The sequence below is a fragment of the Balaenoptera ricei genome, chromosome 1 (assembly GCF_028023285.1).
Source record: "Balaenoptera ricei isolate mBalRic1 chromosome 1, mBalRic1.hap2, whole genome shotgun sequence".
Lineage (NCBI taxonomy): Eukaryota > Metazoa > Chordata > Mammalia > Artiodactyla > Balaenopteridae > Balaenoptera > Balaenoptera ricei.
In genome coordinates, this window is record NC_082639.1 from 83,141,862 (window position 1) to 83,213,950 (window position 72,089).

Sequence of the window (72,089 nt, forward strand, 5' to 3'; positions counted from 1 at the left end):
AGCTATGATGAGAATGGAGAGCATCTCAAGAGTTTGGAAAGCCCCAAAGGAGTGACTCTGAGTTATTTCCCCAGGATGGAACAGAAAATCACCCTGCTGAAGCTTGGGTTCACAGAGAGGAAAAATGTAAAAATGTTGGTTTTTTATATCCATGGTGATATCCATCACATCCATGGTGAATCCATCATATCCATGGCCATATCCCTTATGACTACCTTCTTTAGTAGTACTTTAACTTTGCTTGTCTAAGTAAAGGAAAATATAATAAACCACTAAGCAATTTGAAATATTAGTAGATTTTTTTATTTCATCTGGATTTAGGTCTACAATTTTCTAACTCAGGATTTTCTTTTGAATGATATTTCTTCAAAGATAGAAGTAATTTCTCCTCTCAGTGAGGACCAAGACTAAGGTATCCTTACAGTTTTAAAACTAAATTATTCTTTGGACCTGCAAAGAAGTATGCAGATGTTGTAACCTGAAAATAACCTTGGAATTTTCCCACACTCTAACAAATCCCTAAACTGCCAAATGGCTATGTACCAACATTTCCAGATACCCCTGGGAACACATTTGAGAATGCTTAGTACCAAAGAAAATGTTAGGGAAATATATACACACTCAAAAAATAGGAGTTCACACCAAAAGTGCTCTCCTGTTACAAGGGAAGTATCTCAAGTATAACATGATTATATACGTATGATAAATTATTTATACAATATTAAGATCAGTTGTAATTTAGCTTTCTTGCTCACAAGTTAACATTTTTATTTTACTAACATGTTTAAAGCAACAACAAAACAAAAAAATTGTACCTCTCTTCATTTGTTCACACATATTCCCATTTGATGAATAGAAAACAAAATTATTTGTGTTCTATCTTTACCAAAAGGAAGACAAAGAGATAAAAATATCTTCATTTCTTTTGTTCTTCTCTCCCTCTATTATGCTGGTCTTAGCCACACCCAATCCCAACATGAACCCAACTAAAATCCTTCTTCATGCCTGCTCGTGAGCAGCTGAGCGTGGATGAAAAAATCACCCAAACTGCAGATAGACACTCTTATAAATTCTTGGCTGCTTCCTCCTCTGTAGGACACTCTGTTAAGCCAGCTCTTCTACTTTTTTAAAAAATTAATTAATTAATTAATTTATTTATTTATTTATGGCTGCACTGGGTCTTCGTTGCTGCATGTGGGCGAGGGCTTCTATTGTTGCAGAGCACGGGCTCTAGGCACGCGGGCTCAGTAGCTGCGGCTTGCAGGCTCTAGAGTGCAGGCTCAGTAGTTGTGGCACACAGGTTTAGTTGTTCCGTGGCATGTGGGATCTTCCCGCACCAGGGCTCGAACCTGTGTCCTCTGCATTTCCAGGTGGATTCTTAACCATTGCGCCAGCAGGGAAGCCCCTCTTTTACTTTCTATTACAATGATCTCAAACCCTCACTGTCCTCAAACATCTGATCCTCCATGCCTTACTGTAAATGGATGACTTTGGATAACATTTCATACAGAAAATATAGGCAAATCACAGCCAACACCCTAAAGGGATTTTATAATGGAACATAAAGTGACTGTAAAGGTTGTCCTTAAAAGTAAGTACATGAGAATAACCAAGAAAATGAGAAAAACAAAAGCAACAGGGGCAATATTGCCCTCCCAGTTATCAAATAAACCATAAAGCTACTATCATTAAATCATGTGGAATTGTTGCTGCAATAGATAATACATCAATGGCACAGACCAGAGGCCACATATTAGAATACAGATAGGATAAAGGTAGATTTTACAACATTGGAAGGGTTATAATGTTTAACAAAATAGTGTTGGAAAAATTGGCTGTCCATGTGGGAAAAAAATAGTTTTATCTCCCCTTCTCACCAATTTAAAAAATTGGATACATTTAAAAAGCTGTAGGTTAAATACAAAATAAAACTATAAAATTAATAAACAGAAATATGGGAGAGTGTTTATGATTTTCATAATGGGAAAGTCCTTACAAAGCAAGACAAAATCAAGAAATAGACCCCAAAAAATGGACAAATTGATTATAGACTATCACTGACAATAGACTATCATTGGTTATCATATGTCATTGTGTACACTGACCTTGGCCTTTAAAGAAGCCTATCTGGTAATATCTATCAAAATGTTCCTATTCATTTACTTATTTATTTATTTCCAAGATTCTCTTCCTTAAAATTATTCACATCTGTAGACAGATGTTCGTTGTAGCACTGTGTGAAACTAAAAAATTAGAATCAATTTCACTGTCCTGCAATAGAGGGATGCTTTAAATAAATCACAGTACATTCATATGGAAAGCTACAAGCCTTTCTAAAGAATGAGGTGGATAATAATGTATTGACATAAAAATCCCTTCAACAGAGAGAAAGAGAGAAAAAAAAAATCAAGTTTCAGAACACGAGTATATATGATCACATTCGTAAAAACCAAAACCAAAACAAAACAACTTTGTGTGTGTGTGTGTGCATACTTATTTAAATGCACAGAAAATGCTTTCAAAGGATACACTTCAAATTCAAATTGTTAATTCCCAATCCTCCTCTGAGCTGGGAAATGGGATTTGGAAGGATGGCAGGTATGAAGGAGAAATTTTAGTTTTACTGTACTACTTTTGTTTTGTTTGAATTTATTACATAGAGCATATAATCAATTATACTTTTAAAACTTAATTTAAAACGAATAGAATAGAAGTTATCAGAACCATTGCACATAATAAAGACAAACATTATTTCATTAAACTATTGTTTTCTGAAACATTTGTCTCAATTGTATGTGTGTAGAGCACATACTGAGTCCCAGTGTGTAAGATATATTTCTTACTGGAAGTTGCATCTTTTTTTTTTTTTTTAATTTATTTATTTATTTATGGCTGTGTTGGGTCTTCGTTTCTGTGCGAGGGCTTTCTCTAGTTGTGGCAAGCGGGGGCCACTCTTCATCGCGGTGCGCGGGCCTCTCACTATCGCGGCCTCTCTTGTTGCGGAGCACAGGCTCCAGATGCGCAGGCTCAGCAATTGTGGCTCATGGGCCCAGTCGCTCCACGGCATGTGGGATCTTCCCAGACCAGGGCTCGAACCCGTGTCCCCTGCATTGGCAGGCAGACTCTCAACCACGGCGCCACCAGGGAAGCCCGGAAGTTGCATCTTAAAAAACGATTTAGGTAACATTACTCTCATGAATTCTTTTCATCAGCTTCCAAACATAATCTACTATCTTCCATCTCTGAAAATTTCCCCTGATCTTCACACATCCATCCAGCTCTTGTCTTGTTGACAAAGGTTTGTGAATGAGTGGTCTGCATTTGAAGATGCACATCCCAGTCACTTCTCAACACACCTGCTCTGGTTCTGCCATCAATAACCTTCCTGTGGAGAGATCTTTCACAGCCCTTCACCTTCTTTGATGTCTCAGCAGTAGTCTACACTAAGGATAGGCTACTCGTTCCTTCTTCATACATTCTCTTTTAGCTTCTATGAGAATGCACTCTCTCCTGCTTTTCCTTCTGCCTCTTTGCCTACTCCTTCTCCTTGGGTGGCTTCTCATTTGTGGGCCACCTGACCCTGAAATGTTAGCATCCTTTGGGGCTGGTCCTGTGCCCTCTTCCCTCCTCACTCTCTACTCCCTCCCTAGGCAATCCCAACCATTCTCATGTGAACAGTAACCATCTGTGTTGTTCCCCACTCTACACCCACCCAGCACTTAACACAGTACCTGGCATACAGTTGGTGCTAATGAATAATCATTGACTGAATGAATAAATGACCAAGGGTCTCCTGACTCCTGATCATATTCAGTCGTTCTTGCTGCCATGAATCTTGTATGTTTGTATTTAATTGTTTTAAAATAATTTTGAAAGGAAAAGTGCTCCTGAATTTAGGAGTGTAATTTTAAATAATTTTCCTAGGCAAGAGCACATTGCCAGCCTTTACCCCCTATTAAACAAATGCTAGATTTGGTAAATTAGAGAATGACACAATAAGTTGTCTAATTATTTCTATTGTTTTGACTGCTGGACAACATATACACATTTTCAACATTTGTAAGACATTTGTTTCTGAACATTTCCATCTGGCAAAGCATTGATGCTTTTACTTTTTCTTGCTATGATAGTAGTACTCATGTGTAGTCCTCAAGAGTGAACGTAACTCTTTGTCATTCCTCTCTATGCATCTTTGAATCCATAGTGGATTGCACGAGGCCTGGCACAAAGTTTATGCTCTAGGTCTATGGATTTGACTGAATTCGAATTATTTTGATTATGATAAAATATCTTAGAAAAATAATTTTTAGTAATTAATGCTTAATAATGCCCAAATGATAATAATCCTTCTTAGTTTACAAAATATTTTTACATAGATTATTTGAGGAATTTCCCTTCCCTCCCCCGCAAAAAAAACCCCACTAGAATATAGGGGAAAAGATACCATAGTAGTAGTGGTAGAAGCAATTTACCCCACAACTTCTTCCCCTACTTCACCAGAGAAATTAAGCAGTTCATCTAAGGTCTTGGTCTGGGTCTCTTTCAATTAGGTCATGACATTTCTAATTATAATTTGCTACAAAAAGCCAGGTGGGGCATTTGGGGATTGCATTTCTTAATTCTACAGAAATACATAGTTCCTCAGAAAATAGGATGGAAAAATAATGTCTAAGATCTACCCTCTTTTTCTGCAGAGAGATGGTATATAATAACTGCTATCAATACTAAAGCCAAGGCATGTCATCATCTTCTTTGTTTTCATTTCTGTCAGTTGGGATTGTATCTTCTGCCCCATTTCAAACCCTCCTGATCCCTTCCCTTACTCCAGCTGCTGCTGCAGGAACCCGTTTTGAGTAATTGTCAAAGGTACAACCTGATATGGCCTTTCCTCATCCTGCACCTTTTGCTTTCACTTCCTCCCCTGGGGTCCACTTGGCACTCACATGTGTGCAGCCCTGAAGAGATGGGGAGTCAATGCCTAGCGGGCCACCCTTAACCAACAGAGGTACAAATCTCTGCATAAGTGCTCCCCCTTTTAGTTCCTCAGGGGACTGTTCAGAGATGCATTTCATAAGGCTCCTCAGAAGGTTGTGTGACACTGAGCACCTGTCACCCGCAGCCCTGACCAACACATACTTGTACTGGCCTTCCCTCCCTCCTTCTCTCTTTCATTCCTCCTCTTCCCAGTCCTGCTCCCCAGAATCACATTTCCAAATGTACAACAGGGGTGCCGTGCATGCAAGCCTTTGGCTCAGGCTCTGGTTTGGTGTGAACCCAGGCGCCAACTGGGGTGAACCTCCTTCTTTTAAATATTACTGTATGCTAATACATCCTAACATTTGCTTCACACTTTCAGGTATTCTATTTCATTGTCACAACAAACTTATGAGAACAATATCTCTACTTCTATTTGGTAGATGAGGAAACTGAGGCTCAAAGAAGTTAAGTAACTTGATTAGGGTCACATCAGCTACAGAATGGTAGAACAGGGATTCAGCATAGGTCTGCCGAGGGGAGGTCAGTTCCTGCTTCGCTATGACACAGCCACCTACCATCAAAATATTTGCAGAGGGCTTTGCTCTCAGTGCCTACCACTCTGGAAAGTGCTGTTTCTCGCTTATCAGCTCTCTGCCATGACACTCACAGCTGTTCCAAATACATCCACGTTGTTTCCAGCCTCAGATACATCATGCGTAGAGGATTTTTTTTTTTTCAAGAAGTTTTGTTATGAAGAACACAAAGGAATAGAGCAGTAGCTGGAGAGGGAAATGTGGGTCAAGGAAAGGGTTTTTGAAGGTGAGAAATATTTGAGCAGATGCCTGTGCTGAATGGAATCACCTGGTAGAGAGAAAGAGCTGGATGATGCAGGAGAGAGAGGAAATAGGTAAGAAGGGATGAATCCAATAGTAGAAGTAAAGAGACTGGTTTTTGGAGGGATAGGGTCAATTCTTCTGTTATAACTAGAGGAGAAAAGAAGAAATTCCAATAGATAAGTTCAGGTCTCTAGGTAAGTTGAGATCTGCCTTATTAAAAATACAAACCAAAAGGAAAGGCCCTTCTTCTGATCCTACACTGCATACTCCACGAAGGCAGGGGCTATGTCTGATTTGTCTACTGCTGTATCCCAATACTGACCTTTTAGAAGGTTCTTGATAAAGATTTGTGGCTGCTGAATAAATAGATGTAAATAAATTATATACTTCCCTTCACCACCAAAAATTTCTGAGACTAATACTAAATCATCAAGAAATGGATTAAAAGAAAAGTCATGAAGCAAGAAATTTTAGTGAGTTGAAATAACCCACAAATAAGTCACTCCTCCAACCTTTGCTATTTAATATGGGTAAATATACACACAAGGTCCAAAAAATCCAGCTGGCTAGGTATGGGGTGGTAAAGCCCTTACCTGGCAGCAGTACTTGAACCAAAAAACATGGGAGTTGCAGTAGCCAGACAGCTCAAGTTGAGTTAGCAGGGGGATGGAAACACTGAAAGAGGAATGAAATCCTGGCTTCCTGTACCTGTTGAGGGAGGGTGTCTATGGCCAGGGGAGATGGGCTCCTGCCTACTTTCGCTGGATGGAGTCTTGTAGTGGTCTCCAGGTGCCACTCTTTCAAAGGAACAAGCTGGTACATGTGCAGGGGAAAACAACCAGTCTGTTTATAAATATACTTGAAACATTCTTACATGAGGACCAGTGAAGGAACTGGGTGTGTTTAATTCCAGCAAAAAGACTCAAGAGGATCATAGTAGTGCTTTTTCAGTATGTGAAAGGCTGCGACCTTTCCAGCACATTCCCTCTGAAACCTCGAAGCCAAGCATTCTTTGACTCACTTGGGCCTCCAATTGATTGGCCCTACCACCTTTTCACTATCTCACTTCCCTTGTTGGCTAGCTCAGGTTACATAGGCCAACATGGTAATCACTTCCTTGTTTATACCCTCAAATTTCTCACTCCCTCTCACCTATCCAGTGCTCGCTTCAGGGCTGAAGGGAGGTTCAAGGCCCAGGCATGGCACTGGACAGCTTCTCATGGTCCAAGACCTTTCTTTCAATTCATGACTGTTAGGAGGGAAACCTCCTTCCCCATACCTGCTGTTTTCTTCTATGTGGGTGACATGAATTAGTGTCACACTCCTGGTCTCCTTCTTTCCAACTAGCCCTTTCCCACTCTATCCCCACCAGATAGCATGATGTACCTCACTGGTGACGTTGGAAAGAGAAATTGGACCTGTGCCAGGTGCAAACACACCTTCCTTGCCTCTCTCTTCTCAGCAGTTAGTTGCCTACAGGGGGTCACTTGTTTTCTGCCTTTCCTCTTCCATGCTGTAAATTTCACACAGAGCCCCTTGGGAAGGTCTGTGAAGGTCCATTGAAGCTTAAGCCTGGGTGGGTAGGCCTGTGTAATTCTGGGGTTCAGTATATCGAAGTTCATTTAGTTCTTAAATCAAAGCCACGTTTTCCAACTGCTTCTTTCCTCCCTCCTGAAGGGAGTTTGCCACCTTCAAAGAATATTGATTCCCTCTGTTCATAGGGCATGAGAGCTAATGACCCTACTGGAGTCAACCTCCCCCTCCCGCCTCTCTCCTCCCTACCCACCTCTGAGCCTGACCCTGGAGAGAACGAGCCCTGACTGCAGCTACGAATACCTGGGACTTGGTTAAGTGTGACACAAATGTTTGTAGATCAAATAAAATAATAGATGCTATATGTTTTAATGGAGAGCACATGTGAGGAGTGGGAGCAGAGGGAGGCCTGAAGTCTGATGGTTTAATCTCAGTGACCCAACAATACCATCATCTTAAGTGACCGCAAACCTTTGCTGCCTGACAATCCTCACCGATTTCCTCAGTCAACTGACTCTCCCATTCTCCAAAGACAGGTTTTTGCTGATTCTCTCTCTCCTCAAGCCTTCTCACTTTCAACTGTTGGGCTTGCTTCTTATTTTACTTAGAAAATAAAAGCATAATAAGAGAGCTTCCACAGACGTACCACTAAATCTATCAAATGTCTGCATCTGCGTCCTTGCATTCTGTGTGCCTCCTGTTGCAAGGCTCCTTCTGTAACTGTCTGTGTTCCTCTCCAAGGCCAACACTCACCTGGGCCCTGGCTCTCTTCCGCATTCTCCATGCAAGTACCTTGCTCTTGCCATTGTCTCCTCTCCTGCATCATCAATTTCCCTCTCTCTACTGGCTTATTTGGATAAATATGCAAATATTCTGCAATATCTCCCATCTTAAACAAGCAACCAAACACTTTCCCCTCACCCCATATCTCCTTCCAGCTACTGCCTCATTTCTCTGATTGTCATTATGATGAAATTCCTTGAAAAAGTTGTCATACTTGCTGTCTCCACCTCCTCTTCCCTCATTTTCTCTTGAACGTACTCCAGTCAGGTTTTTCTCCCCATTACTCCACTTCCCCCTCACACAGATCTCAAGATAACCAATGAGCTCCATGTTGCCATACCCAGTGGCCTGTTCTTGATCCCCATTTTGCTTGACCTATTAGCATTGTACAAATCTGATCCCGCCCTCCTTCTTCAAACACTTGCTTCATTAGTTTCTAAGGCATCATTCTCTCCAAGTGCTTCAGCCTCACTGGTTACTCCTTCTCAACCTTTGCTGGATGCCACAGCTTCCTGAACTGTAAATGGGAGACCTCATCCTTGCTCCATCTACACCCCATTTGGTCTGTGGCTTTATACACCGTCTGTTTGCTGATAGCCTTGGCCTCTGCCCTGAAGACTTCACCCTGTCAACATATCCTCCTAGATGTCTAATGAGCAGGTAAAACCTAATATTTCAAAATCTGAGCTCCTGATCTTTACCACTAAGCCTGCACCTCCCCCAGACTTTCCCATCTCAGTACTTGTCAACTTCATTTTTAGCTGCTCTGGGCAAAAACCTTGGTGACACAGAGCTGGCCGTGGCTCTCAAAGCCTTGCATGGTGCGCCATGTTCCCCCTCATCCCATCCCTCCCTGATCTCACCTCCTATCCTCCTCCTCCTGCTGTTCCTTACCCCAGGGCCTTTGTATTTTCTGCCTGAGATGCTCTTCTCCCTAGTTATCCATCCACATGGCTTGCTTCTTCATTTCATTGGGGCCTTTCCCCAAACAGAATTATATCAGAGAGAACTTCCCTGACTATCTAATGCATGATATAAGCCCCTCTTCCTCCCCACAATCACCTCATGCTTGATTTTTCTTCATAGCACTTCTTCCCACCTGACAGCACACTTCGTTTTGTTTAAGGCATTTCTCACCACTAGAAGGTAAGTTTATGAGTGCAGAGCGTTTGAACATTTTGTTTACAGCTCTCAACCCTAGCAGTTAAGAGTGCCCAGAGCGCAGCAGGCACTCTGCTTAAGAATGAACTCCTAAGGAGTGAAAGTTATTCAAAAGTGCAGTGGCTGCTTGGAGAGCTGCTCATCAGTGTCACTGGAGTGGAATGGGCACACAGCCAGCATCTGAGGGTTTGTCGGGCTGAGGGTGAATATTTGGGTTTACTGAACCCAAGACTCCGGCTACATGAAATTGTGCCCCCTGAGGTCATCAGTACGTCCCTGAACACCAAACCCCAGGTCACTGTCAATTATTACCCTTATAGACCAGGTTTCCTCTCCCCTCCCTCGGCTTTGGAGGCAGCACTAAACTGGCTGGGTCCCCTGCCCCTTCTCAGAGCACCCCACTGACCTCTTTGCTGTCTCCTCTTCCTCCTGTTGGTCCTTTAAATGGAGGTGTTACCCAACATTGCTTTTGACCCTCTTCTCTTTTAAAACTCTCTCTAAACTCCTGTTAATCATTCTCTTTAGATGGTATCAATGCATGAGAAAGATTAGTAAAATGGCTAGAAGGAATATTTTAAAAAAGCAAAACACATTTTGCTTTGCATTGTAATAAGTCCTGATTTTGGTTGAGAAGACCTAGGTTTGAGACCAGCTCTGTCACTTACCAGTTTTGTATCCGTGGGAAAAACTCCTAACTTCTCTGGGCTTCCATTTCTGCATTTACAAAATGGGGATAATAATGTCTTACCTTACACATATTACCTTAATGTATGAAATTTGAATGATGTATTTGTTTTATAAAACATAATGTTTTATAAAATATAACTTGATCTATAAATACAGATTCTATCATGACAGACTGGGAAAAAAGGGTCATTGAACTATTTTCTACAGGGAATAATAATTGATGTGGGGAATTGTCTTTTTATTTCTCTGTATACCTGTAGGGAGAAGGTTGTATGGGCCCAAGGTTGCCATTTAGGCCCCATGTCAAGACCCGATCTAATCAGTAACACACTATAACTGCCCATGGACCTAGTATTGAAACCACAAATAATCTAAAAATATGCAACCAACAGATCGAGCTGAAATGCTTCTTTTGCCCAAATCAACCAGGAATTCATTTCACTCCTAGAAGTTAACAGTCCTCAAAATCTTCATTGACTTCATTCACACCAGCCTTGCCTGTTTGCTTATGGTAGCTGGAATCTGGCTGAATTATCCTCCCAGTAAAGGGGGCTCATGTGGGATTTGAGGCAGGCACATCAGCACATTCCTATATAAGGGAGGGGGAATTACAACATATTCCAGGCTCAGCTTTCCTTTTAGTTGCAGATCAGACAAGGAGCACATCTTAGTTTAATTTTGTTCATTTGCTATTATTGTTTGTTTTATTTTTCCTCCATGACATAGAAGTGTGCACCTGGAGGGAAAAAAAAATCTTACCTGCTTTACAGTTGGTTCTATGAGAAGCCAAGCTATTTATTAATAGTAGAAAATATTTTAAGCTGCTCAGCTGAGATTTTAACAGCTCTTGTCTAATCGTTAACATACAAACCTCCCTAACCAGAACATTTGTGAGGGATGACTACTTCACAGGATCTGAAATCAACCCTTTCCCAAAAAGCCTGTTAAAAATTACACATTTGGAATTTTGTCCTAACCTGACTCAGCTGCTGCATTCCCTTTTGATATTTCCTGGGGGAGGGTGGTAAACAGCCTTACTCTGTTTAATCCAGCACGTTTTTAAAAAATCTGGTGTCATATTTGAGTACTTGACGAAGGGAGGGTGACCAACCATCCTAGTTTGCCTGGGAATGAGGAATTTCCCAAGACGCAGGCTGAGCTGATCACCCTGGAAAGGTATTCCTAGTCCAAATGACTCACAAGACAGATGAGGAAACTGAGGTCCAGCAAAATGAAAGAATTTTCCCTAATATCACATAAGTAACTAACACTCACTGCATTGCTGACACCAGGACCCAGATCTCTTAAGTCCTAGATCAGGGCCCCACTGACCCACTGTCCTTGTCCTGGCAGTAATATAGGGGTCGACTATGAGGAAGAACTTAAGTTTGATTACTGGCTCTCGGGCATTTGACTGCTTTATATAATTCACATGTGACAAAGGAAAGCAATAATCCAAGTACATTCTAACCAGTGATCGTGGAGATGCAAAATTTCTAAAGCAAAGTAAAAATGATCACCACTTGTACACCCATGTTTACAGCAGCATTATCCACAATAGCTAAAACATGGAATCAACCCAAGTGTCCATCGATGGATGAATGAATGAGCAAAATGTGGTATATACATACAATGGAATATTACTCAGCCTCAAAAAAAGAAGGAAATTCTAACACATGCTACTGCATTGATGAACCTTGAGGACATTATGTTAAGTGAAATAAGCCAGTCACAAAAAGATAAATACTGTCTGATTCCACTTACATGAAGTACTCTATAAGTGGATTTTCACAGATATAAGATACAAATACTCTTAGAGTATTTGACTACTCTAAGTAGTCAAAATCATACAGACAGAAAATAGAATGGTGGTTGCCAGGGGCTCTGGGGAAGGGGAAATGGAGAGTTAGGGCTTAATGGGTCAGTTTTGCAAGATAAAAATTGTTCTGGAGATGGATGGTGGTGATAGTTGCACAACAATATGGATGTACTTAATACCATTGAACTGTATACTTAAAAATGGTTAAGATAGCAAATTTTATGTTATATGTATTTTACCACAATTTTTTTTAATGAAAAAAAATTTAAATACTGATTACAAAAAGCTCATCTATTCCGCTGGTGCTGTATTTCTGTTAAGGAGTTCTGCAAAGGGCTTTGCAGTCATTTATTAGCTAGGGATGTTTTGTCAAATCAAACCACATTCTTTAGATAAGGAGTTTGGTTTGCTTTGATATTTAATGACCTTCCTTTTACCTAGGGCATAGAATTTCCAGATGTGTAACACCCTTAACACCTAGCAGGACCTCACAGCCTGGCACATAGCAAGTGCTCTATAAACATTTTTAAAATAAATACAGAACAGCGGAAGCTAACATCGATTTTGAACATTTATTCAGAGGTGGATTTACCTTGAATCTGATGAAGCTGAAGCTTCAGGTCCTCCCACTTTAACAAGTCTTTCCCAGACCCTGGGAGGGGCCTTAGCAATGTATTCATATAAAACTTGCAAAAGTAAGATTTAGCTTCTTTTTATTTAAGAGGGCCCCCAAAGTTATGTAATCTTCAGGCCCCATAAAATCTGGACCTGCCTTTGTACTTCCTGCCTGTCTAAGGACTCTGCTAATTACTTTCCATGGTCACCTCTTGTTATCTCCACTTCTCAGATAAGGAAACAAGATAACCTGACCACAGTTACCCCACTAGGGAGTGGTATGCAAGGATTTGTACCCTGATATTTGAGAACAACTTGACAACTCCACTGATCACTAGGAGAGGCCAAACCTGACTGCAGTCCTAGTTGAATTAGTTGTGTACTTGGTAAATACTGTGACCTTACCTGATGTAACTGTACTGACAGCAAGGATGGCTCATCTTCTAAAATAACCTATGATTTGGGGAAACCACTTATATATAGGCTTTTCCTGCCCCTACCTCCATTTAATATTCTTGTTTAGTCAATGGAAGGGAATTTAGGAAATGAGGGAGGAGGGTGAAAAGAGCGAGACGGAAGAGGGGAGCGACAGGAACGGAGATGTAATCTTGTATCAAGGAAGATTCTCTCCACCCTCTCCCCAGCTGTTTTCCTTTCTTTTTGAGGGACGTGCAAGGGTGCTTTGTGACTTGGAAAATTCCTCTTCTGTTTTATCTATTATTTGTATTTGCTCTGTCCCCCTAGGATTTCTACTCTGGAGGCCCTATTTCTAGTCTAAAAGATCTACAAGTCAAAGGTCAGAAAGGAATCTTTCCTGTAAACATCCTCTGGGCCACTCCCGGAAAAGGTAACCAGCAACCACTGCTTCCTGTCTTTATTCTGATTCTTGGAGCAAGTAATACAATTTTCTATTCCTCTAAGATTTCTTGGGGCCAACGGGAAAACAGAATCGAAATGTCACAGGATTGAAAATTTCCTCCCACCGAGGGTGCTGCCTCTCTTCAGAGCCAGATTCTCTGGCTTAGAAATCTCTCCCATGCGCAGCTTCCATCAAGATACTGGGCCTAGCGCTGTGTCCGGCACTTAGGAAAGCTTGCCCATGGACCCGCACCTCTCCAGAGAGGTGCTGCCATCAACCTAAAGGCAACACCACCCACCCCCAGTTTCCTGCCCTGATTTCCCTTTTTCTGACTGCAGTACAAACCTTAGAGTCACTTCTGCTGATTCCTCCCTCCCCTCATATCCCACTAATCACTATGGGTTTTCCTCCCCTGTTAATGCCCAAACTCATTCTCCATTTTCCATTTTCTCTGCTGATACTTTGTTCTCTGTCCTTCTGTTCTTGGGTCTGGGATATTACAATTGCTTTCTGACTGGATCCCCTGCTTTTAGAGTCACTCCCTTCTAGAAGTGGATTTATCATTTAGCTAATAAATCCTCAACTCCAGGATGCCTTCCTTGCATAGACAAACCCCTTTCAAGTGCTTGTACCTAGTTTTGTATTTGTGAATTTATGCTCCTTTTCTTAAAGAAGACTCCCCAAACCACATAAGCTTTCGGTCTCTCAAAACAGGATCTTCCTCATCCCCATTAACTTTGCACTCAGATGTCAGATGAACCTTTTTTTTTTTAATAGACTTTATTTTTTAGAGCAATTTAGGTTCACAGAAAAATTGAACAGAGATTTCCCCTGTCCCTACACAAGCATTACTTCCCCCACTGTAGATATCCCACACCAGAGTGGTACATTTGTTACCACTGATGAACCTACGGTAACACATCATTTTCATCCAAAGTCTGTAGTTTACATTAAGATTAATCTTTTAAAGGTAATACTCCTTCATGTCACTTTTCTGCTTTAAAACTGCCTATTAAAATGCTACTCATTTCTCTAAAGTCTATCTCCTTACTTAGACATTCAAGGTTCTCCATAATCTACCCCAATTTCACTCTTCAAACTTACTTCCCAAGAATCACCTATACACACTCCTCATGGAGGGAGACTCCAAGCTGGCGGTCCCCATTGTCACCTCTCGACTTTGTTCGCATCCCCTCCACCCGGAGTATGGTTGAATTCAACTCAACAAAGATGTGGCGAGGCAGGATAGTATCTGGTCTGACCATCAGAATCCCACCCAGTTATCCCATGTGGTCAATGAACCCCTCCTATCCATCCTGCTTCCCCCCAATGCAGCACTTTCTAGTTTGGGGGATTTAACAGGCCAGTGAGGCTTTTCAAAATAATAATAAAGTCCAATTCAAGATTGTCAATTTTTTATTTTGCCAAAATAAAGACTTAAAACAAACACCACCACCACAATTATCTTACTAAAGAAAAGACATTTTATCCCTCAAAAAGCACAAAAGACATATTCTCAGAGTAAAAGTCAGTTCTTTCAATGTAGTACACTCAGCTTTAGGAAAATTGACTGCATTTCTCTTTATTGTGTGACCATCTGAGGTAGTGAAAATAATTAGACTGGCTTCTCCACCACGGGTTTAGCTCTTACTCACAAGCTGCCTTGGGGCACATGTTGCACTGTTGACTCTATTTAACTTCTTGTGCACATATGTCATTTCCTCAACTGGAAGGTAAGCTTTATAAGAAGCCTGTATAAGAACTGCACCTTTAACTCCCCAGCAAGGCCATGCACATAGAAAAGATTCTATAAATATTTGCTGAATGAATGAATCAGCCTAGAGTAGGCTTTCTAAGCCTGTGTAACCAATAAATCTCCTGTTAATGGAGCGTGAGCGCCCCATCCCGAGGCAATTTCTTTCAACAGACTTCTTTAAAAAGAGTTAACCAGTACAAATTGCTTTGCTTTTGAGTGAAACCTGAAAATTAAAAAAAAAAAATCTGATATGAAAAGTAAACATTTTCTTCCTCAAAGCAGTAGCAAGCCCCAACAAAGAGAATCAAGGTACAAACACACATTTTGTAACCTGTCCTTTAACGACTCCAGCTATTTTGGGCTTTGTTGGTAGGCACGCATGTAGGGTGTGCTTCTAACTTGACCTGACTTCATAGGGCTTCCTCCTGTGGCTTTCGCCCATGTGCCTGAAGCCTCCATAATACCCATGCTGTCTCTTTCTCTACCTGGGTGATTTAAAAAGGAAAGAAGTTCAACAACCTCCTAGCTGAGTCTTGGTTTTAGATTATGGTGTTGATGTAAAGCAATGCAGAAAAGTGTCTTTCAGATTTAAAATATTCTTTTCACGCAGAATCTGGAGTTATCTTTGAAAAATATAAATGAGGTAAGGTCACATCTATGCTTAAAACATTCATTGCCTTTCAGTTTAGTTCCATCCAACAGCTATTGGTTGAGTATCTGCGAGGCCCTGTTCTGAATGTTAATGTGGGAATATATCAGTAAACAAAACAGATAAAAATTCCTGCCTTCCTGAAGCTTACAGAAGAGGGTAAGGGGGAAACAAACAAAGAACAGAATAAATAAATAATGTATTATACTATATTAGAAGATGATAAGTGCAAAGGAAACTAATTGGAATAAGGGGTCTGTTACAATTTAGGTGAGATGGTCAGGGCAGGCCTAACTGAGAAGATGGCTGGGGGAAAGACTTGAAGGAGGTGAAGGACGTGGGCCATGAGGCTATCTGGGAGAAGAAGAGATGCCTTCCTACAGCATGACCTCACTGGGTACCTTATCACCTCCTCTCATGCACACTGGCCCTCCCTCTCTGCTCTCCAGCCACCCCAGCCATCCCTTTCCCACCCCAGGGCTTTGCACACGCTGTTCCGCCAGCTCAGCATTCTCCCTTCCCATCCCTGGCTCCTGGACCAGTTCCTTGTCCTTCAGGTCTCATCCAAATGCCACCTCCTCAGGTAGGCTTCCTTGGTCCCCCAATGTTAGGTGCCCTCTCATAATTTTTCTTACAGCCTTCTTTTCAGTTTCTCAATTAATACTGTTTGAATAAATGAACAAACAAAAAGGGCTAAAAAGGCTGAGCTCGTTGAGGACAAGGACTCTGACGTGTTCATTTATCCTCAGTGCCAGGCACATTGTTGAATGTATCTGATAGACTTTATCTGCATAAATAAGCTTCATTACTAAGGGCTGACACAAGGATCAAGTTATGGTTTGCTCAGCTTTAGGCATCATCATCATAATGTATAAACAGTATGAAAAAAGGGGGTATGAAGCATTAAATTGTGTTATGGAGAATGAATTTTCTCCCTCCTTCGCTCTTTCAACAGAGTAACCCTTCCCTCCAGATGAAGTAGGCCTCCAGATGGGCCCTTTCAGGACCATTTTCTATCCAGTGAGGGCCAGATGGTATCCTCCTCGCTTCTTGTGAGTCCTAGTTTTCTCAGCAGGAGAGTCCTAGCTGACGGAGCATTTTTGCTTCCTCTTCTTCGAGTCTGAGATCAACATGTCCTTCAATTTCCTCTGTGCCTCAGTCAAATTGATTAAAAATAGCTGTCATATCTCCAATTCTCATGCTTTGGGGAGTATCTCCAGTGGTATTTTCTTATTGATGTTTGCTCAGGAAATGCCATAAGAATGATAAAGGTATCCATTTAACCCCTGCCTCATTTTGAAATGTATCTTAGGTGACATAAAAATCATGCAGTATAATTGAAATAAAAGAGATAAGTCAGAGCAAAGAGAAAAAGACAGTAAAATGAAGCAAGAAATAAAGCCACTGCACAGAAATTCCAACCATAGGGATTCAAGCAGTTACTACAGAGGGACCACAAATTTGGCTCTGGGCAACGAAGGAACCAAACCAGTCATAGGATTCAAGATGTTTTGTAAGACGGATACCAGGGGCTCAGAGACTGGAGACGTGAAGTTTCTCCCAGGCATCTTGCAAAGGGACACTTGATGTCATAAATAACATTTAAAGTGAGTTTCCAATAGCTGTTTCTTATAGTGTCACCCAAGGAGCCTTAACTTAAGGTCCCTAACAGCAAAGTGAAGTCCCCAAAAACTCAGTTCTCTAAGAGAACAAAGTGATGTAGTTCAAATATAAAGTTCTTTAATTATCTGATTTGATCCAGAGATAAAGTTTAAAATATCTAAAAGAAACAAAGGACTGCATCCTGCCATACGTGTTATTTTCTCCAATCAAGCTTCAAAAAGAATCAAGCAATAGGGGAGTCAAGGATAAATTGTCTGGCAAGGACCTAATGTGTCAAAACTCTGTATTGCTCACTAGATGCAGGTCTATAACTAAGAGCATGTCATCTACTTAATGAAAACAAAGGCTCCTACCCAGGCCAGGTGCCTGCATAGACCTACCTCTGTAAAGAGGCCAACTAAGGCGTACCCATGGGCCAGGGCCAGATTTCCTGCAGGACACAGTGCACGTTTGTTCTGCCACAACAACAAACGGACAGCCAAATCCCCGTGGAGCATGGCCACCATGTGACATAAATAGCAACCCTCCCACAAATATATCATATGTTCCACAGTTTAGTTTTCTATTACCCTGTTTTGGTTTATTTATCCTATGCCTCCCCACCCATTAGAGTAGATAGGTGAGAAGCAACAGTTAGAAACAAAATCAACCTACAGAGAAAGTCATTTTGGATTAATGACTGTGGCCCTAGGCTGTTGGCTTAGTGTTTAATTTGGCTCCTTCCCAAACCAGTCCTGTGCAGGAGATAGGTCACCCCATATAGCTTCCTCCACCAGCAGGATGATTTTGTTTTTTAGAAAATATGTACACTTGGGAAGCTGTCAAAGTGAGTTGTGCTTAAGGTATGCGTTATTCAGCGGGAGAAAATACGTTCAGCACTACTTGAAATCTTTATTCCTGACAACGCACTAAGAATTCAACACAGTAATCTTATTGTTTTAGCTGTTGCTTTTACCATTACTCATACAACATGCCTGGAAAAAAAACTAGTGGTGACTTTTCCCTCCCCCCCCATGTTTTGTGTGTGTGAATTTTTTTTAACTTTTGGTTTGGGATGAATGCGCCTAACAACCTACCATCTGGTGTCCAAATATTTTTACAGACATGAATCCAAATACCACAAAATCACGGCCACAGCTCAGGTTATATGGGTCTTTTTCTCAGGCAGACTTTTTATTAAATGTGATTATTCTCGAACTCGGAGAATCTCAGCCAGGAGATTTAGCCTTTAGATGAGAACTCACTATGTTGACCAATTTTTAAAAAAAGATGGAAGGGAGAACTCCCCCTGGAGCAAATTTCAAGAAAATAAATGAACTTTTATTTTCGTTATCATAATCAGCAGTATACAAACTGAATCAAAGTGACAACTCCTGCTGCATTCCTGCCGTAATAGTCACTGGTGGAGGAAGATAAGGTGTGAGCAAGCTCTGTGGGAATCAAGTTTCAGTCCTGTCAGGTGTAATCAGAACCGTGGTCTTAAAACAAAAGCCTCCGCTCCATCTCCTCCCTCAGTCAGAGGACTGCTCACTTCCCCCTCCCTCCCCGACCCCAACCCCGGGCACCAAGAGGAAAAAGAAGAATCAGATCTGCAAGAACAAAAAAACTCCAAGCCAAACAACAATAGCAAGCCTGAGTGCTATCTCCCTGTCTGCACACCCTGGGATCAATGATCTCCATGTAACATTGGATTCCCCACTCCTACGGAATAATGGCAATAGATTTTAAGAAAACATGGGTTGTAGTTTTCAAAAATGAACATTTCCTACGCGGAGAAACTTGGTTACTGAGTCTGTGCATTGATGGAGTTCCTAGGACAACACCATGTCATGACGGGTAGAAAGAATAATTTTTCCCCTGAAAGAAGAAAGATAGTACATTCGCTCAAATGTCACCCAGATTTTTTGAGCCCAGAGAAAATTGCTCTGGTCAGTGACTGTGCCAGACAATTAAAATCTGTATTGCTGGATTCCCTGGCAAAGTTAAAAATAAGGACAAACAGCACCAAAAAAAAAAAAAAAAAAAAAAAAAAAATGACATATCCTTGCAGCATCCAGCTTTGCTAGTGACAGTAATTGGAAGGTTCATTAAAATAATCCCAGAACTCAACCTGTCCCTAGTGTCTTATTGGTAAGACAGGTTGGTCTACCTACAGGTTGGTAGGACAACCTGTCCTACCAATGACTGGATTTTGATGCAGCTGCCTTGGAAGGAAAGGGAGAGATAACAATCCCATTTCAGCGATGGGCAAACTAAGGTGCAGTTAAGCAGTCGTGCCAGGGTCACTGAAAGTCAGTGGTGAGCTGGAGACGGGTCAGAAAGAGTGGAGGAAGTGTAGACACTGGTGATAAGGCGATAACTAGAGGAAATTAAAACCCTGTAGTGTGGGAAAAGAACAATTAGCCAAGACAGAGGATGAGGAAGGAATACAGAATGAATTACAATCAGAGGAAACGAGCCAGCAACAAAAGAGGCCTGGCTGGGTGGGGGCCTGAGAGGAGCCGGGAGAAACGACTTAGGAATGCTGGCTCCCTTTTGGGTTCTGTCAGGGCCTTATTGTTTGGTTCCTTTGGCTCATAACTTAACCCCTTTGTACCTCGACGTGTCAAACTCAAAGGCAGCTCTCTTTATTCATGCAGCGATTTGAGATTGCTTCATGAATATTATGAATTCCAGATAAGAATGACTTCATGATTAATTTAGAGAAATCTGTCCCCCACCCAGAAAAGGGCAAAAGTTTAAGCTTGGATTGGTAAGCAAAATACTTCCATCAGAAAGCATAAGAAATATCTATAGCACAAGTATTAGCAAGTGTAGATGGTTTAAGACCAAGAAAAAAGTATTCATTAATGAGATCCTTTTTTTTCCCATATACCATTACTGCTTTTTTTTTTTTTAATATTTATTGGAGTATAGATGATTTACAATGTTGTGTTATTTTCAGGTGTACAGCAAAGTGAATCAGTTACACGAAATCCTTTTTTTAAAAGAAAACATGTAAAAGTGTTTAAAAGTAATATCTATCAATACCAAAATAACCCAGTGGGATGAAATGTTCTATAACTAGTAGGAAGTGATAGGAAAAAGATACAGTTGCTTTCTAAAAACAAGAATTTGCTTATGCTTTAAATCAGGGTGTTTACCACACATGATTATTGGCACAAGAAGAAAAGACTTACTGTGAGGCCAAAATAAAATTGTTTTTGAATCATTCCTAAAAGTTGACTGGCAGAAAGCTAAGAGAAAGCTCGACTTTAATCAGCCAAGATGTTAAAATCATGGGAGAAAGGCAAGTAGAAAGATGAACCACAGCAGCTAGAGTCATTGAAAAGAAGGGGGAGAGTTTATTATAAAGTAGACGAGGATGCTAAATAGGATTAGAAGAACCAGATACTATTACAAAGGGCTGATTGAGGGGGCAAAGTGGATAATAAGGCAAATTAAGGATTCTTAAAAATCCTCTGTGTTCAGGAAATGAATTAACTGCTCAGACAAACTAATAAATAAAAAAGGATCACATGAGAATGACCAAAAGTTACCATGGAAAAAACAGAAGGCTCTTGCTTTATAAAACGAGCACACTTAAAAAAGATTTTAAAAAACCAAAAAACAAAAACAGGGAGAGGCGCTTCGAAACAATACTAAGAAGATGTAAATGTGAACTGAGAAAATCTAAAGTGGAGGGTAATGGAAGGATGGCCTTAGAAAAAGCCAAAACAATCAAAGAGTCTTTAAATACCTTAAAGTGGTTGTAGGTGAGGGGGAACAGTCAGGACCTTGGAAAAATTGAACTAAGTTATATTTTAGTCTAGCTTTCGGTCTTGCCTTCCTGAGGCCAGTAAAATGTATCAGAAATGGAAAAGGTGTCAGAAGAGTGATAAATTAAGGGCAATTAGGAATTCCCTGCAATAAATTAAGATGATTCAAGCAGAGGCAACCCCTGAGTGGGAAGGAAAAGCTGCAGAGATTAATGCTGCCTTAATGCAGTGCTTGGATGGCTCCTTGGAAAGACAGAGTACTCGGGGAAATCAGAGCCAAGTAAATCTAGCACATTTCTAGAAATGGACCAGGGGAGGGAGCAGAAAACTGCTAGCGTTTCCCTCACAACTCAAGAGCAACTGAAAAATGTAAAGTGTAGATGAAGCATCAGGGTGAAATTACAAAATGCCTAGATTTATATGAGTTCAGAAAATAAAACAATCTTGTTTCAAGAAAAATTACCTAAATTAAAATTCTTATAGGGGTTTTTGGAGACATGTTTAGAGAGAAGGCTGGTAAAATGAACATTTATTGCCATCACCATCATATTCTGCAAATGTTATTTGTTAACTAACATCATAGAACAGAGACTGGTAAGAAGGTATTAAGAGCAAATTAAGTAAGCCCTCCCCACTTGGAGATTCTAACCCTCTTAAGGAGCTGACATCGATGGAGACACAAAGCCTCCCACAAGCTTGGGCATCCAACGATAGGAAAGCACGTGCGTTGTACAGCACATGCGTGGGCAAGGGAATCTCAATGTCAGATTCATCTAAAAAGAGAAGACATCACGGAAAAGGTGTACATGAGGAAACCCTTGATGAGAGGTGATGGAACAAATGGTTTGCTTGGCAGACAGGGTATTTCTGATACAGAAAGAACCTCTGAGAAGGCCCAGAGTCAAGAGTAGGAAATCAGCCTGAGGAATCCTGAGCAGGGCTTGGTAAGAGCATAGTGTGGTAAGGAGTGATGGGAAAGATTAGGTATTCTAGAAGAGAAGGCAGCTTTGAGCATGGGCTCTAGACAAGTTGGATTTGAAGTCCAGCTCCATAGTTGTAAACCCATATGTGCTTTGGTTTGCTCATCTCAAAAATGGGATTTTAATAGAACCTACCTTAAGGATTGTTCTAAGAGCTAAGTGAGGTCATATGTGAAAAATAAGAACTCCAGCAACAGCTATTGCTGTGAGTGAATTGTAGTCAGTCTGAGGATGAGAATGCATAACTTCCTTCGTATCATCTCTGGCTAACTTTCTATTGCCTTTTCAAATCTTTCACACTCTCCAAGGACCACAGTCCCACTTGGCTCCCTTGCTCTAAGACATGGTGGTTCCACTCAAAACATAGTCCATTTCTTCTGCACCTGATCTCCTCTCCTGTTTTCGAGGACACAGACCCCACTCCTTTCCAAAGCTAACCTCTCTCTTACACTAGGGATTCAATAATTTCCTCAGGACTCTTGCAGGATGACATTTCATCAATAAGCCCATTTCTCTGTCCCAGCTGCAGTAACTCCTCCATCAGCTCCTTCCCCTCAGCCTCTAGCCACACTCAAGTTTTTTCTGGCTTTGTACATCTTTTCCGCCAATGTACAGAGTGGCACCGCCCACTGCCCTCCTTCCCTGCAGAAGCTAAATTCCCCTCTGTGTTTTGTCCCCTTACTCTGCTAAACAGCTGGTTTCATGGCCACCAGAGAAGAATCTAACAGGTTTTTCTCCATCCTGTTCTATTCTAGCTTCTTGTGGTTCTGAGTTTACCTTCTCAGAAGTAGACTCACTCAGTCTACACCAGGAAGGTGATATGTGTTCATATTATTGTCTACACTGACATAGGCATTTTCCCTCTTTTCTCATTGTTCCTTCTCAGTCTTCTTTTCTTTACTCAAACTGTTCGTGCACATTATCTCCAAGGATTCTAGACTTAGCTTGTTCAGTTTCTCATACTGTACTTCCTCTGGGCAGCCTCACTCAAGCCCATGACCTTTTTTTGCAGGTCATTCCTTCACTACTCTCCTGAAGTTGGAAATTCCAATTGCCTTTTGAAAATCTCATGTCATTACCTTTTCATTCATTTATTTGTCCACTCAACAAATATTTATTGAGTGCCTCTGAAATATGTCTAAAACCATCTAATTACCTGTCTTCATCCCCACCTCCATCTGCATTTTGTCCTGTCATTTCTCTGGATAAATGATATCTTGATCACTACACCTGAATGAGGATCTTAGAAGTCATCTTCAGCCTGCTCGGCTAGACATCTAATCAGCCACTGAGTCATTATGGCAGTATACATATGCCCACTTTTCTCTCAAGAAATTAGAAGCTAGCTTATTTCTTAGGGGCAGAAGCTAATTCCAATTCTCTTTGCAATCTCCCAAAGCAGTTTAGTGTAGTTTCTAGGACTGAGTGGAACGGCATAAATATTGTTGAATTATACTGAGTTGAAATCATTCATGAAGTGATTGACAGTTATGGCAAGGATCTTAGAAGACATATCTAATTCTTTGCCAAAAATGCAAATGCACTCAGTTATCAATTAAAATTAAATTCAGTTAAATTTTACAATTAAAATTCTAAAATTCTACAGAAATGTGGAGAAAAATTATGTAATGGGCCTAAGAACATTAATTTTGAAGATGGAAGTAGAATTGTTCAGAGAGAAGACTATCCCTTGTTTAGCAAATGACCTTGGATATGAAAGAAGAAATCCCCAAGGATGAATTGCCTTGTATATGAAAAGTATCAAGAATTGAAGACTGGCAGCCAAAAAGGAAGAGAGAGGAAGAGAAAGAAGAGCTAAGGGAAGGGAAGTGAGGGGGTGATATTGTCAGGGCCCTCCACAAAGAGAGCCGGCAAGTAGTTAAGAATGACTGAGTGAGTTTTAAACCCAAAGGTGTCCAATATTTGGTTTTACATCATTGGCTGTGCTGTGCTGTGATTTTATGTAAGTCCTATCGTCATTCTCTCCTTTATTTTAGAAGCTCAATAAAAGTCTGCTATGTGGTGCCCTAAGTCAATGGGTGTGGCAGCGGCGGAGTATGCCGCTAAGGTCTCTCTTCCGGAGAATCAGCCTCCAGCTGCTGCACCTTTGGGACACACAACAGTGTTCACTCCAAGGCCACCGCCTCCCTGGGCTGCCCCAGCCAGTGACTGAACAGAGCAGAGGCTATGACTGGGCTATTCCTGCCCACTGCGGGACTCCTCCGATGGTGATCTTTGCTCTAAGTCTCCCCATCTGCCTGCTCAGGACTTTCTCAGAGCTGTGCTGTGTCCTCAGGCTCTTCCTACCAATCGTCTTCCTTCCTTCCCTTTCTCTCTTCACAGGTGTCAGACCTGGATCGTGTCTGAGGTTTCCCCTACCTATTCCTGCCCTCTCTCTCTCTCTTTCTCTCCTCTTTATCCTTCAGAAGCATTTTCCTCAAGAAATCTCTTGCATTTCTAATTCTGTCTTGGTGACTGAATCTCAGAGGACCTGAACTGGCACAGTGGGATGGTTTCCTTGGGAATGGGGCCCGGGGAGTGGAAAAATTGGAGCTGTTTCCATGGTGGGGTAACATGGTGTAGAAAAGGAACAGTGCAGACGGGAGGTGAGGGGCTGAGTGGGGATGGAGAATTTAGCAGAAGCAGGAAGCTGGAGCCTGGAAGTGACTAGAAGAAGAATAACCTTCTGGGACTATCTAGAGATTTGGAGAGAGATGCTGGGTTTCCCATTTCATTTTTACCTTAGAGGATAAGGTAGCCCCAGCAGTTGGAAGACTTTCCAGGATAACCAGGTGTCTTGCTGTGAGTGAGCAGGTGCAAAGCCAGAAGCTCACAATGCACTTTGTAAAGGGAGACCTGCAGCCCGAAGGGAGTGGAGGGTGGTCCGAGAGTTCGTCATTGTTCCTGCAGCACCTACCTCAAGGCTCTGCAAGGAAGAAGCTGGTGAGACTTGCTGAATGAACGAAACCTTCTGCTCTAAAGGAGCACATATGTCCTGATCCGGATGAATTACATCAGCTGCCCAATGAACTTGTGAATGATGTCACCAAATCCCAGTTAGTGACCATTAAGAAATTTAGAAGAAGGAAGGGGCTATGAACTGGGAATTGAACACTGTCAGTGGGGTATTCCACATGAAACCAGGATGACCTGCTTTGTTAACTCAAAGTATATTTTTTTCCCAAAGGGAGTTCATTTCAAAGGAGTTTATTTCACACTCACACTTCTGCACACTTTCTATTAAATAATGTGGAGCTGAAATATTTACAATCACCTCTTGCTGACTCCCAGGCTCTCTCTCCCTTCTGGCACCCAGTGACGAGATGCTGCCTGCAGACACAGATGTGGGTACTGAACTTGGCCCTTCCCTATCCCCCCAGGTTCCTGGACAAGGCATCCAGTGGTCCCTGGGAATCTCCTAGCCCCAACCACTCTGTTCTTTCCTGCCACAGTATTATCACTCTTCCTTTTTTTTTTTTTGGAATTTTATTCTATTTTATTTTTTATACAGCAAGTTCTTATTAGTTATCTATTTTATACATGTTAGTGTATATACATCAATCCCAATCTCCCAGTTCATCCCACCCCCACCCCCCCGCTTTCCCCCCTTGGCATCCATATGTTTGTTCTCTACATCTGTGTCTCTATTTCTGATTTGCACACCAGTTCATCTGTACCATTTTTCTAGGTTCCACATACATGTGTTAATATATGATATTTGTTTTTCTCTTTCTGACTTACTTCACTCTGTATGACAGTCTCTAGGTCCAGCCACGACTCTACAAATGACTCAATTTCGTTCCTTTTTATGACGGAGTAATATTCCATTGTATATGTGTACCACATCTTCTTTATCCATTCCTCTGTTGATGGGCATTTAGGTTGCTTCCATGACCTGACTATTGTAAATAGTGCTGCAATGAACATTGGGGTGCATGTAATCACTTTTACATTTTAATGAAATTGCTTGACTCTGCAATATGGTCTGTATCTCTCTCCTGAAGGCCACCTCTGCCTCACTTACCTCCAATGTCCAAGAACCCTGAGACTCACTTAGTCTAAAGGGGGGAGGTGATGTGTGCTGATATTATTGGTTATGCGAAGTGCTTTCCATGTACTTAATCAAGCTATGTTTACATAACTAAGAGGGTCCACTATAGTGACTTTTCCTGAGCAAAGAAACTCTGCTCCATGCTCTGGTATACATTTTAAATGCCTCTGAGACACACTATTACCCAAAAGTGTCAGGTGGATTCTACCAACTAATGATCAGTTATTTAATGAGCTGTTCAACAAGATTCTAGCATGGATTATAAAGGCATTTCAATAGCAGTCGTATGATGAATAATTGAAGAACTACCAGTGTTAAACTGAGGGCATCTGGCCCTGCATGACCATAGGCTATGTATGAATCACTATGTAATGAAAGGGGAGCTGCTGTAAAAATTTACTATTCCATGGTCTTAGTTCTGAATTGTTTTCTGTACCTGTACTTCTTACTGCTTCTCCTCTACTCCTGACCCTCTGGGGGAACAAATTTGCTGTTTGATATCTTTCTTCTGTCCCCTGTTCTACCTTCTGACTTGGTGTTCCATTTCCCCTCAGATACGACTATTACTCTTCCCAGCAAAGACTATGGTCCTCACCTCTGTAGGACTGTATTTGGCCGTTTCAGGTAAATACCCCTCCTAGGTAAACTGTGGGACCTTTCAACCAGGTTCTATCTCATGGAGGTAGAACACCTGGCAGGTTTGGTGCTGGAACTAAATACTGGGAAGGCATGAGCTGACATAGTCCTGCCTTCAAATACCTGGGAGTGGCATTTTTCTTATTCTCTATGGCCCTGAGGGATAGAACAAGGAGTAGTGGGACATTAAAGGGACAGAGGATAGCTTAAAACAGAAACAAAAGGGTATTTGACAGCAGTCCGATCAGCCACAGCTGCATTTCCTTGCCTCTGCAAGGTACTCGAGCAAAGAAAGAGTGGCTAGCCATCACATGGAAACGTTGGCAAAGGGAGTCATGCATCCATGGATCATTTACTAGGAGTCTATATGTTCCTTCAGTTCATAGGGTCTCAGATTCTAAACTTTCATGATTCTCTGACTTTAAAAGAAAAAAGTCAGACATTTGACCCTAAGGAACAATTTCCTTAATCAGGAGTTAGAACCATTGGAAGGTCACTTGCATATGGCTGCTGCCAAGAAGAAAATCAAACATTGAAATGAGAAGCAATAGAGTTTAAATCTAGGTTGGGAGGGAGGAACCATATCCTCAGAAGGGACCTGGTTAACTGTCTGTGTTTTTCTGTGCCAAATGAAGCAGCTTAGACCAAAAGACTGTCAGCAATTTTCACCTTCCCACACTGCTACTCTATAATAATTAGTTTTACTACTTTTTTCACAAGCTATTACTTTAATTATTTTAATTAGATTGTTCATGCACTCAAGTTGTTTACAAGCACTTTTCTTTTTATAGCATATTGATAAACAGTAGAGGGAAACTACCACCTTGGAGAAAGCAGGGAAGTTTTTACTAGGTAGGCCATGGTCCATCGAGGTGGCTCATTCTACTCTGAACTGGAGACCTCCCAGCATCCTGGGACCTCCTTAGAGAGGACTGAATCCCTTCCCCTGGGCAGTGCCTAAGTCACAACCATATCTTCTGTGGTCGTTGCTCCTTCAGTCAAAGAAAGAGAGCAAAGAACCCACTTTCCATATGCCCCTCTGAGAACAACCACCACAGAGTAAATACTAAAGGTTATGGAGAGTTAGTTGTCCACCTATATTAAAATTTCACATACTTGGCATTTCTTAACTTTCTGGTTTGTTTCCTGGTTCCACCTCTTACCAGTTGTGTGGCCTTGAAAAAGTAACTTCTCAAAGTCTCAGTTTGCCTATCTGTCAAATGGGTAGAGTTCTTTTGAGGATTCAGTGAGTCAGCCTTGGGTGGGCGCTAAGACTGTGCCAGCAGAGAGTGGCCATCAGTCATTAGCTGCTGCTCCTCCCTCTTCTACTCTACCCTCTCAGCCTTTTTGATTGGACAAAATTGAGATTCTTTGGTTCCAGGTTTCAGGGCTCTCTCTTACTTCATTATTGTTCTTAAGCCTAGTCTTTACATAAGTATGAAAGGGAGAAAGTGAAGTAAGTTGAAAAAGCAATCTCTAAGGAACTATCACTATTCGAATAGTCCTATTGGGACATCTGAAAGACCTCGAGTTCCTTTTCTCTGTGGCTGTTATGCACACGTGCTATTTTGAATGTGTCCCTCTTCCCCACTTCCTGGGGCCCAACCAGCCTGTGGGACTTCCTGCTGCAGGTGCAGCTCCTCAGACCCTGCCCAGGCTCAGAGGATTGGCCCCAGTGCAGGAGACAGGGACGGGGATGTGAGGTTTTGTTAACCCAAGGCCCTGCATGTCTGTCTAAAACCATATTTTGAGGTTTACTTTGAATAAAGCCCAGGACTCCAAAAAGCCCTGCTACTGTGCTCCTAGAGTGCTTCTTTGCTCAGGTATAAACTTACAATGGAAAAGAAACCGGAGTCACCAACGCAGCTCTTTCTTCACAGTAATCCAGCAAAGCTGGGAAATGGGGCTTCGTATAGCAGATCCTAAGAACCCCATCCTTTCTAGGCGATGGGGCTGCTAAATCACCACCAGTGGAGTGTGATTTAAAATTTTTTTTTCACTAAAACTTTAATAGATTAATAGAAAAAGAAAATTTTTCTCCAGGACTTTTCCTATGACCAGGATCTAGAATTGAGAAAACAGATTTGGTCTATGTTGAATTGAGATGTTTGCCCTTGACCTCATGTACTGTATTGGTCCAATTAAATATGATAACCATATATTATTTTTACCATGATTTAAACACCAAACGAATAACTGGCCATGTAGGTTTTCAAAAGAAGTCTTTGGGCACCATCCAGTGACTATTTTGGCTACAATATAAACAAAACCCAAACAACCCACTTAAGTTTTCAGAAGAAGTCTCTGGCACCCTCTTGTGGCGCATCACACAACTGGGAAAACAACAGCTTTGGGATAATGCCTCTTGTCCCAGGAATTGTGCAGATATTTGCTCTCCTGTCATAACTGTCAGTGATTCCCTGAAGAAACACAGTGTAGCCACACTTTTTAATTTGTGTCAATTTGAAATGCAATACGAGATATACCAACAAAGTCCTGCTTTAACTTCAAAAATGGAAATAATGGGAATCACGCCAACATTTTGACATTTGTTAAGAAGCACAAAATTTTAAAGCTGGCCTGCCAAAGAAAATGTAAACTATCTTCATGCCATTGTCATGCACTGGCTCCACTCTGACCAGTAAATAGAAGTGCCCACCGTTCTGGTAACCTTACTGAGTGCTTTCTAATTGTTTTTGCCAAAGGCCAATGACTGGTAAGTGCCAGGCCTGGGACGTGAGACACAGGCATGTGCCGGCCCCCACTCACTCCTACTTCCTACTACCCCTAACTCTACTAAGACTCTGGGCATGATTTCAGTGACTACTGTCATCCTGTTTTAATCTTCACTGTTTTTATAGCCCTTTAGCAATGTCACCTAAGTACTTGTTAAACTAAACACATGTTAGTGTTAGCCCAAAAAGTACCTGAGGAATTCCCCTTTTGAAATGGACTTTAGATTGATAAAATTTGAAGTGCTGTATAAGCTATATTGATAAAGTGTCGTTTTAACCTCAGAAATGGAAATAAAGGAACTTGCTCCACATTTTCTGCATTTATTAAGAACCACAAAATTTTAAAGCTGGCCCGCCAAGGAATGGGCATAGTATCTGTGCTGTTCATATAGGACAGACGCTACAGGACTTCCCAACTTCAGCACTGTTGACATTTGGGGCCTGATCATTCTTTGTGGTTGAGGGCTTTCCTGTGCATTAAGATATTTAACAGCATCCCTGGTCTCTACCCAATAGATGCCAGTTGCAACAGTCAAAATGTCTCCATTTTGGGAGGAGGGCAGCGGAAAGGCTCAAATCTTCCTGAGTTGAGAGCCACTGAGATAGAGTACACTCTGAAAATGTTGATACAAAATGGAGAAAATAAAAGCATCATTAGAGCTGGTATAACTTTAATTTTCCCAAATGGTCCTGAGGCAGGGGAAGAAGAATGGAAACAATGAAAAAAATGCCACTGGCCCAGCTGCAAGATCGGCCCCCAGAAAAATGCCACAAATCTATCATGTTTATACCATCTGCAGACTGAGAATGCACCAACCCCCTTACATTGCATGCTGTGGAAATATCAATCTTGAGTATGTAAGACTTTCATGATTGCATTGTGTGACTGGCTCATAAAATGTCACTGTTATGTTTCCAGAAATTCTGAAGAAGACACTCTCATGATTTCCTGACCTTCAGATTCTCTTTGGGCTCTACCTTTCAACTTAATCTAATATGTCGTCTGTTTTTCTCTGCACATTTCTTCTTGAGCTATTCTCAGGTAATGATCGTAATTCTTCTCCGTTTTGGTATTAGCTCAAAGATTTAGATCTCCTCCTTCCACATATAGAATCTTCTAAGAGCTTCCAAGGATAACCTCATCTGTTCCACCATTCTCTATGAATGTCTCAATATCCTAACTTTAATATTTCAACATTTCACCCCTTTCTGCTACCACTTTTAGCCTCTACCTTTTTTCCCATCATCGATATTTTATTCAACCATTCATCACTCATTTGATGATTATATTTCAGGCACAGTGTTAAATGCCAGGGATACAAAATTATTAAGCTGCCCCTTAAGGAGCCCACCTGCCATCTAGTACTAAAGAGGAAACAGAAAAATGACAATGCATTGTATGTAGCAAGTGATAGGATACAGGTGTCAGTGAAGGGCTCCAGAAACCTAGAAAAAGAAATAATTCTGCCTTAAGGTAGTCCAAGAAGATTTCTTGGAGAAGGTAGCAATTAATCTGGGTATAGAGGGATGAATAGGAGTTTGCTAGGCAAAGAGCCCCCCAGGCAGAATGAATAACATACGCAGAGACCGGATCTGTGAATGAGTCTGAATAGTTTCTATTTTCGCTTTCTAGATACTCCTCCCCAAAGATGGGAGGCTTTTCCCTTCCCCTACGTGTGGATGCACTCCATGTCAGAAGGACTGCCACCACATCACTGAAGTCAGTTTCTCTAGCCACACTACTGTTCTTGCTCCCGGCTCTGCCACTTTCCCCCCACTGCTTTCTCACCCCACTTCTCTCTCCCTTTCTGTTCACATCCCATTGCCAGAACATGTCATTTCCATCTCTGTCTTGTCCACCCCTCATCTCTTGTCCTATGACCGTTATTGATATTCAGACACAACTTACCTCTGTCCTAGAATTGGGCAAAAGCCTCCTGACTGGCCCTTGGCTTGTAGTCTCTCCCTTTTCCAATCTACCTAATCCTAAACTACAACTTAGGGAAGCAGTTTAGATTTTGGATCACTTGCTCACGCCCCAGCTTCAGGGCAGGCGGGGAAAACAAGTGTCTAGTATTTGCAGACATTAATGGCAGATGAACTCTGCAGCGAGGAACAAGTGGAGATGGCAGTGACATAGCAACCAATGGTCTGGCAACCATAGCTTAAAAATCAGGCCCTGGGACTTCCCTGGTGGTCCAGTGGTAAAGAAATCCACCTTCCAACACAGGGGACACAGGTTCGATCCCTGGTCGGGGAACCAAGATCCCACATGCCGTGGGGCAACTAAGCCCGCGCGCCTCAAAGAGAGCCTGCGTGCCTCAAACTACAGAGTCCAGGCGCCCTGGAGCCCACGTGCCACAACTAGAGAGAGAAAAACAAACCCCGCATGCTACAACTAGAGAGAAGCCCACGTGCCGCAACTAGAGAGAAACCTGAGCAGACTGTGCCGTAACGAAAAGATCCCACATGCCTCAACAAAGATCCCGTGTGCTGCGACTAAGACTTGACGTAGGCAAAAAAAATAAGGAAAATAAATAAATATTAAAAAAAAAAAACCAGGCCCCTGGCCTTGAAGACATGGTTCATTTCCTCCCTACTTCCCACTCTCAGTCTTTGCCGTGGTCCACCAGGCCCCGCATGTTTGGCCCTCACTCCTTGTGCTTCCTTGGATGTGACAAGCACTCTCCCACCTCAGGCTTTCTGTGCTTACTTAGTGCTCCCTCCCTTATTTCTTCTAAATCACTTCTCAAATGGGCAACTGGTGGCTGGAAAGCTCGGGTGCAGGGAACACGGGAGCCTTGCTGGGGGGAAGGCAAGAGGGCCTGATGGGGTGGCAGGCAGGATGGGAGGGTTATTGTTATTGGGGCTAACAGGCTGTAGAATGTTCCAGAAATTTGGATGAGTCTCAAAGAAAGGAAGCACGCCTATAGTGAATCGGGTGGGTGGGCTGGGAGCTCCCCCTTTGGACGGTCCCTTCATTGGGGGTGGGCTTCGGGAGTGCGGCTGGGCCTTGGGGTCACTCCTCAGCTGCCAGGAGAGGAGAGTCCACATGCTGCTTTGTGGCTCCCAGCATAGGGTCTGGGCCCCCCTCCAGAAACTCGGAATCACTGTGTCTCCAGAGGAAGCAAACTGGAGGCCATATCACCCACTGACGACGTGATCACCAAAAGAAACAAAACGCTAATCGAATCGGCCTCCTCTGATGATTAGAAATTAGATTTCACACGTGATTCCAAATTTCTAGATGGGAAACGAGTGGCTCTACCCTCCGGAGCCCTGGGGCCTCTCAGCAGTGGCCAGCTGAAGCCCGGGTGAGGCTGCCTGTCAGGCCGATGACTTTGCCACAGTCCCCACTTCTCCCCAGCGCCCGCCACCCAGTTGGCTGTCTTCAGCAGGTGCATTCTTGCCTGGCCCTTGGCTCCTGAATGGATAGATGGACGGAGGAGGGCAGAAAGGGACAGAAATGAGGCCAGAGATATTTTATTTATTTTATTTATTTTTTTTAAAAAAGGCTGCAATCTTTTTAAAGTAAGTTATTTATTTATTTACTTATTTATTTATTTTTGACTGTGTTGGGTCTTCGTTGCTGCGCAGGGGCTTTCTCTAGTTGCGGCGAGCAGGGGCTACTCTACATTGTGGTGCGCAGGCTTCTCATTGCAGTGGCTTCTCGCTGTGGAGCACGGGCTCTAGGCTCGTGGGCTTCAGTAGTTATGACACATGGGCTCAGTAGTTGTGGCACACAGGCTCAATAGTTGTGGCTCGCGGGCTCTAGAGCGCAGGCTCAGTAGTTGTGGCGCACGGGCTTAGTTGCCCTGAGGTATGTGGGATCTTCCCGGACCAGGGCTCGAACCCATGTCCCCTGCATTGGCAGGAGGACTCTTAACCACTGCGCCACCAGGAAAGTCCCAAGGCCAGAGATATTTTAGAGTTTAGAATAAGAAAAGGTGTCATTTCAAACAGTGGGACAGGAGGGATATCTCAAGAATGGTTGAGGTGGACCAGCCCCTCAGAGAGCTGACAGCAGCAGGAGCTGGCCCACGGGAGGGGCCTGGCGTGTGCACAGGGCAGCAGGGGCTCCTCTTCGGCTCAGCCACCTCAGTGCACGGCCCCCACCCACAATGTCACTTTTCCTGAGAGGTCTCCCCAACTACCCTCTATAGAATAGCAGTCCCCCATCATTTTCCAGAGTTCTTACCCTACCTACTTATTTATGTGTTTGTTTATTTTCTGTCTCCCCTCCCTGACAGCAGGGACTTTATCCATTTTGTCCTTGGCAGTATTGCCAGGGCCTAAAAGAAGATCTGGCACACAGTCTTGAATGAATAAACACAAGCTGAATACCTGATAGAAGAGTCAAGTTCCCTTTCCTCTCTCTCTAGCACGCTCTATATGTCCCAGCTATGGGATATGAGTGAGATTTTCCTACCTCTAGGTACTGAGGAAAGGGAGGATTTGACTGGCTTGGAAGCCCCCTCCTCTTGGCAGCAGTCATTGGCTCAGAAGTGGGCACCTCCACAAGTCATTGGCTCAGAAGTGGGCACCTCCACAAAGCAAACAGGGCAGACAGTGGTTGGGTCAGGGCTGGGAAGGTGGCCCAAGTTGGTCTGATCCAGCCAAAGCCCCTTCAGCTTTGTGCTTAAGGAACGGGAAGCTCTCCGTTCTCTGCGTGGGCATGACTTGCCTTGATAAGAGTGGAATGGCTGCGGGTACTTTGTTAACAGGAGAACCCCCTGCCTGAGGACCAGGTCCGAAGCTGAGCCGAGAGCATGATAGACAAGCAGAGCCAGAGCCCCTACCACAATGTAAACCTCTCCTTCCAATCCTGTCAGATCTTTACAATTTCTGGACTCTTTGTTTTGTGAACTAATGAATTCCATTATTGTTTAACTCAGCTCGAGGTCAATTTTTCTTTTTTGTGTAATCTAAAGCATCTTAACTAATGCACTGTCCTTAAAACACTACCATGCCATGATGATGTTTTGAGAAGGACATTGATAAATTAGAATATTTATTACCAAATGAATGAATTCACCCATCAAGTATTATGGAGTACAACTACTTTAGAGAGTGACCTAATGATAAAGGATATAAAACCTATCTGATCTGAGGGAAAATGGTAAGAAATGGGGAGTGGTTAGTCTCAAGATGAGAAGACTTAGAAGGACATGATGGATGTCTTCATAACATGTGTAGTCGAATGTATTTGAAGGGGGTGACACATTGAGACGTGGATTTAGCTCAGACCTGCTGGAATACAAGATATCTTAATTCTCTTTCAGATGCCAATCCCTTCTTCTAAGACACCAAGAGAAAATATAGTCACTGAGAACAAAGCAAGGAAAAACAAAATCTTGCAGTTAGCTTGGACTTCAACTCTAGACCACCGGTGTTTTCTCTCAAAAGAGAAGAGCTCTTACCTAAAGTAGCCTGGCCTGGAGAGGCTAAGATCAAGACAGGACAGAAGGCCTCCTCTGGTTCCTTCCACTCTAAAGCCCAAACCCTTGTTGTGAGTTTTATTACTCCAACAGGAAGAGAGGATACTCATGCCCGTCCAAGCCAGATGGGGAGCCCAATGCAGGAATAAAAAAGGCTTATCTTGATCTATGTCTTATCCTCCCCCTTTCCCTTTTTGAGCCTTCAGATGGATCACAGCCTTGATCAATAGTACAACTGCAACCTCATGAGGGGCCTTGAGCCAGGGGTACCCAGCTAAGCCATGCAGGGATTCCTGCCCCGCACAAACTGTGAGAAGATAAATTTTTGCTGCTTTTAAGTTGCTAAGTTTCTGATGTTTCAGAAGATAATTGGTTACACAGCAATAGATAACCAGCACAAATGGGTACATAAAATTCCCTTATATAAATTCAGGTTATTTCCAACTTTTCCCACTTGCAATATGGCATTGAATATCTTTGTATATATAGTCTTATGAATTCCTGAAAGTAACTGTGTAGGATAAATCATTAGACATGGAATTGTTTACTCCTATTTTGAAGTACAATACTGTCAAATTATCCCCCCAAAATGTTGTACACCAATTCATACTCCCAATAAAATGCGTCTGAGTGTGTCCTTTGCCCCATAACCTTGCCAATACCAAGTCTTATAGATCTTTACCATTTACCAATTTGAAAGGGAAAACAATATCATGTATTGATTGCTTCCCCCATGCTGACCCCCTGCCCAGGGCTTTACATACCTTTTTCCATTTCATCCCTACAGTAACTCCATGATATAGGTGCTATTATTACTCCATTTATTACCCCAATGATGAAAACAAGACCTGATCAAGATTCCATAATAAAGTAGTAGACCAGGTAGTCTCAGGAAGTCTGACTTCAGGATCTGAGCTTTTAATGACTGGTGAGATTGAGCCTACATCATGTGGCCAATAGGCCCTTAATATTTTTCTCTGTGTATTTCATTTTCATATTCTTTCCTTCAGTGATGAATATCTTCTGTTTGCCACTCTTCCCCTTCTCCATTCTGCTCTCACCCTAGAAATTTGACCTCCATGGGTTTCATCAACATGGCCCTGGTGCCCTTTGGCTCCCTGCTGGGTTCAGCCAGTGGAGAGGCTGGCAGGAGATTGGAGGTGGGAAGGGAATAAAGTCAAAGTGTTTACTCCCTTGGCCCTCTACTGGGAGGTTGCCTCTGACAGGTTGTGTCTTCAAAACAGAGTTCATTGCTCTTCTAACCTGACCCTCTCTCAGTCTGGGTTCCTGTAACATTTCCCTCTGACTTTTCACACAGAAAGGGTTATCTGATAACTGCACTGGTTGTTCCTAACTTTACAAGTAGTCCCTTACAAATGAACACTCCTCACTTTATCCTGTTTTGTGCATGCTATCATTTTCAGTTCTTTGTTATGTTGTCTTTTCTCACTGAATTGGAGGTACTTTCTCTATATTGAGATCATAACACTTTGCTTATCACTTGGTGTGGAACATCTATCCCAGCTTGTTGCTTCTAAGTTTTCCTTAATATAGTTTTTGTGTAAGTTTTATATCCTTACCCAAAGCTCCACTCTAGAAAATGTGGCCTTGACCTTGACAAATCCATTGCAACTTCCTTCCCCACATTGGGGCAAAGTAAAATGTCTACAACCTGATCCACCTGTGGCCCAAATATCATCTTCCCCTCCTTAAAAAGTTACTTCCTTTCGCAAGTATTTGGAAAGGTTTTATCTTGTGCTCTGCCTGAATTGTCTATCAGGAGCTGTTTGTTCTTCAAGGTCACGTGCTTCCCTCTGCTCCCAGCTCTGTTGGGGACCTCAGGGAATCTCACGGCTGCTCCCTGCCTGGAATTCCTAGGCATAGTCCCTCCCCTCAGTGGGTCCCTCCACTTGCACCGGTGGAGGTGTGAGTGTGAGGCGGGCCACACTTTATTATACACTCCCTTTATTTTCTAAAATACCATCACACAAGCCAGTACAGATGATCAGACTGTGTGTGCTTTGTGGGCAAGAGAGGAGAAGTGGGGGGTGGATTTCCATTAAGGTGAAGGGAGTTATAATACAACGTGGTAGAGAAAGGGGATTAAAACTGGGGGCTAAAAGTGATTTTTTCCAAGAGAGAATAATTTTTCCAAGTTATTCATAAAGAGTGCCTCATGGGCATGCCTGTTCTCTAACATCACTCCCTATCTTTGCATCTTTCTTCTAATCTTCTTCTAACCTCTTTTCCATGTATTCTTCTCCTTGTTTCTCAAAGAAACCCTGCTACCTGTCCACAGGGTCAGTCTTGCCCCAGAATTCTTTCCCTACCTCCACCGGCAAATCTTGTTCAGCACATTGAAGGGAGAGCGTGGCCCTAGCAGCATACACCACGGGAGTGATCTGTTGCCTTTGCAAGTTCCCCAGAGCTGTAGGGGGCGGGGTTCAATACTCCAACCCCACCCAGGAGTCTGGGTGGGCAGCCAAGCCCAGCCTCCTTTGAGGTGGTCCAACCTGGAATATGCGGCACACCCATCTTCATTTTCCCATGATTGAATGTGTTCATTTCTTTCCTTAGTCTCGCGTTACCAGATTGTGTCCCCTCGGGCTTCACGAATAGGAAATGGGCTCTAAATGGCTACTCCCTTAGGCAGACACTCCACAGCTGCTTTGATAGCGCCTCTTGTGAAAAGATGGGATTTCTTTTTTAACCAAGCCCACCCTGGCCCTTAGCTTGGGGAAAAGGAGAGAGGAAGGCTTAGGGAGAAGAGGGGGAAGGCGAGTGGATAGGGAGAGGAACGTTCTACTCTGTCCCTTTAAAGGATAGAAAGACCAACAGTCAGAGTCTAATAGTTTTTGCTACAACAGTAGAACAGGACACTTCGGGCAGTAAGCTCCCTCTCCTCGGGAGGGTGAGCTTAGACAGAGGTCATTATAGAAGGATGACATAGAAAAGATTCCTGTCTTTTTAGGAGAAAACACGAAGTCTTTCTCTTCCCGTGGCCTTTAAATCAGCTCTATACTATTTAAGATATAAGTGTGAAGTCCAAGTTGGAGTTAGCTGACTATCAAGGAGGAAAAAATTGCTAAGGGAAAGGGGTCAGGGACCTGCGGGTGGGGGAGACATACTAACAGGTTGTGTCACGCTATTGAAGGGAGAAGCTGTTGGGGTGTGTGTGTGTGTGTGTGTGTGTGTGTGTGTTGCTCAAAGCTAGACCCTGGTAGGCTGGGCTGAGCAAAAAGATTCGTGGAGAGGTGGAGAGAGGGAAGAGATGTCTTGCTGTCGAGATGAGGGCCAAAGAGTAAAGTCCTCAGATAACCTGGGGAAGCCATGCACTTGTGTGCTTTGTGGATACTCTGGAGAGGAAGATGATCTCCATGGCCTGGGCACGCAGGGCCGGAGCACAGAGAGAAATCACAGGGGTGTGTACAATATGAAGCTACAAAAATTACCTCAGCGAGGGAGTAGGCAGGGGGACTAGATGGAGGCAGTTAATTTTTTAAGTCAGCTTTATTGAAGTATAATTTATGTACAATAAAAGTCACCCTGGGGGAAGAGGGAATGGGCAGTTATTGCTTAATGGGGACAGTGTCTTTTCGGAGTAAAGAAAAACTTTTTGTGATGGTTGTGCAACACTGTGAAGATAAATAATGTCACTGAACTGTACATTTAATGGTTAAAATGGTAAGTTTTATGCTATATATTTTACCGTAGTAAAAAAAAAAGTCACCAATTTTAAGTATACAATTTGATGAGTTTTGACAAAGGTATACGGTCATTTAACCACCATCTTAATCAAAAAATAGAAAATATTCATCACCCCCAAAAGTTTCCTTGTGCCCCTTAGGAGTAAATCCCCCTCCCTCATGGCAAACACTGTCTACTCTTTGTCACTCTAAGTTTGCCTTTTCTAAAATTTCCTGTAAATGTAATCATAAAGTATGTAGTTCTTTTATGTCTTGCTTCTTTCATTTAACATAATGCTTTTGAAATCCATCCATATTGCTGTGTGAATCATGAGTTTGTTTCTTTTTATCGCCAAGTGGTATTTCATTGTATGGATGTTCCACACTTTGTTTATCCGTTTCCCAGTGGACAAATATTTGGATTGTTTGTCGAGTTGTTTTAAATGCCAGCATGGTTTAAATGCTAAGCTCCTGAGGAAAGAGGTTTCACAATCACACAAGGCTGAGATGCAAATGCTGACTACATGTGGTTATGAATCAAGGTCCATAGACAAATCCTTTGCATTTCTTATGACAACTTAACATCTTGAACCATGGCCTGCAAATGATTGTAAAAATCTCAGATTTTCCAGTTCCCTAGTTCCCAGATTTTATTCTATGAGCCATGCTCCACGTGGGTAGCTCTGCAGCTGGGGGTCTATGTTGACAGACTCTAAGAACACTGTGTAGCAGCAAAGACATTCTCCTGTTGGGACTTTCTACATTACTTCCCTAGTAATTGCGTGGAGATCCAAGGAGAAGTGTGCCAATAAAAGTTTTACACCATATTATATGTGACATAATAAATTTTGTTTTATATAATGTGATATAGAATTATATCACTTACCTACATACCTGATGCTCTTGTCCTTACATAAGAAAAAATTTCATTATATGTTCACAAAGTTATCATTTGTTCAAAATTACTTTTTTTTTCTATTCCTTCCCACTCACAGACTCCATAAATGACTCCCTTCCCTGGCTTTGGTGTCTCAAGAAATGTCTTCAGACTCTACCTGCAGGTACCTGGCCTTTAGGGGTCCTTGGCTGGGATCTGGTTTTAGAGTTTTGCTGTGACACCTCACCCTACTTCCCACCTCCAGCCTGTCCTATGAACTAGACATTTTAGACTGAACTTTTTTTTGCAGAGTGGCCTGGGATGAGAGGAAGTCCAGTAAGCTCCTTGCCTGTTCTGGCCTTCGGCCCCAGGCGCCAAATGGCAAACCTGGCTCCCTGACCCTGTCCACCTCGTAGATTTTCTTCAGCTCTCTGTTGAGAAGCTTGTGGCATTTAATGGAAGACTCCTCAGGCATGAACTCCATCTTCTAGTGGCCCCAGAAAGGCCTTAAGCACCCAGTGATGAAATGTCCAAGATCCCACAGCCTCCTGCTATGGTCCTATGCTGGCCAAAGGGAGAACCCATCCACCCTGGCCTGGGCTGCTCCTCCTGTGAAAAGTCACCAGCAACATCTTTAGTTTTCTGTCTCCTACAGATATGCTCAAATCAGGACTCACAAAATTCGAGGCTGGAAGGAAGGATAGTGCAGGGTTGGTGACCATGACGGAAATCTGTTGTTTTCCTCAGCCTAGTATCACTCTTTCTCCTGTCTTTTGGTAGTGACACTCCCATTCTTTAGGGAACTGTTCCCTCCTTATTTCTCTGTATGGTTCTGGTATAGGGACCAGTCCTAATGCCCTACCCCACACCCAAGCCCCACATGCAGAGCAGTGACCCAGCCTGGCCATTCAGAGCTGTTCCCTGTGATTCTTTCTCTTCCCTCACTCATAATGGAGATGTTAGATGTGATCCCAGAATTCCTAGCAACCGTGTCCTCCACAGTATGGAGAACATTGAGAAAATGAATCTTATAAGTAGGGAAATGTCTTGATTTTGCTTTGGGCACTCCCCCTTCATGATGAATGCAGTCTTGGTTAAATTATCTGTTAAGATCCCTACTCTCACCTGCCCAGGGCATGGGTATATGATCCAATAGAGGCCAATCAGACTCTCTCACAGGAAAATTTGAATCTTGAGCTGTGTGACACAAGAATTTAAATGTTGGAGCTGGGTCATCCTCACAGAAACACCCTGCAGAGACTGTCCATTAGTTCCTAGATCTAAATCCCTATATTTGCCCTGTTTTCTGACCTCCCAAAGACCCAATTGTTCAACTTTTTTCTTTATTTCTCTGAGCTATTACATAATTTTGTAATAAATTTCCTTTTTACTTACGTTAACCAAAGTAGATTTCTGCCATTTGCAACCCCAAAACCTTTAAACTAATAAATCTTGTGTTGCCTGTTGCCTCCATCTATTAATGTCTCCCCCAGTCATCACCATTGTGGGCTCCATGCCATCTACTATTATCCCATCACCAATCTGCGATAAACAGGGTTGGAAAATAGACTATGTCTCACAAGAGATTTAGGGGGAATGCTGTGACTCAGAGAAGTAGTTGCTAAAGCTCATTTTTGGGAAGCAATTCTCCATGGATCTTTCATGTTTCTGTACATCTTGCAAGCACAAGGACTGATTATTGTTGTTATGGATTATCTTTTTAAGGATGTTTGTATAACAAACAATTTTGGAAGATAGAGACAGTGCATGTTTGCTTTTGTCCATTATAAGTGGTCTGAGTGCTGTAAACTCAGGGTTTCTCTCTTGTAACACAATCTGCCACATGTATAGGTGTCACCTGGCCTTCTTTGAATTGCCCATGGGAGCTGGGGCTTGCAAAACTGGCACAAGTGCTGAGATCTGGTTACTGCTAGTGCTGTGAGTAGCAAAATGCTTTCTCTATGATCCAGTCTTGTGTGTTCTCCCAGCATCCATGAAATTGTGGCAGGCTGGCTTAGATTATAAGGATGGTAAAATCTCAGACTCTTCACAGTTCTTGACAGTCTTGGTGACCAAAGGGGATGTAGAGAGAGATGTGAATGAGGAAGGATGAGAAGCTCATAGGCCACCTGATTTTGAGGAAGTCCCTGGGAATTAGGAGTGAACATGTTGACCAAATTTTATGATCAATCAGGCATTAAATAGTTCTCCAATGTTTTTGTTTTTGTTTTTGTTTTGCCAATTATAAGGAGGAATTGAAGTGTTGCAGGCTGAGTACTAGGAAGTAAGTTGAAGGTCAACTGTGTGAAACAGTGCCTGGGGTGTTGCTAACTCTCCTCTGTGCAGGAGATTTTCTCATCAATCTGGTGGTCAGTTTCAGGTCTGCCCCCACTGTGATAATTAGTACTAATATTCACCCTGGATGGCAACAGCTGGACTGTTTTATGGCTCAGTCACTCCTACAGTCTCTCATGCCAACCTTAGACCCATTCAGATAAGAGCAAAATGTCTCAGGGTGTTTTGCAGTTGGTCCTGGCTGCTATAATGGAGCTGTGGCTCTTTGGGGGGAAACTCCCTTGGGAATCCACAGATGAGGCATTAACTAACATTTGAGTTCTTCCTGCCTGGGATTGGGTTTCTAATGCTGATGCAGGTAACCTATTGGAGAATGAGAAACTGACACAAAGAATTCTACATATATTCTTACCGTCAATTCTCAGCCCTGGAAAATTTACATTGGAACTAGATGAAGCCAAAGGGATATTTTTTTTAAATGGGGCAGCAAATACCTCAGGTTGAAGTAGTCTCTTTAAAAAAAAAAAAAAAATTGCCACTGTATGAGCCAAGCCCAAGTCAGCAGAAGAAAGTAAATCCAGTGACACCAGCCAGAAAAGAATGTGGCCATGGCTGCTGAGCCAAAGAGCTCCCAAAGCCAAAGTAGGCAGAATCAACCATGAGGGTCTTTACCCACTTTAAATTGTTGAACCAGCCCAAAGCATTGCAAGTTCATTTGATGGAGCCATGAACAGTCCCCACCCTGTTTGAAACTAAAAATAAAGGCCTTACTGGCCTAGAAGGCTCCTTCCCTCTGTACCCCTCCTCCTCTCTTCCCTCTCTGCCCTCACCTCGGCTGCTGATAGTACAGATTTTTTGTGTGTGTGGTATTAAATTATTTTTTAATATCTGTATTGGAGTATAATTGCTTTACACCAAAGAAGACATACAGAATACAGATATTTGATGGACCTTCCATGCTCCCTACCATCCACAGACAACTAGCTCTGGAATGACCTCCTCAAAAATTGACTCAAAAAATTTCTAATTCTACTTCCTTCACATTCTCCTGGTCCATGCACTTTAGTAAGGCAGTTTGGTCACCGAATGCTGCTATCCTCAGAAAGGGGTCACTTCCTCTTGGCTGCTTTCTGGGTAATGATCAGGACAAAAGGGGTGGGAGCTGATATAGACTCACTTTGAAAAACTGAGATTTTCTTCTGACCACTACTGGGCATGATATGTCTTTCTCTCCCCTAATAGCAATCCCAGGCCAGCCTGGTTGGTACACCCTCCAGATGGCAGCTCAGCCAAAATGGAGCCCAGGAGATTCAAACTTAATTCTGATTCAGCCACCTGGATTCTGTAGTTGGATGGACTTGGTCCTAGATCATAAGGATAATTGCCACTTGGCTGATCACACTATCACCAAATCCCCCTGCAGTGGTCCACACAGGTCAATGCGAGGGCCATAATGGGTTTGTAACTTTTATTAAAATGTCCAAGTCTTGCACCTTTTTTTTCTGAATGGAAGGTCTGGGTGTGATTAGGGGATAACTGCAAAAAAGGTGAAATTATCAGTACTGCAATTGGACACACTAATTTTGAAGCAATGGAGGGCTGACAACAGCAGCACTTGGGATTGGGAGCACTTTAGACCCCAAGAGACACAGAGCAGAGATGGATTTGAATGATCTTTGTTTTTCAGAATCACCCCTGGAGATTCCTTCATGAAGGAAAACCTCCTGGTAAGTTTCTCCCAAACCACTGCATGTGCGTTAGATTTTACTGACTGCTGGATCTGTCATCCTCTGCCAGATGCCTCTGACCATGATTTGACCACCATTTCCTCTAACCTTACTGAGAAGTCAATCAGAAACAACAGAGGATATCCCCAGCTCCTGTATCTTTCGCAAAAAAATCTGTTAACGTCTCCAGATATTTTCCCTACCCCCGGTTTCTTAACTAAGCCATTTCCTCTGATAGGTAAATGCCACCCAGCTGACAGTGTGGACAAATGGGGCAGCTTGTACTGACTGCCCTCAGGCAAAAATAAACAAATGAAACTACATCAAACTAAAAAGCTTTTGCACAAAGGAAACTGTCAACAAAATGAAAAGGCAGCCTACTGAAGATATTTACAAATGATATATCCAATAAGAGGTTAATTTCCAACATAAACCAAAAACTCAGTCAACTCAACATCAAAAACAAACAGCCTGATTAAAATATGAGCCGAGGACCTGAATAGACATTTTTCTGAAGAATATATACAGACAGACAACAGACACATGAAAAGATGTCAACATCACTAATCACCAGGGAAATGCAAATTAAAACCACAGTGAGATGCCACCACTCACCTGTCAGAACGACTACCTGCAAAAAGACAACAAATAACAAATGTTGGTGAGGATGTGGAGAAAAGGGAACCCTCATGCACTGTCAGTGAGATTGTAAATTCCATAGCAGCCACTGTGGAAAACAGTATAGAAGCTCCTCAAAAAATTAGAAATACAATTACCGTATGATTGAACAATTTCACTTCTGGGTATTTACCCAAAGAAAACAAAGACACTAATTTGAGAAGATATACACACTCTAATGTTCATAGCAACATTATTTACAATAGCCAAGACATAGAAGCAGCCAAAGACTCCACTGATAGATGAATGGATAAAGATGATGTGGTATATGTACAGTGGAATATTACTCAGCCACACAAAAGAGAAAGCTTGCCATTTGTAACAACATGGATGGATCTAGAGGGTATTATGCTAAGTGAAATAAGTCACACAGAGAAAGACAAATACCATATAATCTCACTTACATGCGGAATCTAAAAAAACAAACTAACTAACAAAATGAAAAGAGACTCATAGGTACAGAGAACAAACGGGTGGTTGCCAGAGGGGAGGGCCATGGTGGAGGGGTGAAATAGGTGAAGGCAATTAAGAGGTACAAACCTCCAGTTATAAAATAAGCCATGAGGATGTAAATTACAGCATAAGAAATATGATCAATAATATTGTAATAGTTTTGTGTGGGGACAGATGGTTACAGGTGTTCATTTCATAATATATGAAAATGTCAAATCAATATGTAGTACGCCTGAAACTAATATAATATTGTATGTCAACTATATTTCAATTTTACAAAGCAACAAATGTTTAATGTAGAGAATAAAAAAACACTTCATTGAAAACAAAAATATTTCTAAGATCCTACTACATTTGTGCATTAGGAATGCAATACCAAACAAAAACGGACATGGTCTCTGTTCTCATGGAGTTTAGAATTGAATGGAAAGTACACAGAAGAAAAGTCATTCATTTATTCATCCAACAAATATGTGTTGAGCATCTGTTTTTATAGACAAGTGAAATTTGCTTATAATGCCAGTATTTACAATTCACTGTTATATTTTGTTAAGTAAGTAGGCAGACAGCAGGCAGAAAAGTAGAAAGATAGATAGATAGATAGATAGATGATAGATAGATAGATGATAGATAGATAGATAGATAGATAGATAGAAGATGATAGATGATAGATACATAGAGCGAGCACATATTCAGATTACGTGGACAGCCACATTCTGGGTCCCAGCTAGCCCTAAAAGAGCTGTGTCAGGTCTCAGCCCTGAATCTCTTGTTTTCCTCTGGGTCCATCTAAAATGGTTGTCTCAGGATAGCCTCATCCACCAAAGGGTAGACAGCAGAAGCAAAAAGAACTACAATCCTGCAGCCTGTGGCATGAAAACCATATTCACAGAAAGACAGACAAAATGAAATGGCAGAGGACTATGTAGCAGATGAAGGAACAAGATAAAACACCAGAAAAACAACTAAATGAAGTGGAGATGGGCAACCTTCCAGAAAAAGAATTCAGAATAATGATAGTGAAGATGATCCAGGACCTTGGAAAAAGAATGGAGGCAAAGATCGAGAAGATGTGAGAAATGTTTAACAAAGACCTAGAAGAATAAAAGAACAAACAACTAGAAGAATGAAAGAACAAACAAACAGAGATGAACAATACAATAACTGAAATGAAAAATACCCTAGAAGGAATCAACAGCAGAATAACTGAGGCAGAAGAACGGATAAGTGACCTGGAAAACAGAATGGTGGAAATCACTGCTGAGGAACAGAATAAAGAAAAAAAGAATGAAAAGAAATGAAGACAGCCTAATAGACCACTGCGACAACATTAAACGCACGAACATTCACGTTATAGGGGTCCCAGAAGGAGAAGAGAGAGAAAACGGACCCAAGAAAATACTTGAAGCGATTATAGTGGAAAACTTACTTAACATGGGAAAGAAAATAGCCACCCAAGTCCAGGAAGTGCAGTGAGTCCCATACAGGATAAACCCAAGGAGAAACATACCGAGACACATAGTAATCAAACTGAAAAAAATTAAAGACAAAGAAAAGTTATTAAAAGCAACAAGGGAAAAATGACAAATAACATACAAGGGAACTCCCATAAGGTTAACAGCTGATTTCTCAGCAGAAACTTTACAAACCAGAAGGGAGTGGCACAATATATTTAAAGTGAAGAAAGGAAAGAACCTACAACCAAGATTCCTCAACCTAGCAAGGATCTCATTCAGATTCAACGGAGAAATCAAAAGCATTACAGACTCCCTCTTGCGAGAGCACCAGAATCACAACTGGCTGCTGGACAATCATTGACAGGAAGACCCTGGACTTCACCAAGGAGGATACCCCACGTCCAAGGACACAGGAGAAGCCACAGTGAGACGGTAGGAGGGGCGCAATCAGAGTAAAATCAAATCCCATAACTGCTGGGTGGGTGACTCACAGACTGGCGAACACTTATACCACAGAAGTCCACCCACTGGAGTGAAGGTTCTGAGCCCCACGTCAGGCTTCCCAACCTGGGGGTCCAGCAACGGGAGGAGGAATTCCTAGAGAATCAGACTTTGAAGCCTAGTGGGAATTGATTGCAGGACTTCGACAGGACTGGGGGAAACAGAGACCCCACTCTTGGAGGGCACACACAAAGTAGTGTGCGCATCGGGACCCAGGGGAAGGAGCAGTGACCCTGGGGGAGACTGAACCAGACCTACCTGCTGGTGTTGGGGGGTCTCCTGCAGAGGCGGGGGGTGGCTCTGTTTCACCGTGGGGACAAGGACACTGGCAGCGGAGGTTCTGGGAAGTGCTCCTTGGCGTGAGCCCTCCCAGAGTCTGCCATTAACCCCACCAAAGAGCCCAGGTAGGCTCCAGTGTTGGGTTGCCTCAGGCAAAACAACCAACAGGGAGGGAACCCAGCCCCACCCATCAACACTCAAGTGGATTAAAGTTTTACTGAGCTCTGACCTCCACAGCAACAGTCAGCTCTACCCACCACCAGAGCCTCCCATCAAGCCTCTTAGATAGCCTCAACCACCAGAGGGCAGACAGCAGAAGCAAGAAAAACTACAACCCTGCAGCCTGTGGACAAAAAACCACAGTTACAGAAAGATAGACAAGATGAAAAGGCAGAGGGCTATGTACCAGATGAAGGAACAAGAAAAAACCCCAGAAAAACAACTAAATGAAGTGGAGATAGGCAACCTTCCAGAAAAAGAATTCAGAATAATGATAGTGAAGATGATCCAGGACCTCGGAATAAGAATGGAGGCAAAGATTGAGAAGATGCAAGAAATGATTAACAAAGACCTAGAAGAATTAAAGAACAAACAAACAGAGATAACCAATACAATAACTGAAATGAAAACCACACTAGAAGGAATCAATAGCAGAATAACTGAGGCAGAAGAACGGGTAAGTGACCTGGAAGACAGAATGGTGGAATTCACTGCTGCGGAACAGAATAAAGAAAAAAAAGAATGAAAAGAAATGAAGACAGCCTAAGAGACCTCTGGGACAACATGAAACGCAACAATATTCGCATTATATGGGTCCCAGAAGGAGAAGAGAGAGAGAAAGGACCAGAGAAAATATTTGAAGAGATTATAGTCGAAAACTTCCCTAACATGGGAAAGGAAATAGCCACCCAAGTCCAGGAAGTGCAGAGAGTCCCATACAGGATAAACCCAAGGAGAAACACGCCGAGACACATAGTAATCAAAGTGGCAAAAATTAAAGACAAAGAAAAATTATTGAAAGCAGCAAGGGAAAAACGACAAATAACATACAAGGGAACTCCCATAAGGTTAACAGCTGATTTCTCAGCAGAAAATCTGCAAGCCAGAAGGGAGTGGCATGATATACTTAAAGTGATGAAAGGGAAGAACCTACAACCAAGATTACTCTACCCGGCAAGGATCTCATTTAGATTTGATGGAGAAATCAAAAGCTTTACAGACAAGCAAAAGCTAAGAGAATTCAGCACCACCAAACCAGCTCTAAAACAAATGCTAAAGGAACTTCTCTAAGTGGGAAACACAAGAGAAGAAAAGGACCTACAGGGCTTCCCTGGTGGCGCAGAGTTTGGGAGTCCGCCTGCCAATGCAGGGGACACGGGTTCGTGCCCGGTCCGGGAGGATCCCACATGCCGCGGAGCAGCTGGGCCTGTGAGCCACACCTACTGAGCCTGCGCGTCTGGAGCCTGTGCTCTGCAACGGGAGAGGCCGCGACAGTGAGAGGCTCGCGCACTGCGATGGGGAGTGGTCCCCGCTCACCGCAACTGGAGAGAGCCTTTGCACAGAAACGAAGACCCAACACAGCCAAAAATAAAAAATAAATTAATTCATTAATTAAAAAAAAAAAGTAAAGATTGATGAGATAAAACTAAAGAAGTAAAGTTAGAATTTAAAAAAAAAAGAAAAGGACCTACAAAAACAAACTCAAAACAATTAAGAAAATGGTCATAGGAACAAACATATCGATAATTACCTTAAACGTGAATGGATTAAATGCCCCAACCAAAAGACATAGACTGGCTGAATGGATACAAAAACAAGACCCATATATATGCTGTCTACAAGAGACCCACTTTAGACCTAGGGACACATACAGACTGAAAGTGAGGGGATGGAAAAAGATATTCCATGCAAATGGAAATCAAAAGAAAGCTGGAGTAGCTATACTCATATCAGATAAAATAGACTTTAAAATAAAGAATGTTACAAGAGACAAGGAAGGACACTACATAATGATCCAGGGATCAATCCAAGAAGAAGATATAACAATTATAAATATATATGCACCCAACATAGGAACACCTCAATACATAAGGCAACTGCTAACAGCCATAAAAGAGGAAATCGACAGTAACACAGTCATAGTGGGGGACTTTAACAACTCACTTACACCAATGGACAGATCATCCAAAATGAAAATAAATAAGGAAACAGAAGCTTTAAATGACACAATAGACCAGATAGATTTAATTGATATATATAGGACATTCCATCCAAAAACAGCAGATTACACGTTCTTCTCAAGTGCGCACGGAACATTCTCCAGGATAGATCACATCTTGGGTCACAAATCAAGCCTCAGTAAATTTAAGAAAATTGAAATCATATCAAGCATCTTTTCTGACCACAACGTTATGAGATTAGAAATGAATTACAGGGAAAAAAACGTAAAAAAGACAAACACATGGAGGCTAAACAATACGTTACTAAATAACCAAGAGATCACTGAAGAAATCAAAGAGGAAATCAAAAAATACCTAGAGAAAAATGACAATGAAAACACGACGACCCATAACCTATGGGATGCAGCGAAAGCAGTTCTAAGAGGGAAGTTTATAGCTATACAAGCCTACCTAAAGAAACAAGAAAAATCTCAAGTAAACAATCTAACCTTACACCTAAAGAAACTAGAGAAAGAAGAACAAACAAAACCCAAAGTTAGCAGAAGGAAAGAAATCATAAAGATCAGAGCAGAAATAAATGAAATAGAAACAAAGAAAACAATAGCAAAGATCAATAAAACTAAAAGTTGGTTCTTTGAGAAGATAAACAAAATTGATAAGCCATTAGCCAGACTCATCAAGAAAAAGAGAGAGAGGACTCAAATCAATAAAATCAGAAATGAAAAAGGAGAAGTTACAACAGACACCACAGAAATACAAAGCATCCTAAGAGACTACTACAAGCAACTTTATGCCAATAAAATGGACAACCTGGAAGAAATGGACAAATTTTTAGAAAGGTATAACCTTCCAAGACTGAACCAGGAAGAAACAGAAAATATGAACAGACCAATCACAAGTAATGAAATTGAAACTGTGATTAAAAATCTTCCAACAAACAAAAGTCCAGGACCAGATGGCTTCACAGGTGAATTCTATGAAACATTTAGAGAAGAGCTAACACCCATCCTTCTCAAGCTCTTCCAAAAAATTGCAGAGGAAGGAACACTCCCAAACTCATTCTACGAGGCCACCATCACCCTGATACCAAAACCAGACAAAGACACTACAAAAAAAGAAAATTACAGACCAATATCACTGATGAATATAGATGCAAAAATCCTCAACAAAATACTAGCAAACAGAATCCAACAGCACATTAAAAGGATCATACACCACGATCAAGTGGGATTTATCCCAGGGATGCAAGGATTCTTCAATATGCGCAAATCAATCAATGTGATACACCATATTAACAACTTGAAGAATAAAAACCATATGATCATCTCAATAGATGCAGAAAAAGCTTTTGACAAAATTCAACACCCATTTATGATAAAAACTCTCCAGAAAGTGGGCCTAGAGGGAACCTACCTCAACATAATAAAGGCCATATATGACAAACCTACAGCAAACATCATTCTCAATGGTGAAAAACTGAAAGCATTTCCTCTAAGATCAGGAACAAGACAAGGATGTCCACTCTCACCACTATTATTCAACATAGTTCTGGAAGTCCTAGCCACAGCAATCAGAGAAGAAAAAGAAATAAAAGGAATACAAATTGGAAAAGAAGAAGTAAAACTGTCACTGTTTGCGGATGACATGATACTATACATAGAGAATCCTAAAACTGCCACCAGAAAACTACTAGAGCTAATTAATGGATATGGTAAAGTTGCAGGATCCAAAATTAATGCACAGAAATCTCTTGCATTCCTATACACTAATGATGAAAAATCTGAAAGAGAAATTATGGAAACACTCCCATTTACCATTGCAACAAAAAGAATAAAATACCTAGGAATAAACCGACCTAGGGAGACAAAAGACCTGTATGCAGAAAACTATAAGACACTGATGAAAGAAATTAAAGATGATACCAACAGATGGAGAGATATACCATGTTCTTGGATTGGAAGAATCAACATTGTGAAAATGACTATACTACCCAAAGCAATCTACAGATTCAGTGCAATCACTATCAAATTACCAATGGCATTTTTTACGGAGCTAGAACAAATCATCTTAAAATTTGTATGGAGACACAAAAGACCCCGAATAGCCAAAGCAGTCTTGAAGGAAAAAAGCGGAGCTGGAGGAATCAGACTCCCTGACTTCAGACTATACTACAAAGCTACAGTAATCAAGACAATATGGTACTGGCACAAAAACAGAAACATAGATCAATGGAACAAGATAGAAAGCCCAGAGATTAACCCACGCACCTATGGTCAACTAATCTATGACAAAGGAGGCAAAGATATACAATGGAGAAAAGACAGTCTCTTCAATAAGTGGTGCTGGGAAAACTGGACAGCTACATGTAAAAGAATGAAATTAGAATACTCCCTAACACCATACACAAAAATAAACTCAAAATGGATTAGAGACCTAGATATAAGACTGGACACTATAAAACTCTTAGAGGAAAACATAGGAAGAACACTCTTTGACATAAATCACAGCAAGATCTTTTTTGATCCACCTCCTAGGGTAATGGAAATAAAAACAAGAATAAACAAATGGGACCTAATGAAACTTCAAAGCTTTTGCACAGCAAAGGAAACCATAAACAAGACGAAAAGACAACCCTCAGAATGGGAGAAAATATTTGCAAACGAATCAACGGACAAAGGATTAATCTCCAAAATATATAAACAGCTCATTCAGCTCAATATTAAAGAAACAAACACCCCAATCCAAAAATGGGCAGAAGACCTAAATAGACATTTCTCCAAAGAAGACATACAGACGGCCACGAAGCACATGAAAAGATGCTCAACATCACTAATTATTAGAGAAATGCAAATCAAAACTACAATGAGGTATCACTTCACTCCTGTTAGAATGGGCATCATCAGAAAATCTACAAACAACAAATGCTGGAGAGGGTGTGGAGAAAAGGGAACCCTCTTGCACTGTTGGTGGGAATGTGAATTGATACAGCCACTATGGAGAACAATATGGAGGTTCCTTAAAAAACTAAAAATAGAATTACCATATGACCCAGCAATCCCACTACTGGGCATATACCCAGAGAAAACCATAATTCAAAAAGACACATGCACCCCAATGTTCATTGCAGCACTATTTACAATAGACAGGTCATGGAAGCAACCTAAATGCCCATCAACAGACGAATGGATAAAGAAGTTGTGGTATATATATACAATGGAATATTACTCAGCCATAAAAAGGAACGAAATTGAGTCATTTGTTGAGAAGTGGATGGATCTAGAGACTGTCATACAGAGTGAAGTAAGTCACAAAGAGAAAAACAAATATCGTATATTAATGCATGTATGTGGAACCTAGAAAAATGGTACAGGTGAGCTGGTTTGCAGGGCAGAAGTTGAGACACAGATGTAGAGAATGGACATATGGACACCTAGGGGGGAAAACTGCGGTGGGGTGGGGATGGAGGTGTGCTGAATTGGGCGATTGGGATTGACATTTATACACTGATGTGTATAAAATTGATGCCTAATAAGAACCTGCAGTATAAACAAACAAACAAACAAAATAACTAATACTAAACTTTCATTGGGTTATTTGTATGGAAATATGTTAATATAAATGTTTCAGACATTACATGAAATTTCTAAAAATCTTATATTTGTATTTGTATGGAAATATGTATGGAAATATGTTAATATAAATGTTTCAGACATTACATGAAATTTCTAAAAATCTTATATTTGTATTTGTATGGAAATATGTATGGAAATATGTTAATATAAATGTTTCAGACATTACCTGAAATTTCTAAAAATCTTATATGTTCTGGTATAATGTTATAAGTAATAATCCTAGTTATTACTTTAAAATGTATATCTCAGAAATAACTAATTTTCTTGTCAACTGCATTATTATGAACTTTCATCAAATCTTTAACTGTGGTCATTTTTAAGTCTTTTGTCATTTACAGACAGTTCTGGGTGTACTCTGATGCTTTTGCAAATATGTTCCTATAAAAGGGTTTCATCTTCAAGAAATTCATGGAAAAGACTCTGACAAGTACAGGTTTCTGGTAACTGACTGTACTGCTGAACTGAATGAATAAGCATTTTCAGAACTCTAAGGAAAAACTGATGAACTCATAAAAGTGCTAACAAAAGATCAAGATGAAAAAAAAAATTAATTACATGGGTCTGAGTGAACTGATGAGGATGAGTATAATTTTTGTGACTTTCTGTCTGAATTAAAAAAAAAAAAAGGCATTACAGACAAGCAAAAGCTAAGAGAATTGAGCACCACCAAACCAGCTCTACAACAGATGCTACAGGAACTTCTCTAAGTGGGAAACACAAGAGAAGAAAAGGACATACAAAAACAAACCCAAAACAATTAAGAAAATGGTAATAGGAACATACATATTGATAATTACCTTAAATGTGAATGGATTAAATGCTCCAACCAAAAGACACAGGATCTCTGAATGGATACAAAAACAAGACCCATAAATATGCTGTCTACAAGAGACCCCCTTCAGACCTAGGGACACATACAGACTGAAAGTGAGGAGATGGAAAAAGATATTCCATGCAAATGGAAATCAAAAGAAAGCTGGAGTAGCAACACTCTTATCAAATAAAATAGACTTTAAAACAAAGAATGTTACAAGAGACAAAAAACACACTCCATAATGATCAAGGCATCAATCCAAGAAGAAGATATAACCATTATAAATATATATGCACCCAACATAGGAGCACCTCAAAACATTAGACAAATACTAACAGCTATAAAAGAGGAAATCAACAGTAACACAATGATAGTGGGGGACATTAACACCTCACTTACACCAATGGACAGATCACCCAGACAGAAAATGAATAAGGAAACACAAGCTTTAAATGACACAATAGACCAGATAGATGTAATTGATATTTATAGGACATTCCATCCGAAAACAGCAGATTACACATTCTTCTCAAGTGCACACTAACATTCTCCAGGAAATTTCACATCTTGGGTCACAAATCAAGCCTCAGTAAATTTAAGAACATTGAAATCATATCAAGCATCTTTTCCGACCACAATGCTATGAGATTAGAAATCAATTACAGGGAAAAAAACCCGTAAAAAACACAAATACATTGAGGCTAAACAATACATTACTAAATAACCAAGAGATCACTGAAGAAATCATAGAGGAAATCAAAAAATACCTAGAGACAAATGACAATGAAAACACAATGATCCAAAACCTATGGGATGCAGCAAAAGCAGTTCTAAGATGGAAGTTTATAGCAATACAATTCTACCTCAAGAAACAAGAAAAATCTCAAATAAACAATCTAACCTTACACCTAAAGGAAATAGAGAAAGAAGAACAAACAAAACACAAAGTTAGTAGAAGGAAAGAAACCATAAAGATCAGAGTAGAAATAAATGAAATAGAAACAAAGAAAACAATAGCAAAGATCAATAAAACTAAAAAGCTAGTTCTTTGAGAAGATAAACAAGATTAAGATTGATAAACCTTGAGCCAGACTCATCAAGAAAAAGAGGGAGAGGACTCAAATCAATAAAATTAGAAATTAAAAAGGAGAAGTTACAATAGACACCACAGAAATACAAAGCATCCTAAGAGACTACTACAAGCAACTCTATGCCAATAATATGGACAACCTGGAAGAAATGGACAAATTCTCAGAAAGGTATAACCTTCCAAGGCTGAACCAGGAAGAAATAGAAAATATGAACAGACCCATCACAAGTAATGAAATTGAAACTGTGATTAAAAATCTTCCAACAAACAAAAGTCCAGGACCAGATGGCTTCACAGGTGAATTCCATCAAACACTAGGAGAGCTAACATGCATCCTTCTCAAACTCTTCCAAAATATAGCAGAGGGAGGAGCACTCCCAAACTCATTCTACAAGGCTACCATCACCCTGATACCAACCCCAGACAAAGATAGTACAAAAAAAGAAAATTACAGACTGGTGAACATAGATGCAAAAATCCTCAACAAAATACTAGCAAACAGAATTCAACAACACGTTAAGAGGATCATACACCATGATCAAGTGGGATTTCCCAGGGATGAAACAATTCTTCAATAAATGCAAATCAACGTGATACACCATATTAACAAATTGAAGAATAAAAACCATATGATCATCTCAACAGACGCAGAAAAAGCTTCCGAGAAAATTCAACACCCATTTATGATACCAACTCTCCAGAAAGTGGGCATAGAGGGAACCTACCTTAACATAATAAAGGCCATATATGACAAACCCACAGCAAACATCATTCTCAATGGTAAAAAACTGAAAGCATTTCCTCTAAGATCAGGAACAAGACAAGGATGTCCACTTTCACCACTTTTATTCAACATAGTTTTGGAAGTCCTAGCCACAGCAATCAGAGAAGAAAAAGAAATAAAAGGAATACAAATTGGAAAAGGAGAAGTAAAACTGTCACTGTTTGCAGATGACATGATACTATACATAGAGCATCCTAAAGATGCCACCAGAAAACTACTAGAGCTAATCAACGAATTTGGTAAAGTTACAGGACACAAAATTAACACACAGAAATCTCTTGCATTCCTATACACTAACAATGAAAGATCAGAAAGAGAAATTAAGGAAACAATCCCATTCACCATTGCAACAAAAAGAATAAAATACCTAGGAATCAACCTACCTAAGGAAGTAAAAGACCTGTACTCAGAAAAGTATAAGACACTGATGAAAGAAATTAAAGATGACACAAACAGATGGAGAGATATACCATGTTCTTGGATTGGAAGGATCAACATTGTGAAAATGACTACACTGCACAAAGCAATCTACAGATTCAATGCAATCCCTATCAAATTACCAATGGAATTTTTTACAGAACTAGAACAAAAAATCTTAAAATTTGTATGGAGACACAAAAGACCCCAAACAGCCAAAGCAATACTGAGGGGAAAAAAACAGAGCTGGAGGAATCAGACTCCCTGACTTCAGACTATACTACAAAGCTACAGTAATCAAGACAATATGGTACTGGCACAACAACAGAAATATAGATCAATGGAACAGGATAGAAAGCTCAGAGATAAAACCATGCACCTATGGTTAACTAATCTTTGACAAAGGAGGCAAGGATATACAATGGAGAAAAGACAGTCTCTTCAATGAGTGGTTCTGGGAAAACTGGAGAGCTACATGTAAAAGAATGAAACTAGAACACTCCCTAACACCATACACAAAAATAAACTCAAAATGGATTAAAGACCTAAATGTAGGACTGGACACTATAAAACTCTTAGAGGAAAATATAGGAAGAACACTCTTTGACATAAACCAAAGCAAGATCTTTTTTGATCCACCTCCTTCAGTAATGGAAATAAAATCAAAAATAAACAAATGGACCCTAATGAAACTTCAAAGCTTTTGCACAGCAAAGGAAACCATAAACAAGATGAAAAGACAACCCTCAGAATGGGAGACAATATTTGCAAACGAATCAATGGACAAAAGATTAATCTCCAAAATATATAAACAGCTCATGCAGCTCAATAAAAAAACAAACAAACAACCCAATCAAAAAGTGGCCAAAGACCTAAATAGACATTTCTCCAAAGAAGACATACAGATGGCCAAGAGGCACATGAAAAGCTGCTCAACATCACTAATTATTAGAGAAATGTAAATCAAAAGTACAATGAGGTATCACCTCACACCCATTAGAATGGGCATCATCAGAAAATCCACAAACAACAAATGCTGGAAAGGGTATGGAGAAAAGGGAACCCTCTTGCCCTGTTGGTGGGAATGTAAATTGATACAGCCACTGTGGAGAACAGTAAGGAGGTTCCTTAAAAAACTAAAAACAGAATTACCACATAACCCAGCAATCCCACTCCTGGGCATATACCCTGAGAAAACCATAGTTCAAAAAGACACATGCACCCCGATGTTCATTGCGGCACTATTTACAATAGCCAGGTCATGGAATCTACCCAAATGCCCATTGACAGACAAATGGATAAAGAAGATGTGGTACATATATACAGTGGAATATTACTCAGCCATAAAAAGGAATGAAGTTGGGTCATTTGTAGAGATGTAGATGGACCTTGAGACTGTCATACAGAGTGAAGTAAGTCAGAAAGAGAAAAACAAATATCGTGTATTAATGCATATATGTGGAATCTAGAAAAATGGTACAGATGAACGAGTGTGCAAGGCAGAAATGGAGACACAGATGTAGAGAACAAACGTATGGACACCAAGGGGAGGAAGTGGAGGTGGGGGGTGGGAAGAATTGGGAGATTGGGATTGACATATATAGAGTAATATGTATAAAATAGATAACTAATTTAAAAAAAAAGAAAAATAAGTAAATAAAATAAATTGGGTGTCTCAACCCACAGTGAGAAATACATTTACTCAACCCAATACATGCGAGCACACAAGCACACACTCACACACGCTTATATAGATGAATTTGAAACAAAAGTCTCACAAAAGTTACCCTTAGTATAAATGATCCATACTGATACATTCTTTCTCTACTCTGTCATTCTATTAAAAAACACTGATTGTGATCCCTTAATGGTTCAACACCTATAGTTTGAAAAACATTGATCTAAACTTTGTCCAGCTTTTCTTTTTTTTTTCAACATCTTTATTGGAGTATAATTGCTTTACTATGGTGTGTTAGTTTCTGCTTTATAACAAAGTGAATCAGCTATACATATACATATATCCCCATATCTCCTCCCACCCTCCCTATCCCACGCCTCTAGGTGGTCACAAAGCACCGAGCTGATCTCCCTGTTTGGCCAGCTTTTCTATTTAAACCTCAAAGTCACAGAGGATCTGGTTATGCCCATTTCCTTGGACAACAGAAATAAAGGTTAATCCTCTTCAGGGGGCTACATTTAGAGGCCCATGGGCCCTGTTCCCAGAATCAGGAAGTCATGCTCAGTGGTCTAAAGTGATGGACTCTCCAGCAAAGCCCCAGTGTCATCCTTGCACACGTGATTTCGAGGCACTAATACCCTCTCTTACAGTGGGAGCCTACTTTCATTGATTACAAGTGATTTTCTGGCACAGCTGTTGCTAAAGAGAAAAAATAACATCAGATCTCTTCTGACCTCAACAACAACAATAATAGTCAGGCACTGCTTTAAAAAATTATGTAGTATTTGAAATAAAAATAGCAGTTACCTTTGGGGCATGGTGACTGGAAGGGAAGAGGAAGAAGACTTCTGTTACTTGACTTCTGGTTACTTGGGTGTGTTCAGTGTGTGAAAGTTCAGTACACACCACTTAATCCCCAAAACATCTCTATGATCTTAAACGCCCATCAAGAACTGAATTTTAAATACACTGTGGAATAGTCACACAGTGGAATACTATACAATAATGTGCGTGAAGAATTTATAATTACATACAATGGAAGAATCTCTGAACATAGTGTTAAGGAAAGATGCCAAATACAAAATAGTACGTGTTACATGACTCCATTGACACGAGGTACAAGGCATGCAAAGCTAATCTGTGCCATTAGGCATTAGAAAGGTCAGTACTTTGGGACATAATGACAGGAAGAGAACACAGGAGTATGTCTGGAGTCAGGGAAATGTTCCGTTTCATGTCAAGGTGCTGGTTACATGGGTGTGTTAAGTTTGTGAAACTTCAGTGTAGCTTAAAAACTGCAACAGCTTAAAGAGAAAATAGTTACTATTTCCATTCACAGATGGGGAGTCTGAGTTCCTGAGAGTTGATGATTTGGTCAAGGTCACACATTCTTTAAGTGGCAGAGCCAGATTTCAATCCAGGCTACCTGCCTCCAGGCCCAGGTGCATAACTTCCTGAGGAATTCCCTTGACTCCACATGCTCAGCAGCATTTGGTGTTGTCAGATTTTTGGATTTGGGCCATTCTAATAAGTGTGTAGTAGTATCTTTACCACTCTAGGTAGCATATATCTTGGTATATGTTCCATACGTATTTGAAAAGAATATGTGTTCTGTTGTTAAGTGGAGTGTTTTGTAAATGTCTGTTTGATCTTGCTGGTTAATGGTCTTGTTGAGTTCTTCTGTATCCTTCCTAGTTTCCTGTCTACTTGTTCAATCAGTTGTTGAGAGATGGGTGTTGAAATCTCCAACTGTAATTGTGAACTTATCTATTTATTTTTGCCGGTCTATCAGTTTTTGCTTCACATATTTTGTAGCTCTGACATTTGTGCATGTGTTTGTTTTAATACACAGACTGTGAAGAGAGACTTAGTTAAAATAAGGACATGAACTTTGTTCTATGGAGTGATAAGCTGATATGACTATGCCAGGTACTTGGGAAAGACAAGCACTGAAAGGGCAAGGGCAAGTGCTTACTTCACTGGATAAATCATCACTTCCCAGACACCTCTCAATATTGCTATTTTCTGACTGAAATCTCTGAAATGAATGTCTTGTGATAGAAATCTCCAAGTTCTGCCATGTCATTTATTATATTATCTTTTTTTCTTTTTTTTGGCTGTGTTGGGTCTTTGTTGCTGTGCACGGGCTTCCTCTAGTTGTGGCGAGCGGGGGCTACTCTTCGTTGCAGTGCACGGGCTTCTCATAGCAGTGGCTTCTCTTGTTGCGGAGCATGGGCTCTAGGCACGTTGGCTTCAGTAGTTGCAGCACGCGGGCTCAGTAGTTGCAGCACGTGGGCTCAGTAGTTGTGGCTCGCAGCTCTAGAGCACAGGCTCAGTAGTTGTGATGCACAGGCTTAGTTGCTCTGCAGCATGTGGGATCTTCCCAGACCAGGGTTCAAACCCATGTCCCCTGCATTGGCAGGTAGATTCTTAACCACTGTGCCACCAGGGAAGTGTCTATTATATTATCTTGAAATGGAGTCAGCCCCAAGTTTCTTAGTAAGGGCTCTTAAAAATGAGTTTCTAAATTTATTATTTAAACAATCAAAAACTAATAAAAGAAGTATCATTGTCATATGTTATATATAATTTTCCCCAGACTACTTCTCCTACTTCCACATAAGTATATTATCACTTACACTGAAAAAGGTATAATCCTAAAGATGTGAACATCTTTCAGAGGGGTAGATTTCCTTCCTTTCCATGTGTTGGGAAGAAATTTTCCTCTACCCTTTTAGGTTCTTCTGGCTAGTCTAAGAATTAAATTGACATAATACAAATTAACAGGAGAAAATCACATAAAAGTTTAATAACATGTATACAAGAGAGAGACCCAGGAAAACTGAGTAACTTGCCAAAATAGCCTAAACTCTCACCTTAAATACCATCTTCAGTTAAAGACAAAAGAGGATGTTGGGGGTAGGGGTTTGGGGATTCATAGGGGAGGAAAGCAATTCACATGAAGATGGAAAAGCAAATGTTTGGTAAACAAATGTTTGCTGGGCCATGTGGAGACTCTGGGACACAGCGCGGGACTTTGATCTCTAGGTCCTGCCTACTTTCCCCGCACACACTTAGCCCATATTCTTTGCAGATATCTCTGGTGATAGCTCTATTCCGAAAACAAGCCCTTTATTTAAATTCCTTGGGCAGCTAAGGGAGAGGCAAAAAGAAAGACTAAGAAAGACTTCCTGAGTCTTCTATTTTCTGATTGTCTTCAGCTCAAAAAAGTCTGCATGCCAAAGAGACATTTTGGGGGGGCAAGTTTTTCTTTCCTATCCATGATAATGACACAATAAATGTCTTTCATACAAATGTGTATGTGCAATGTGCCATCCTTGTGACTTTTTTGCTTTCTCATTTACTATAATATTCTTTAGGAAATGAGTTTAAACTATGGATAGAGTATTTGTATTGAATTTGAATTGAAGTCAGAAGAAAGTTTTGGATAGCTGGGGTTGGAGGCCTTTGGTATCTACCTTAGTGAGGTCTCTCTCCCTAACTTCCCTTAGAAAAACCCATCTCTCTGGGTTTACTGTGGTCAAGGGGGCCTGCCTGGACTAAGGGGAGCAGATAGGCTGTATCAGACACGTCTTATATAAACAGCCGTGCTGCCATGATCAAAGCCTTGCAAGCTTAAATCAGCTTTGTCAGGGCTTCTCTGACGCTGATACCCCTGGGGACTTGTTCCATGAAGGGCTGTTAACTCTCCAAGTGGCAACCTTTGCTCAGAAGAGGCCAAGAACCTATGGATAAATGCTTCCCTCTCCCTCCCCTGAGTGAATAGGGTTTTTTTTTTTTTTAGCTTTTTAAAAAATTTATTAATTTTATTTATTTTTTGGGCTGCACCGGGTCTTAGTTGCAGGATCTTCATTGAGGCACGCAGAATCTTTCGTTGCAGCGCAGGCTCTTCATTGTGGCGTGCGGGCTTCTCTCTAGGTACGCATGCGGGTTTTCTCTCTCTAGTTGTGGCACGCGAGCTCCAGGGCACGTGGGCTCTGTAGTTTGCAGCACGCGGGCTCTCTCATTGAGGCTCTCGAACTCAGTAGTTGTGGTGCGAGGGCTTAGTTGCCCCACAGCATGTGGGATCTTAGTTCCCCGACCAGGGATCAAACCCGCGTCCACTGCATTGGAAGACAGATTCTTTACCACTGGACCACCAGGGAAGTCCCAAGTGAATAGTTTCGAGGCACGCTTCATGATTCACAAAAGATTCTCAAAATAACTGGTCACCCTTAGGAGTAACCAACCCATAGGGATAATGCATTCCTGTATTGGTTTTCTCTTCTTCCCTTTTTTACTCTCATCCCTCACTCCGTGCTCCTAGGTATCACATTTCTACATCAACTAACGGTACACAAGCCTTTGTCTCAGGCTCTACTGCTAGCAACAACCTTCCAGCACTCCTCTTTAGACCTGTTATTGAGTAGCTATTAATGTGGTAGCAGTGATGATTGTTATAGGTCTTATTTACTAACATCATCTCAGCTATATTTTCTTCAAAGTAAATTATCCTATTCTTAGCAAAGTTCCCAATAGATTACCATTCACAATCAATGTTCATTTTTACTGCATTTCTTTATCTTGTGTTTCATTTCTACACCTCAAACTGAAGAACCCCTCACAAATGGAATAAGTAACATAAAAGAGGTCTGAGTAATGCCTGGTATGGTGGGTTTGTTTCTGCAGGGATGTTTGTGCATGGACACCCATGAATACCCTAACTATGTGGACACAGAAAACCTGAGTTTCTGGGTTGCATGAAGACCACAGAGAGAGCAGCAGACTTTCAGGGTCCTGCTCTACAAGGCTTCCTGCTCCCCTCACTCAGCTCTTCCTCACCTGTCTGCTCCTCTTGGGATCTAGCTGTTTTTGAAACTAGCCTATTTTTGTCCCTTGTTTACCTCTCCTCTACCTTATAGCACCTGCCTGCTCACAGTTTCCATTTTATGATAATAGCTGGGGCTTGTTCTGACTCCTCAAGGCCTCTCTACTCTTGTTTCCTCCCTTGTCGCCCTGACAGTTAACTACATCACGGCTGCTCTGTGTGCTTCCTTTCAACATCTACTTCTGCTGTCCTCAAAACCTATTTCACTATTTCCCAGTGAGATGGGAGGGGAGAGGGAGAGGGAGAGAGAGGGGGGAGGGAAGGAGAGAGTCCCATTTCATCTTTTTGTGCTGAGTCATGTCATAAGCTGCCGATCAGCCCATAAAACAGCTCTCTCTGATAAAGCTTAGAAAACCCAAAATGTTATATTTGTAATCCATATTATAATCTCAAAAGATTCAGGAAATATACAGTTTGTATAGGCATCCTAAAGCATTTTTTTATTGTGGGAAAATAGACATAACATAAAAATTACCATCTTAACCATTTGTAAGTGTACGGTTCAATGGCATTAAGTACATTCACATTGTTGTGCAATCATCTACCCATTGTCGGCGAGGGGGAAATTTCCCCCTCTACCTCTCTTGAGTTATTGTGGTTGGACTAATAATAAAATTAACAAAAGGTAGATTAGCAGGAGAAAAAGAAACAAATTTTAATTTATGCACATGGAAGTCCCATAGAAATGGACTTAAAAAGTGGCCAAAGTAGGCAGCTTTTATACTTTTTAGAAAAATTTTTTTTTAATTTGTGAGGACTTGACAGGACAAAGAAACTTAGGTTTTGGGTGCTTAATTAGTGAAGAATCTAAATAGAGTTTGGGCTTGAGGTAGTAAATTAAAGTAAGTAAAAAGGTTTGTTATTAATACAGGTTTCTTGGCTCCAAATTCCCTATCTTTGGTGATACAGGTATCCTCCTACCTCCAGATGTAGAGGATACGCCCTTCATATGAGAGATTTATTTCCTGCTTTTTTTAGCTGGACAGAGGAGGGTCAGAGTTTCCTTCTTGAATTGGTTGCTTTTCAAGCAACCTCAATTCAAAATAATCAATATGCCACTGTGGCATGTTTTGGGGTGGCCCACCCTGTGTCCTAACACCATCTTTAGAGTTTCTTCGTTAACCCAAACTGAAACTCTGTACCCATTAAACAATAACTTTCCATTTCCCCTATCCCATAGCATTTTGTCTGCCTTCGTTGAGTTTATCCCATTCTGACTTGGGATAGCGTTAGTCTGTCATTAACCTTCTTTTTTGTGTGATTGCCTGAGCGTTCTCCCTTTAGGAACTAGAAGCTGTGAGTTTAGTTAAACAATGCAAGCTGTCTTGGATTGGGGCACTGGTTTCTCAGTGAGTGGGTAGACATCTAAGCTGAAGAGTCATGGGCTGAAAAAGAAAAGAGAAACAAAAAAATATTTTTATTCTCAATAACAGGCATGATGAGTTCCATTTTTCAACTGAGAACACTGATGTCCAGAACATTTAAGTAATTTGCTGGTGGTCACAATGTCAGAGTGGCTGAGTCCAGACCAGGGGCTTGTTTACTTTTCACCCCAAGCACCCCTGCCTTTTGGTTCCCTTCCGTCCAAGAGGCCGTATTTTCAAAGTTTTGGATGACTACTTGGTGCTGGGCTCCAAGGGAGACAGAGATAAAAGAAGCCAAAGATTTTGCTTTCAAGGTGTTCAGTCTCAAAGCCTGATTTAAACATTGGTGGCTCCAGGCCAATTCTTAACTGCTCCTGCTGTCATCTACCCAGACCTCAGTTGAAAGAATCACTGGAGGAGGTGAAACAGTGAAAAGGTGAATTGTCTTTAGACGGTGTTGATGAATGACTCCGTGAAATATAATGTAAGGAAATGGTCTGTAGTCCACGCTACAATAAAAAGGCATGACATATTTAAGAGCCAGTCTTTCTAGTGCACTTAAAATGTCATTTGATTTAAAAAGTTAAATGTACTACAGGTTTTGGGGGAAATGTATATTCAGGTTTCAAAGCCCTTTAATCCTCTGGACTCAATGGCTGTGTTTAAGGAAGTGCAGTCCTGACAAGGCTGTGTCTGCGAAGCAGGCTGTGGGGAGCTGCTTGGGTCACTGCTCGCCTTACTTTTTCAGCAGGTGTTTTGCTTGGCACACGGTCTCCCTCGTGGAAAATGGCTCACCCTGCAGGTCCTTACGTAACTCTTCCCCTCAAGGCAAACCCTGTCCCCAACATTTCACACTTTGTCTCTTGTAGCCCATGGTTTATTTCAATCTTTCACTTCCTATAGTTCAGAGCCAGAGCCACAGCTGCCATGAAGAGCTCCTCTCCCAATCCAACCTGTGGGGATTTCCTCCTTAGATGTACTTAATTAAGTTAACTGTACCTTTCACTTAAAAACATAGGGACAGCAGAGCATAATGGCTAAGACTTCAGGCTCTTTACTCAGGCTTCTGGATTCAAACTTGCTACTTACTGGGCAAGTTCTTTAATCTATCTCAGCTTCAGATTTTTCATCTGAAAATGGGGATAATATTAATAACCTCAACGGTTAAGTTAACCCTTGTAAAAGTGCTTGGAACAACCCAAATGTTCACCAACAGACAAATGGACAAAAAAAATGTCATAGAAACATATAATGGAATATTTATTATTCAGCCTTAAAAAGGAATGCAATTCTGATGCATGCTACAACATGGATCAACCTTAAGCCATTACACTCAGTGAAATAAGCCAGACACAAAAGGACAAATATTGTATGAGGTCCCTAGAATAGTAAAATACATGGAGACAGAAAGTAGAACAGGAGTTACCAGAGGCTGGAGGGAGGAAAGAAAGGGGAGTTATTGTTTATTGGATACAGAGCTTCAATTTGGGTTGATGAAAATGTTCTGGAGATGGAAAGTGGTAATAATTGCACAGCAATGTGAATGTATGTAATGCCACTGAACTGTACACTTAAAAATGGTTAAAGTGGTGAATTTTGTTATGTATATTATACCACACAAAGGTTAAAAAAAGTATATTATACCACAATAAAAATGTTTTTAAAGGAACAGGGTCTGATACATAGTAAATTTTCTGTTTTATTTGTGGTATCTCTTACATTGTTGCCTAATGTTCTCTAACACTTGCATTTTGATTCTGCACTCAGTTTGATGTCATCTCTCCAACTTCAGAGCAAGGACCGTGTCATACTTTGGCTTGTCCTTCACTGTACCTGCTGATGTATCTTGCATATAGTTGGACCCTGTGAATCATTGACTGATTAGTGCAGATTCCAAATAACCTGTGTTAAAATAATGTGACCCATGCTTTCATGCTAATGGAGTGGATCTCAATGTTTTCTCTGTGGGAGGCTGTTAGCATGGTGACTAAGAGCCAGAATTTGGAGTTGGTCTATCCTAGATTTGAGTTTCAGTTTTGCCATTTATTAACTCTGTGCCTTTGGAAAGTCAATCAGTCTTCTCAGCTTCTGCTCACCTGTGATAGGATAAATAATATCTATTTTCCCATATGTTCTGTGATGATAAAAATGAAATAACATATGTGAGAACATGGCCCAACCTGAGAACCCAATAATTAGCAGTTAATACAAATATTTCTTATCCTAAGCTTTACTACTACCTTAATTTCATCACTCTGAGAGTCAATTTCTGAAACTGACCTTTCAGTTAAAGCAAATGCCAATCCCTGGACTACTGTGGGCATTTCTGCAATGAACGACAATGTCTTAAGAGCATAACATCTCAGGAGGCTTGTGGGACTTACTTTGCTCCCCAGGCCCAGCAGTCTCAGATATACCAGGAAGATTCTAAAAGCCAAGCAGAGTGAGAGAAGAGGCTTTCTCAACTCAGAGGTAGCTCCCTCTTAATACAGACAACCACTTTTCGGAGTGAGTGGTTGCTCAGAATCCTTAGGGGAAGCAATGCAGGCAAAGATAGAGCCAAAAGCCTGGGTCTCTCTCTAAAGTCCGGAGTAGATTGAGAGACAGGAGCAGTAGAGCTATTGGCCCACCCAGCATTAAAGGGCAGTGAACATGTAAAGACCAGGTACTTTGCTCAGAGACTGAACTTGGTTAAAAAAAAAATGGTGGCCACTGTGGATGACGTTGAGGACATCCAGGAGAAGAAGCAGAGTGGAAGCCACAAAGATGAAGCCCTGAAAACTGAGTTTTTTTCTGGGCAGATTGAATCTTGTCCTCCCTGAAACACCTTAGGGGCTTTATTCCAGAGTGAGCATTGAGGCATTCTCTCTTAGCCCAGGGGAAGTGCAAGTGGTCATACCTCAAGGTGAGTGTTGGCAAACAAAGGAAATTCTCTTGGAATTGGCATTCCAGGAAGTCTAGAAGTCTTGACCAACTAAAATGTAATCGTGAACTGGAATGTGAGACCTTGATTTACAGCACCTGATGTGACTACAGAATACAAAGCAGAGAGAGAGAGCAAGCAAAGAAGGAGGGAGGGTAGTAAACACTCTTGTGGTTCAAGAGACCACACTTGAAGTGGAGCAGTTATGAAAAAAGAGGGCCAGAAAACTATAAACATGCTCTTACACAAAGTACTTACCACCTGATGGGCAACCACTGTCACCCATCCTCTGCCATCTGTCAACATGCCTTTCACTGTCAGGCACCTGATGGTACAAAGGTACTCACTCTGTATGTATCAGTTACTGCCTCAAACAGGGACAAATTCTATTTTCCTGCCCATGGAAAATATTTGAAACTAATCTTCCAAATAACTTTACATTTCAAAGCCTCTTTGTCTGAGTTATGAATCTTCTATCAGTCATTACCTACAACTTGAGAAATGTCACCCTAATCCAACTTCAGGAGATGTTTATCTGTGTCACTAAGGACTTGTCTTGAACAGTGAGGAAATACACACACACACACACACACACACACACACAGATACCAATAGACCATATAGTATATAACTGTAACTATGAAATAAAAGTTCAGGAAAAAAGAATCTGAAGATTCACCAAAATGTTTGCAAAGGTTATAATCATTTTCTTCTTCGTATTTAATACGTATTTGTATCCCCCCCACCCCCCCTCCACCCCCCAATGCCGGAGCCGCTTCTCCATTCCAAGCAAAACATCTCTCTCTGAGCCAGGGGTGGGTAGAAGTCTTTGCGGGATCAGCAATGGCTGTCTATTACTTAAATGGTGGCCTTGAAGCCCACGAGGAGCAATGAGCTCCTTAGAAGAAAGGTGTGATAGTTCAGGTGATCCTAAATTATATTTTAATTTCATAATAGAAACAATAAAATTCTAAGAGTTTCAAAAACACATTCATACCCTTTTCAAGCAAATGTTAAATTACTAAGATAACTTAGGTTTTATTCTCTTCTGTTACATGTGATTAGCACTGGGAATACTGTCAACTGAATTCAGCATCTATTCATCACTTACTATATACAACACAGTTTGAAGGAGTGCAAAGCTGAACTGAAATCTAGTGGAAGAGAAAATACAAGTACATAAATAACAATATCACAGATCAGAATACAATCAATTCAGCAAAGGCAATTATAATGCTATAGGATGCTCATAATAACTTTTTATACTTTCTGAATCCTTCAGAGTCATTAGGAGGTTTACAAATATAACTATTTGGATTTTCTAAGCAGTCAAGTATTTTATCATTACATTAAAGAAATTCACTAAAAAAATTCACTGGAACAATTAAGGTTTTCTATGAGCAACATTTCTTTTATTCGATTTAATTTTCAGAGTTCAGTGTCTCAGAGAGTCTATGATAATCATTTTGAGCTGCTATAAGAATTTTAACTAGTTCTTGCTAACTAGTTAAAACTAGTTAGCAAAAATGATTTGCTAACATTTTCTTTTCAGTAGTTGTGCTCAGATATACTATTTGCCTTTGGTTCTATACCTGCAAACTTTTTTTTCTATGTGAAACTTATCCTACTAAGATATGCTTGAACCTCCATTTCACAATTTAAGGAAAGTCTGATGCCCTCCCCAGTGTCTCTGTCAAGTCCTGGGGTAAGACAGCCTGGGCATGCTACTGACAACACCACTTACTGTCATCTTGGGTGGGTCACTGCATTTCTCTGAGCCTCTATTTAACAATAGGCCTTGAGTGGTTTGACATTGTCCATATTATTTATTTACTATTGGTTGGTTGGAGACCTGAAGTGGTGGTGGTGGCTTTACTAGGGGAACTACAACAACAAAAAAAGACGCAAAGTCAGCGATTTCTGTCCCTACAAGTTCTTAGAGCTCCCACTTCACCCTATATGGCACCAGGCTATGACCATTATCCTGCTGTCTCTCTCTCTTGCTCCTCCTATTTCTCCTCCTCACTCCACCCCTCCCCTTCTGGGTTCCCTGAAGAACTCCAAACTCTCCTCTTTTGAAGAACAATTCTATTTCTTGAACCTTTTCCACAAATTCAGTTTTGAATTTACCTTTGCAAAACAAAACCCATTAAGGTACTTAACTCACACAAAAAAATTCAAATACAGGATCAAGTATTCATAAAACATTGTTGTAGGAGAAAAAATAGCAACTTTTAATCTGCATGGGTGAAGGTGTCAAGTGGACATTGTCAAGTGTGTACAATATTCACTTTCTGTAGATAATCCATGTTCATAAAAGGATATCTGCAAAATAATTTGTAAATAATTTATCCTGGATATATCTTAAACTTTTCTAAAGATGTTTTCCATTTAAAAATAATTTTAAAGGAAGAATTTATTACTAAAAGATCTCTTATTTGTGGAGTATTTTACTAAACCTTCCCCAAATTTTTATAAGAGTATGTGGAATGACTTTAACTTTCCCTACTATAGCTCACCATGTTCTTTTGAAAGTACTATGTACAGAACGAGAATTTGATTTCAGGTATTACTCAATCTATATTTCCTTATTTAATGATGTGGGTTTCTCTTTGATTATTTATTCTATTAATTCAGTTGCATCCTCCATCTGAATCATGTACAAATATATATTCCTGACTTGTCCCCTAAGGGTAGCACCTGCTGGCCACCTGCTGAATATCTTCCCTTTGTGTTCCATATGCATCTCAAAACCAAACTATCCAGAACACAAGTCATCGTTTGCCCCCAGACTCTCCCTATTCTGTCCTTCCTCCTATGTTCATTACCTTGAATAATCACCATCCTCCCAGTAATTCAAAAGCCTTGAAATCTGTGTAATCTCCAAGTTCCTCCTTCTTTTAGCTCCAAAATCAAAAATCTCTTGAGAAATCTTGTTGATTCCATCTCCAAAACATCTTTGGAATTTATTCCATACTTTTCACTCTTAGAGCAACCACCCTCATTCAGGCTTCATGCCTAGATCTCTCCAGCAGCTTTTCTGCCTGTGGTCTTCTCCTTCAGAGCCTCCTACACATGGCTGCCTAGGAAAATGCTTCCACACATTCAGCAATACGACTGTTCTTTTTGCAGTTCTCACGTGACTTCCTATCACACATGGAATAAAGTTCAAACCCAGCCTGGTATTCAAAGACTTTCTTGACCCCAGCCACACTTATAGACTTATCGTCAATTTATTTAACAAATATTCATTAGGTCCACTCTGTGCCAGGTGCTTGTTGCGCCCTGAGGACACAACGGTGAGCAACACCAGATCCAGTCACTGACCTCACTGAGCTTCATCTGGGACATGCTTTCTTGCCACCCTACTGAACTCTGAACCCCAAGCCACTCATCACTCTCCAGATAGGCTTTATGCTTTCTTCTCTCTAGGCTTGTCCTCACCTGGAATGTATTTTCCTTCCCCATAGTCACCTGTTGGTTATTCAAAAGGCCAGACATAAGTCTTGCTTCCTCCGAAATGGTCCCCAGATTCCCCCAACTCGGATTAATTCACTTATACACCAAAGGCCATTTGTACTTCTGTTATAACTCATCATGGTACAGAGAAAAGACCATAAATTTTGAAGCTAAAGAACACTGGGTTCAAGGCCTATTTCTGTCACTTACCACACAAACGAGACCAAAATACATAGTTCTTCAAAGCCTGTTTCTCCGTCTGTAAAATGGAGATAATAATGTCTATCTCACAGATTAAATAATACCTACAGCAATAATATAATGGCACAAAAAATGATCCATCTTTTACGTTACCTGTTTATAGAAATGGCTGATTATTTTATCCCTTTAGAATTGTTAAAGGGAAATAGGCCATAATAGATATAGTCTTTCCCCATGGCAATATAGCTTTTCCTGTTTTTTGAGTTGAATTTGCTGTCATATATTTAATTCCTACCCTGAACCAGCCATATGCATATAATCTCATTTAGTCATCCCCAATCCTATGAAGTATACACTATCTCCCATATGGATACTGTCTATTAGCAATCGACATTGATTTCCACCTTCTTCTATGCTTTCCCCTGTATTCAAGGAATTGGAAGCTCAAGAACTATATTTCTGGATGTAATTTAAATGCCTCAATAAGACACACTCAAAATATTTTGGAAAAGGAGGGGAGATCAAATACATTCTTCCAAAAGAGGTGTAAACAGACATGGCGGCTTTAGAAGATAGGAGATTTTGCAGGTCTGGCCAGACTCTTTGTTCTGCTAGTAGTGCCCAGGCTTGAGGCTATTTTTTCCAATAACTCCAGATAGAGAAAATTTGGAGAAGAACTCTACTTGGCCCATTTTGTGTCCCATATCCCTCCCTTGACAAACTACTATGGCCAGGAAAACAAAGTTCCCTAAGAATATGGCAGCTTCCATTCAGATAATGTGGCCACCGAAGGTAAAGGTATAGTTCCCCCAAATAAGTGGAATAACACAGACAAGGCCACTGAGGAATCATCTTACCCCAACTCTCCCCCAAATCAGTCTTGTATGCAGATAGTTTATTTGAGAAGTAATCCCAAGGAGCAAGATTGAGGGTCTGGAAGAGTAAAACAGGGAAGGAAAAAAATAACCCCCAAATTCCATGATGTATACTGATTTAACAACCACACTGGGTAGCTGGTGCACAATTCTGCCAGTGTGTATTATTATTTTAGCATACTAACTTGCCTGAGGGAAGGGACGGTTTCAGGTTTCTTGCCATAATGGCTCTTCACAGGTTGGGAAACCAATGTGAGGGTTCTCCCAGCTACTAACTGTATACATCCCAACTGCATACTCAGAAACCAGAGAAATAACCACAGAGTAAATCCAATAGATCCACTGAACCCATCTGAGACATACTGAACTCCATTTCTAACCTGGCCTCCCTATGACCCCTTTCAACTGGAGGATAATGAAGGTACTTCAAGACCCTTGAGTCAGTATGAACACAGAACAATAGTCCCTATATTCAGCAGTTCCCTTTTTGCCAGTATATATTAACCCTGATAAACCTTAGATCCCCTTCGGGAAGGATCATGGGAATGTTTATCATATGTACTTGCAGTAGCATTGCCCTGTCTTTCCTCAAGGGGATCCACCTCTCCTTCAGTGAGTGGGCTTTGGGTCTGTGAAATGACATATTTGGAAACAGAGTAAGGGACTCTTTTCCTCTGAAGTGAAAGCTGGTGAAGGTTTTCCTGTTCACCAGCTTTTGATTTTTTCTTTTTTTGCAAGTCAAATAACATTATGATTGGCTCTCCATCTCCCTCTCCCCAGGGAATACCATGACTTATTAGTTATTGCTACTGATTCCTGAGGGTCAAGGCACATTGATTCTTATTACAGGTAGCCTTGATGCCCATTATGGTTTATGTCCCCTTTATTCTGAGTTAAGTGCTGCCATTGGCCTCTGCCATTCCAGAATCCTATCA

General features: G+C 41.1%; 2 long non-coding RNA genes across 3 annotated transcripts; one reads left to right on the forward strand and one right to left on the reverse strand.

Annotated features, from left to right (window-relative positions):
* Positions 1-280: 280 nt before the first annotated feature.
* LOC132368060 (uncharacterized) lies at positions 281-9,767 on the reverse strand. The gene is made up of 2 exons (XR_009503913.1): positions 9,697-9,767; positions 281-3,163 (listed from the first exon to the last, which is right to left on the reverse strand). It is a non-coding gene; the product is annotated as an uncharacterized LOC132368060 (long non-coding RNA).
* Positions 8,601-44,841, forward strand: LOC132368076 (uncharacterized). Of its 2 annotated transcripts, XR_009503916.1 has the most exons (5): positions 8,601-8,789; positions 13,156-13,258; positions 39,578-39,643; positions 43,442-43,481; positions 43,720-44,841. It is a non-coding gene; the product is annotated as an uncharacterized LOC132368076 (long non-coding RNA). The 2 variants fall into 2 exon arrangements; XR_009503915.1 differs by having other exon boundaries at positions 43,442-44,841.
* Positions 44,842-72,089: the final 27,248 nt, after the last annotated feature.